Source organism: Triticum aestivum, chromosome 4A (genome assembly GCF_018294505.1).
Source record: "Triticum aestivum cultivar Chinese Spring chromosome 4A, IWGSC CS RefSeq v2.1, whole genome shotgun sequence".
Taxonomy (NCBI): Eukaryota; Viridiplantae; Streptophyta; class Magnoliopsida; order Poales; family Poaceae; genus Triticum; species Triticum aestivum.
In genome coordinates, this window is record NC_057803.1 from 451,700,267 (window position 1) to 451,772,355 (window position 72,089).

Below are 72,089 nucleotides of genomic sequence, written 5' to 3' on the forward strand. Positions count from 1 at the left end.
ATTCGAATAAGAAAAATATGCATTTTTCAAAATTGCATTTTTAGGACAAGAAAATGTTCACTTAGTTCTAAATATTTTATTTAGACGGTGAAATTTTGTTTTGGCATTTTTAGATTTTTATTTTTATTTATATATGATTTTCTTGGCGGAATCTATTTAAAAAAATGTTGCGAACCGACTGGGCCGAAGCCCAGCCGGCCCACTCCCACGCCGCCGTTCCCGTCATCCCCGAGACGGACTCCCGAAAGAGTCCGATGCCGCCACGTCGCCGGCCGCCCCCTCTCGCTCGACAGCCCCCCCCCTCGGGCCTTTAAAGGCCGGAGCCGCCGCCCCTCTGCCCCGCCAGCCGACCCGCACCGCGCCCCGCCGCCTGAGCCGCGCCGCCGCCTCGCGCCGCCGCCGCCGCATCCCGCTGTCGTGCCGCTATCGCCTAGCCGCTGGAGCCACCACCCCACGTCGCCCGTCCGCCGAAATCGAGCCGCCGGATCCATCGCCGGTTTTTTTTCGGTTTAGGTAAAAACCGCCCAGTTTTTCTTCAAAACCCTAGATTGGTTTTTTATTTTATTTAGATCAGTTTGGTTTTCCTTCGGTTTATTTATTTAGCGGACGCTCGTCCGTTCGTTCCTTTTAACGAACGTTGTTCGCCGGTTAGGTTCAGACAGCGAACGTTCGTTCGTTAGTCTTTTCTTTTTATTTTATTTTCGGCCAGGGACCTATCCACGATTATTTTTATCACAGATTAACCCCTGATCTTCAAACCTCGCCGTTTCTTAACCGTTTGTCCAAATCCAGTGAAACCAACGCCAAAATCTTTGTCTCGAACCCCACTTTCTGTTTAATCAACTTAAACAAGGTCTTGACAAATTAAAATTTGGTTTCAAGTAGATTTGTCTTTGAAGTTTTTTTAACATAGTTTCAGTTTCGTATCTCCATTTTGATCGATTCTTTTTGCAAATCGAAGCTCTTCAGTTGAACTTTCAGTTTGGATCTTCTTATTGAATTTTTCCCTTTGTATCTTTGCTTGAGTGCTTATGTATGCTATTGTTTGTTTGCAATAGAATTCCCGGAGTGCGCAGCGTGTTACTACGAGTCACTAGGTTTTGCGGATCATCAGCAAGGCAAGTAACACATTGATCATACCCCTTTATTACCCAGTTTTTATGCATTAGTTACAACCCCCAAACATTGCATGAGTAGGATCTCTTAACATGTGGGTTTTGGGAAGTAGATGATGAGGTAGAACCTATTACCCTTTTTATTATCAAACCCCTGGGAGTTACTTCTACGTTATGCTATTATTGCCATGCTATGCTCGTAGACGTGGATTGGGTTTGAGTGTATCCATGACAGATGTGAGATTATTAATTAATGGTTTACTTAAGGTGGCTACTTAAACACACATCTCGATGGATTGGTTGCGGGCACCTGGGGATATACCAGTGCTGTCCTTTTTGGTTCGCCACCCAGGCTCAAAGGGATCATAAGATTATTCATGCTAGAAACTTCCGTGTCCAGCTACAAGCCATTATGGACTCTGGCATAGTTGAGTAAGTTGTGGGAAACCTTTCCATGATGGGCTAGCAGATGTAGGGGATTGTAGGTGTACCGGACTATCTATCGGTTAAGGTGACCTCTTCGGAAAGACTGTGCCTCGGTCATCCGTTTCTCAAACACCATGCAGTGCGAGAAATACAATGGAGGAGATCAAGTCTTGTGGGGAAAAGTGTGCAAACCTCTGCAGAGTGTACACACTAATCATGGTTAGTCGTGTCCCCGGTTATGGACATCTTGAGTATCTGGTTCTTGAATTATCATGTTGATCTCATCACTCTAAATTAATTTGTTGGGATGTTAATTACTTTTAATTGGGATTGAGATGGGGATTTACCATTCTCAATGTTTATCAACTACCAACAACAACAACAACAACAACAAAGCCTTTAGTCCCAAACAAGTTGGGGTAGGCTAGAGGTGAAACCCATAAGATCTCACAACCAACTCATGGCTCTGGCACATGGATAGCAAGCTTCCACGCACCCCTGTCCATAGCTAGCTCTTTGGTGATACTCCAATCCTTCAGGTCTCTCTTAACGGACTCATACCATGTCAAATTCGGTCTACCCCGCCCTCTCTTGACATTCTCCGCACGCTTTAGCCGTCCACTATGCACCGAAGCTTCTGGGGGCCTGCGCTGAATATGCCCAAACCATCTTAGACGATGTTGGACAAGCTTCTCTTCAATTGGTGCTACCCCAACTCTATCTCGTATATCATCATTCTGGACTCGATCCTTCCTTGTGTGGCCACACATCCATCTCAACATACGCATCTCCGCCACACCTAACTGTTGAACATGTCGCCTTTCAGTCGGCCAACACTCAGCGCCATACAACATTGCGGGTCGAACCGCCGTCCTGTAGAACTTGCCTTTTAGCTTTTGTGGCACTCTCTTGTCACAGAGAATGCCAGAAGCTTGGCGCCACTTCATCCATCCGGCTTTGATTCGATGGTTCACATCTTCATCAATACCCCCATCCTCCTACAGCATTGAACCCAAATACCGAAAGGTGTCCTTCTGAGGTACCACCTGGCCATCAAGGCTAACCTCCTCCTCACACCTAGTAGTACTGAAACCGCACATCATGTACTCGGTTTTAGTTCTACTAAGCCTAAACCCTTTCGATTCCAAGGTTTGTCTCCATAACTCTAACTTCCTATTTACCCCCGTCTGACTATCGTCAACTAGCACCACATCATCTGCAAAGAGCATACACCATGGGATATCTCCATGTATATCCCTTGTGACCTCATCCATCACCAATGCAAAAAGATAAGGGCTCAAAGTTGAACCCTGATGCAGTCCTATCTTAATCGGGAAGTCATCAGTGTCGACATCACTTGTTAGAACACTTGTCACAACATTATCGTACATGTCCTTGATGAGGGTAATGTACTTTGCTGAGACTTTGTGTTTCTCCAAGGCCCACCACATGACATTACGCGGTATCTTATCATAGGTCTTCTCCAAGTCAATGAACACCATATGCAAGTCCTTCTTTTGCTCCCTATATCTCGCCATAAGTTGTCGTACCAAGAAAATGGCTTCCATGGTCGATCTCCCAGGCATGAAACCAAACTGATTTTTGGTCACGCTTGTCATTCTTCTTAAGCAGTGCTCAATGACTCTCTCCCATAGCTTCATTGTATGGCTCATCAGCTTAATTCCATGGTAATTAGTACAACTTTGAACATCCCCCTTGTTCTTGAAGATTGGTACTAATATACTCCGTCTCCATTTATCAACTACCATGATAGTTAAATAAAATATATTCCTTTGTTGTAGGAAAAAATTGGCTTTTGCAAAAACATTATGACCATAGAACCTCCACCAACCATATATGCATGTAGTGATAGCATTTACTTGTTCATTGCTCTATTGTGTTATCTTGCCAGCATATTCCATGTGCTGACCCGTTTTGGGCTGCAACATATCATGTTGCAGACTTTTCAGACGAAGAGTAAGGTGCGCTAGGTCGTTGTCGTGCACTCATCTATGTCGTTCGAGTTGATGGACTCACTTTATCTTCCAAGTCTTCCGCTATTATCTTATTTAGATGGCCTTAAGCCATATTTATTGTAATAAGATCTCTTTTGAGACTATCGATGTAATAAGTGTGTGATTGCTACTTTGTTATAAATCCTTCGAAGTACTCTGTGTGTTAGCATTACCGATCCAGGGATGACACTTATGCACAGAGATTTGACCGTTTGAGGTCGGATCGCTACACAAGCGCGTTGACCGTGCGTGGTCTGCGCGTGGGCCTCGGCCTCGCCCGCCAGCCCAGCTGGACCAGTCGGCCTGCCTCCTCACCCGATCTGGGCTTGGCCCATGGTGAGCAGCTCCCCCAGCCCAGAGTGCTCAGATTCGGCCCGTTCGTCTTTTTTCCTGTTGTCAGCGATTTGTTAAATTTCGAGAGCATTGCATATTTATAGAACTACCCCTATTTTGAATTGCTAATAACTTTTGAACCATGCATCCAATTAAAACATGTCATATATGAAACTTGCTTAGAATTTTGTCTAGTTTCATAATATGCCACTTTCATCAGTGTTAAAAATGTTTAAATTGTTGTTTGTTTAGATTTGCTCAAATGCCATGTTAAAATGATTTATTTCATAACTAATTAACCGTAGCTCCATCTTAAGTAAACTGTATATGTAAATGGGGTAAAAAATGCATAGATTAACATGGTGGCATTACTTTGCATGTTTAACAACTCTAAAATTGTGTATAGGTCAGAACAGTACTGAGGGAGTCCTGGATTAGGGGGTGTCCGGATAGCCGGACTATACCTTCGGTAGGACTCCTGGACTATGAAGATACAAGATTGAAGACTTCGTCCTGTGTCCGGAAGGGACTTTCCTTGGCGTGGAAGGCAAGCTTGGCGATACGGATATGTAGATCTCCTACCATTGTAACCGACTCTGTGTAACCCTAGCCCTCTCCGGTGTCTATATAAACCGGAGGGTTTAGTCCATAGGACGAACAACAATCATACCATAGGCTAGCTTCTAGGGTTTAGCCTCTCTGATCTCGTGGTAGATCTACTCTTATACTACCCATATCATCAATATTAATCAAGCAGGACGTAGGGTTTTACCTCCATCAAGAGGGCCCGAACCTGGGTAAAACATCGTGTCCCCTGCCTCCTGTTACCATCCGCCTAGACGCACAGTTCGGGACCCCCTACCCGAGATCCGTCGGTTTTGACACCGACATTGGTGCTTTAATTGAGAATTCCCCTGTGTCGTCACTTTTAGGCCCGATGGCTTCTCCGATCATCAACGACGATGCGATCCAGGGTGAGACTTTTCCCCCTGGATAGATCTTTGTATTTGGCGGCTTTACACTGCGGGCCAATTCGCTTGGCCATCTGGAGCAAATCGAAAGCTACGCCCCTGGCCGTCAGGTCAGATTTGGAAGTTTAAACTACGCAGTGGACCTCCGCGGAGGCTTGATCTTCGACGGATTGGAGCCGCAGCCGAGCGCGCCGCACTGTCACGATGGGCATGATCTAGCTCTGTCGCCGAACAGTGCCCTAGAGGCCGCACCCGCATCAGCTCCGACCCTTAATTCGGAGCCAACTGCGCCAATCGAGGATGGGTGGTTGGACACCGCCTCGGGGGCTGCAATCTCTACGGCGATCGAGCCGAACACCAGCCCTATTCTCTGCGAAGCCCGTGACTCCAAGGAGCCGGACTCCTGTCCAGACTCCGAGCCCTCCGCGCCCCTACCGATCGAACCCGATTGGGCGCCAATCACGTAGTTCACCGCCGCGGACATCTTTCAGCACTCGCCCTTCGGCGATATTCTGAATTCATTAAAGTCTCTCTCTTTATCAGGAGAGCCCTGGCCGGACTATGCTCAACAAGGTTGGGATGCGGATGATGAAGAAATTCAAAGCCCACCCACCACCCACTTCGTAGCCACTGTCGATAATTTAAATGACGTGCTCGACTTCGACTCCGAAGACATCGACGGTATGGACGACGATTTAGGAGATGAACATGAACCAACACCTATAAGGCACTGGGCAGCCACCTCATCTCATGATGTATACATGGTGGACACACCCAAAGGAAGCAACGATGAGGAACACAGGGATGCAACGAGGGATCGTTCACTCGAAAAGCAATCAAAGCGGCAACGTAAGCGCCGCTCCAAGCCCCGCCTCGACAGAGACAGCAGCCATACAGACCCAGCCATAGAGCAGGATGAGCCAGCGGACGATGAACATGCCTTCGAGCAACCGTCCGAACAGGGCAACTTGGATAAACAAACCGAACACCCCGTCCCCGGCGAAAACAACAGTTCGGACGACCTTACGCTGGATAGGCTCATGGAGCAGAAGAACCTATACGAAGGGCTCGTCGCTACTGCGTGTAGCCTGAAAAAGCAGAAGCGGAAGCTCAAAACTGTGGAAGATGCACTCAGAATCAGATGGAGCAAAGTACGCAACACCGCAGACAAATATGGCGGCAGTCGCCGCACAAAAAGCTATCCAAAGCGAAAGCTACTGCCTGAATTTGACAAGGAAGCCTTAGAGCCCCCGCAGTCAAAAAATAGGAAGGCCACCCGGTCGGATAGATGACCGCATGGCCAGCATGGAGCGGCAAGCGGCGACGCACACAAGCCGGCACGCGATCCACCAAAGGATCTGCATCAAAAAGATGGCCCAGCCAGATCTATCTACGGGCCAAGAAAGCAAGCTCTAGTAAGCAATGCAACACACCAAATATCCGAACATCACGGCACACCAAAATACAGGGGTGCCGCACACCTCCTATGTTTCACCGATGACGTGCTGGACCATGAATTTCCAGCGGGATTCAAGCCCGTAAACATAGAGGCGTACGACGGAACAACAGACCCTGGGGTCTGGATCGAGGATTATATCCTCCACATACACATGGCCAGAGGAGATGACCTCCACGCCATAAAATACTTACCCCTCAAGCTTAAAGGGCCAGCTCGGCATTGGCTCAAAAGCCTTCCCGAAAACACCATTGGAAGTTGGGAAGAGCTTGAGGATGCTTTCCGGGCAAATTTTCAAGGGACCTATGTCCGCCCTCCGGATGCAGACGATCTCAGTCACATAACTCAACAGCCCGGAGAGTCAGCCCAGAAATTCTGGAACAGATTTCTTACTAAAAAGAATCAGATAGTCGACTGTCTAGACGTCGAAGCCCTAGCAGCTTTTAAGCATAACGTTCGAGACGAATGGCTCGCCAGACACCTCGGCCAAGAAAAAACAAGAACAATGGCCGCATTAACAAGCCTCATGACCCGCTTTTGCGCAGGAGAGGACAGCTGGTTGGCAAGATGTAGCACCAGCGACCCAAGTACATCCGAAGTTAGGGATGGAAACGAAAAAACCCGACGCAACAAGGACCAGCGCCGGAATAAGAGAAACGGCCCAAAGAGCACGGCGGTCAACGCCGGATTCAAAAGCTCGCGACAGAATCAGAGAAAGCCGCCCCTCAAGGATAACAGGGACGAGCTATCCAACTTAAACAAAATCTTGGACAAGATATGCCAAATAAACAGTACTCCCGGGAAGCCTGCGAACCATACCCACAGAGATTGTTGGGTTTTCAAGCAATCTGGCAAACTCAACGCCGAACACAAGGGGCTCGACACACCAAGTGAGGACGACGACGAACCCCACAAGCAAAGCACCAGGAAACAAAAGTATTTCCCACAAGAAGTCAAAACAGTAAACTTACTTCACGTGACGAACAGAATGGCGCCAACAGAGATACGCGCCATACGGCCTATCCCAAAGGAGTCTCGCCCATGGTTGTTAAAACCGATCACCTTCGACCATCGGGATTACTCTAGAAGTATCTGGAATGCAGGATGGACTACCTTGGTATTAGATCCAATAATCGGCGGACTCCACTTTACAAATGTCCTGATGGACGGCGGCAGTGGTCTAAACCTGTTATACCAGGACACAATCCGCAACATGGCGATAGAACCAACAAAAATTCGCCATAGCAAAACCTCCTTTCAAGGGGTAACGCCAGGCCCGGATGCCCGTTGCATGGGTTCTCTCCAGCTAGAAGTTATGTTCAGCTCCCCCGATAACTTCCGTCGCAAACAGCTAACTTTCCACATCGCCCCATTCTCAAGTAGCAATCAAGCACTGCTGGGACGTGAAGCTTTCGCCCGCCTTAACGCAATACCGCATTATGCATCTCTCACGCTTAAGATGCCCGGTCCACGAGGCATCATCTCAATAAAGGGAAAACATTGAGTGTTCCCCCCACGCGGAAGACAGTGCGGCTGCCTTGACAGCCCCACAATAAAGCGGCTTCACCAGCCAAAGCACCTAAATAGGTCGTCAAGACCACGGACACGGCTAGACGAGTCTGGCATAAACATACAATTGATAAAGGCTTAACAGCCGTATACCCCTGTACTAGGGGCTCCACGCATATAAAACAAGAGACAATAAAGCTCAATTTTACCCATTTCGATTTATACTTCGTTTATTTAGTATAACTCATGTTCGGCACGATCTTTCCTAAACTAAGTTCCTCTCTTTTACAGATGAACACCATGCTACGCCCGTCCAGGATACGACACAACGGAGACACATGCGCACACGTGCAGCAGGGACCCGTTCCAAGGATTCTTTTCAGATTAAGACCCTGCGTAAACCTTTTTTACTGTCTCTTGTTGATACACATCCCCTGGTTTCTTAGTATAACCAAGGAGGAGGCTGGCGTTTTGGCATGTGGCCACGTCAGAGTTTTGCGCGTACCTGGACACTAGGGGCTTATTACTAAGGGTGTTATCCCGCCCGCCCTCATAAAGACCGAATACCTTAGGGAGTGTTTGGCGTCGCGAGTTTGGCCTTATATGCATCAGCTCCGAATCATGTCTTTGGTCAAATGTTGGGTTTGCCCGGCTCCTGTGTTTTTCTACCTTACGTTTCGCTCTATCGGCTAAGGCGGCACCAGGAGAACTACTGCGATTGTGCCCCGGTTCGGCCAGGCGAGCACCTCAGTAGAGAAAGCCGAAAACTGACTGTCATGATATAGTGTGAGACTGGTCAACCACTCGATGACTTACTGGAATCTTTAGGATTCCTCCGCATTAATGAAGGGCCGCTTCCCGGCCAGGCACATACACGCCCCGAGTTCGGGCGAGCGCAGGCGCCACCAGGGGCTATATAAATAGCCTCACTGTCAAACTCCTATGGCTAAGTGAAAGTGATAAAGCATCATAGTCCGATTGCCTAGTTCGCTGTGCTATCACCTCCTTTGTAGGACCAAGACGTTGGATCAAGTGTGAAAATGCGCCTTCTGCAAACACCCCCGCATTATGTGCGTGGGGGCTGAAGCCGACGACTGCCATCTTTCAGATTATATATACATATATGTTAAACAGCCGCACGGGATGTATTATAATACTTGCAGGCACAAGTATAAAAAGCTTCTACAATTTATCAAAATATTGTTTTACAATAATATATGCTATTCGAATATAGTATCCTTCGAGCACTACGTCTCTATTAAACGAGCGCCTTGTAGAACTTCCTGAAAATAGTGCTCGGCAGATACTCGGCGTCCATCCGAGTCTGGGGATGCAACAGCGGTGGCCTCCATTTCTACCCAGTATGTCTTCACACGGGCAAGAGCCATCCGTGCACCCTCTATGCACGCTGACCTCTTCATCGCATCGATACGCGGCGCCGCACCAAGGAACTGCTGCACTAAGTTGAAATAACGGCTCTGGCCTCTCTGGCCACAAATGACTCATGACATACTTCATGGCGAGTCCGGACAACCTATTTAGCTCGGCCCATTCGGCCAAATGATCGGCTAATGAAAGTGGACGCTCCGGATTGTGGAACTGCGACCAAAAGAGCTTTTCCACTTCGCGATCTTCTTGATCTTGGAAGTGTTCGGCCGCATCCGCAGCACTCGCTGCCAAATCCAGATAGGTGTCCGCTGTACTCCACATCCGGTCTAACGGAGCATGTTTAGGATCACAGAACTTCCTCCGCAGCATAAAGGGATTTCTAGCCGCGATCTCTCTGGCCTGATGCAGCTCCTCCTTCATAGCCCTCATTGCAGAGCGAGCATCCTTGGCATCGGAAACGGCCTTCTCCAGGTCCGTCCGTTCCACCCGATCTTCTTTTTCAAGAAGCTTGCAACGGTCAGCAATGTTCTTCAGCTTCACGGCCATCTCGGCCATTTCCTTCTTGATTTGGCAGTGAGCAGCCTGTTCGGCTTTGAGCTCTTCAATTGCCTTTCCGGCAGCCACATCACTTTTCCTGGCTTGCTCCTTGGCTCAGGCAAGTTCCGCCCGAAGATTCTCCATGGCAGCAGCACCATTTGCATCAAGCACACACATTGTAAGATACTGGCATAAAGATCCTCTTACCAGGTGCCGCCGGAGGAATTACATACCTTGGGCCTCGTCAAGCCGCTTGTTGACAAGCGCGATGTCGGCACCTGCCACATCAAGTTGCCGCTTTAGCTCGGCAAATTCATCAGTCCGGCTTGACACCGGGCACTTCGCCACCTACGTATGAAGGCGGCATATTAGACCTGAGATTATGATCCTCTGTGCACCGTCACTTTTGACAACGCACAGAGTCTCAGGGGCTACTATCTACACAGGGCGCATCTTATTTATGCGCAACTGTCCAAAAAGGGTACATTATTTCGCGTACCTCAAAACCTGTCAGCAAACTCCTGCCGGCCTCGTGCAATCCGCTCTCCGCGGATGAAAACCTCTCAATCACCATACCCATCAATGCACGGTGCTCCTCTGAGATAGATGCTCGCCCTAGCAGATCCTTCAGCCCCTCCGACCGTGCACCAGACGGCACCGGACTCGTCCGATGGCCCCTTTTGAAGGCCGGACACGGAGGGCTTTGGGGGGCCATATGACTACCTTCCGGCCCTGCCGGATCCAAAGAAACCCTCCGCGACGATACCTCAGGGTCGCCCGCCTCGCAAGGCGGTATGGCAGGGGGAGGCGTTCCACTCTCCATCATCTCCGGAAGAAGATCCCCCGAAGACGAGCTCTGCTGAGAAGGGCTAAGGTCCGAGCTACAAGGTAAATTTTCAATTACATTTCTCAGATATAAAGCAAGGATTCCTCTCGTTTCTTAAAAAGAAAACTCCTCTCTACTTACGGCTCGGCGGAGGGCTGATCCCCTTGAGGGCATAATTCGGCTGAAGTATCCCCCAGCACAGGACCCTCTGGCGAAGATTTCTTCCCCCGCTTTGAGGCCATGGTCTCCGGGTCTTCAGAGGCGGTCCTCTTCTTCCCCTGAGGAGAGGAATTTTCGATTCCTCCCTTTCGGACAACCTCCTTCGAGGAGGCTGTAGCTTCCTTGTCCCCTCCCTCGCTTTCCTTTGAAGGCACAACCTCCAACATCCTGACTAGCACGGGACCCGGCGTGGTCTCGGGGAGGGGGGCCGGACACCTGATTAGCTTTGCTTTAGCTAACCACTCCTGTTTAAAGGACAGCTCTTTTAGGGGCAATTTTATGATAAATATACGGATAGCGAGTCCGGGCACAAGGCTACTTACTTGAGTATCCGGACGATTGCAGCTCAGACCTGCGTCCTCCGTAGAATCCGGACACACTACTTGTGGTCCGAAGAACAATTTGCACATCTCCACGGGCGTCATGCCAAGAACATGTTGGCGAACTCGTGGTCCCTCCAGGTTGAACTCCCACAGGCGGAGGGGGCGACGTTTGCAGGGCAGAACTCGGCGAATTAACATAAACTACGTCACCACGACCAGACTGATGTCTCTTTCTAGGAGATCTCGGGTGCGGCCCTGCAACATGGGCACGTCCTTTGCCGGCCCCCAGTCCATCCCCTTATTGACCCATGACGCCAGTCATGGCGAGGGACTCGAGCGGAAAGCAAGCAGCGCCACCCACTTGGCGCTCTTGGGAGTTGTGATATAAAACCACTCTCGTTGCCATAAGCTGGACTCCCCTTGAAAAGAGCCCTCGGGCCATGGAGCACCCGCATTCTTGCTTATAAAAGCACCTCCGCACTCCGCGTGCCGTCCCTCGATCATCTTCGGCTCTACTTTGAAGGTCTTGAGCCATAGTCCAAAGTGAGGAGTAATACGGAGGAAGGCTTCACACACAACAATGAATGAGGAAATATGGAGGATGGACTACGGAGCTAAGTCGTGAAATTCCAGCCCATAATAAAACATGAGCCCCCTCACGAAGGGATCCGTCGGGAAGCCTAGCCCCCGAAGGAAGTGAGACATGAACACCACACTCTCACCAGGCTTGGGAGTGGGAATGACCTGCCCTTGAGCAGGCAGCCTATGCGAGATTTCGCCGGTCAAGAACCTGGCCTCTCTCAACTTTAGCACGCCCTCCTCCGTGACGAAGGAGGGCATCCATCACCCTCGAAGGTCGGAACCGGACATTGTCGAAGGTTCGAAACGCCTGAAATCTGGAGCCTTGGGTGTTGGAACTCGAGACGAACGGCAAACTCGTTTGAGATTGAAAGAAAGAAGTAAGGCCTTGGTCTCTTTATAAGAGGTTGAATACCAAGGGCCCTCCCCGTGACCGTTTGGGACTCGCCTTTGATCGGGAAAACATACCAACGGGAACGGTTGGGTTACCCACGCCCATATTGATGAGAATCCCGGAATAAGGGGACACGATCTCTGCTTTGACAAGACGTGCCAAGGAAACCGCCTCGCTAAACGCGCTGAGGTGGGACAGTAAAACAATTCGAATAAAGACTTGGCCGTGGTGTGATGTCACGCTACGGAATACATCAGCAGATTAGATTTGTGTAAATATTATTCTCTCTATGGCAATATGTGGAAACTTATTTTGTAGAGCCGGACACTACCTTTGTGTTCAAAATCTTCTACGAAGTACTTGGAGGAGGAACCCGCCTTGCAATGCCGAAGACAATCTGCGTGCCGCACTCGTCGTCATTGAAGCCTGGTTCAGGGGCTACTGAGGGAGTCCTGGATTAGGGGGTGTCCGGATAGCCGGACTATACCTTCGGCCGGACTCCTGGACTATGAAGATACAAGATTGAAGACTTCGTCCCGTGTCCGGAAGGGACTTTCCTTGGCGTGGAAGGCAAGCTTGGCGATACGGATATGTAGATCTCCTACCATTGTAACCGACTCTGTGTAACCCTAGCCCTCTCCGGTGTCTATATAAACCGGAGGGTTTAGTCCGTAGGACGAACAACAATCATACCATAGGCTAGCTTCTAGGGTTTAGCCTCTCTGATCTCGTGGTAGATCTACTATTGTACTACCCATATCATCAATATTAATCAAGCAGGACGTAGGGTTTTACCTCCATCAAGAGGGCCCGAACCTGGGTAAAACATCATGTACCCTGCCTCCTGTTACCATCCGCCTAGACGCACAGTTCGGGACCCCCTACCCGAGATCCTCCGGTTTTGACACCAACATTGGTGCTTTCGTTGAGAATTCCTCTGTGTCGTCACTGTTAGGCCCGATGGCTTCTTAGATCATCAACGACGATGCGATCCAGGGTGAGACTTTTCTCCCCGGACAAATCTTCGTATTTGGCGGCTTTGCACTGCGGGCCAATTCGCTTGGCCATCTGGAGCAGATCGAAAGCTACGCCCCTGGCCGTCAGGTCAGATTTGGAAGTTTAAACTATGCAACGGACCTCCACGGAGACTTGATCTTCGACGGATTCGAGCCGCAGCCGAGCGCGCCGCACTGTCACGATGGGCATGATCTAGCTCTGCCGCCGAACAGTGCCCTAGAGGCCGCACCCGCATCAGCTCCGACCCTTAATTCGGAGCCAACTGCGCCAATCGAGGATGGGTGGTTGGACACCGCCTCGGGGGCTGCAATCTCTACGGTGATCGAGCCGAACACCAGCCCTATTCTCTGCGAAGCCCGTGACTACAAGGAGCCGGACTCCTATCCAGACTCCGAGCCCTCCGCCCCTACCGATCGAACCCGATTGGGCACCAATCATGGAGTCCACCGCCGCGGACATCTTTCAGCACTCGCCCTTCGGCGATATTCTGAATTCATTAAAGTCTCTCTCTTTATCAGGAGAGCCCTGGCCGGACTATGGTCAACAAGGTTGGGATGCGGATGATGAAGAAATTCAAAGCCCACCCACCACCCACTTCGTAGCCGCTGTCGATAATTTAAACGACGTGCTCGACTTCGACTCCGAAGACATCGACGGTATGGACGACGATGTAGGAGATGAACATGAACCAACGCCTATAAGGCACTGGGCATCCACCTCATCTCATGATGTATACATGATGGACACACCCAAAGGAAGCGACGAAGAGGAACACAGGGATGCAACGAGGGATCGTTCACTCGAAAAGCAATCAAAGCGGTGACGTAAGCGCCGCTCCAAGCCCCGCCTCGACAGAGACAGCAGCCATACAGACCCAGCCATAGAGCAGGACGAGCCAGCGGATGACGAACATGCCTTCGAGCAACCGTCCGAACAGGGCAACTTGGATAAACAAACCGAACACCCCGTCCCCGGCGAAAACAATAGTTCGGACAACCTTACGCCGGATAGGCTCATGGAGCAGAAGAACCTCTATGAAGGGCTCGTCGCTACTGCGCGTAGCCTAAAAAAGCAGAAGCGTAAGCTCAAAACTGCGGAAGATGCACTCAGAATCAGATGGAGCAAAGTACGCAACACCGCAGACAAATATGGTGGCAGTCGCCGCATAAAAAGCTATCCAAAGCGAAAGCTACTGCCTGAATTTGACGAGGAGGCCTTAGAGCCCCCGCAGTCAAAAAATAGGAAGGCCACCCGGTCGGATAGACGACCGCATGGCCAGCATGGAGCTGCAAGCGGCGACGCACACAAGCCAGCACGCGATCCACCAAAGGATCCGCATCAAAAAGATGGCCCAGCCAGATCTATCTACGGGCCAAGAAAGCAAGCTCTAGTAAGCAATGCAACACAACAAATATCCGAACATCACAGCACACCCAAATACAAGGGTGCCGCACACCCCCTATGTTTCACCGATGAGGTGTTGGACCATGAATTTCCAGCGGGATTCAAGCCCGTAAACATAGAGGCATACGACGGAACAATAGACCCTGGGGTCTGGATCGAGGATTATATCCTCCACATACACATGGCCAGAGGAGATGACCTTCACGCCATAAAATACTTACCCCTCAAGCTTAAAGGGCCAGCCCGGCATTGGCTCAAAAGCCTTCCCGAAAACACCATTGGAAGTTGGGAAGAGCTTGAGGATGCTTTCCGGGCAAATTTTCAAGCGACCTATGTCCGCCCTTCGGATGCAGACGATTTCAGTCACATAACTCAACAACCCGGAGAGTCAGCCCGGAAATTCTGGAACATATTTCTTACTAAAAAGAATCAGATAGTCGACTGTCCGGACGTCGAAGCCCTGGCAGCTTTTAAACATAATGTTCGAGACGAATGGCTCGCCAGACACCTCGGCCAAGAAAAGCCAAGAACAATGGTCGCATTAACAAGCCTCATGACCCGCTTTTGCGCAGGAGAGGACAGCTGGTTGGCAAGATGTAGCACCAGCGACCCAAGTACATCCGAAGTTAGGGATGGAAACGGAAAACCCCGACGCAACAAGGACCAGCACCGGAATAAGAGAAACAGCCCAAAGAGCACGGCGGTCAACTCCGGATTCAAAAGCTCGCGGCAGAATCAGAGAAAGCTGCCCCTCAAGGATAACAGGGACGAGCTATCCAACTTAAACAAAATCTTGGACAAGATATGTCAAATACACAGTACTCCCTGGAAGCCTGCGAACCATACCCACAGAGATTGTTGGGTTTTCAAGCAATCCGGCAAACTCAACACCGAACACAAGGGGCTCGACACACCAAGTGAGGACGACGACGAACCCCACAAGCAAAGCACCAGGAAACAAAAGGATTTCCCACAAGAAGTCAAAACAGTCAACTTACTTCACGTGACGAACAGAATGGCACCAACAGAGATACGCGCCATACGGCCTATCCCAAAGGAGTCTCGCCCATGGTTGTTGAAACCAATCACCTTTGACCATCAGGATTACTCTAGAAGTATCCGGAACGCAGGCTGGATTGCCTTGGTATTAGATCCAATAATCGGTGGACTCCACTTTACAAATGTCCTGATGGACGGCGGCAGTGGTCTAAATCTGTTATACCAGGACACAATCCGCAACATCGGGATAGACCCAACAAAAAATCGCCATAGCAAAACCTCCTTTCAAGGGGTAACGCCAGGCCCGGATGCCCGTTGCATGGGTTCTCTCTGGCTAGAAGTTATGTTCAGCTCCCCCAATAACTTCCGTCGCGAACAGCTAACTTTCCACATCGCCCCATTCTCAAGTAGCTATCAAGCATTGCTGGGACGTGAAGCTTTCGCCCGCCTTAACGCAATACCGCATTATGCATCTCTCACGCTTAAGATGCCCGGTCCACGAGGCATCATCTCATTAAAGGGAAAACATTGAGTGTTCCCCCCGCGCGGAAGACAGTGCGGCTGCCTTGACAGCCCCACAATAAAGCGGCTTCACCAGCCAAAGCACCTAAATAGGTCGTCAAGACCACGGACACGGCTAGATGAGTCCGGCATAAACATACAATTGATAAAGGCTTAACAGCCGTATACCCCTGTACTAGGGGCTCCACGCATATAAAACAAGAGACAGTAAAGCTCAATTTTACCCATTTCGATTTATACTTCATTTATTTAGTATAACTCATGTTCAGCATGATCTTTCCTAAACTAAGTTCCTCTCTTTTACAGATGAACACCATGCTATGCCCATCCAGGATACGGCACAACGGAGACACAGGCGCAGACGTGCAGCAGGGACCCGTTCCAAGGATTCTTTTCAGATTAAGACCCTGCGTAACCCTTTTTTACTGTCTCTTGTTGATACACATCCCCTGGTTTCTTGGTATAACCAAGGAGGAGGCTGGCGTTTTGGCATGTGGCCACATCAGAGTTTTGAGTGTACCTAGACACTAGGGGCTTATTACTAAGGGCGTTATCCCGCCCGCCCTCATAAAGACCGAATACCTTAGGGAGTGTTTGGCGTCGCGAGTTTGGCCTTATATGCATCAGCTCCGAATCATGTCTTTGGTCAAATGTTGGGTTTGCCCGGCTCCTGTGCTTTGCTACCTTACATTCCACTCTATTGGCCAGTGCTCCTCTGAGTGTTGGTCCGAAACGGGCAGCCTGCGGGGCCACCTCGGGGAAACTTGAGGGCTGGTTTTACTCGTAGCTTGACCTATCCGGTGTTCCCTGAGAACGAGATATGTGCAGCTCCTATCGGGATTTGTCGGCATAGTCGGGCGGTCTTGCTGGTTTAGTCTTACCATTGTCAGAATGTCTTGTGCACTGGGATTCCGAGCCTGGTTGGGTGTCCAGCGATGGAGGATTGTCTACGCGGATCGTGAGCTTGTGATGGGCTAAGTTGGGACACCCCTGTAGGGTATAAACTTTCGAGAGCCGTGCCCGTGGTTATGTGGTAGATGGGAATTTGTTAATATTCGGTGGTAGAGAACTTGACAATTGACTTAATTAAAATGAATCAACCACGCGTGTAGCCGTGATGGTATCTTCTCGGCGGAGTCCGGGAAGTGAACACGGTTTGGGTTATGTTTGAACATAAGTAGTTTCAGGATCACTTCTAGCTTCACAACCGTTGCGTAGCTTCTCGTCTTACTCTTATTTGCGTATGTTAGCCGCCATATTTGCTTAGTGCTTGCTGCAGCTCCACCTCATTACATTATCCTACCCATAAGCTTAAATAGTCTTGATCTCGCGGGTTTTGAGATTGCTGAGTCCTCATGACTCACAGATACTACCAAAACAGTTGCAGGTGCCCATGATACTAGTGCAGGTGATGCTACCGAACTCAAGTGGGAGTTCGACGAGGACCTTGGTCGTTACTATGTATCGTTTCCTGATGTTCAGTAGTGGAGCCCAGTTGGGACGATCGGGGATCTAGCATTTGGGGTTGTCTTCTTTTATTTTGGTTCCATAGTCGGACCTTGATTGTACTCTGGATGATGTATGTTTAACTTGTTATTTATGTGAAGTGGCGATTATAAGCCAACTCGTTATCCCTTTCTTATTCAGTACATGGGATTGTGTGAAGATTACCCCTCTTGCGACAAAACCACCATGCAGTTATGCCTCTAAGTCGTGCCTCGACACGTGGGAGATATAGCCGCATTGTGGGCATTACAACTACCTTCCAATATATCAATCTTTACCTCTCAACTATTTAGATACTCCTTGTCATGGTCGTGATCTCATCCAGGACTCCAAACAAACTTCGGTCACCAAAACACATCACTCATAAATATAAATCGTCATCGAACGTTAAGTGTGCGGACCCAACGAGTTCGAGAACTATGTAGACATGACCGAGACACCTCTCCGATCAATAACCAATAGCGGAACCTGGATTCTCATATTGGTTCCCACATATTCTACGAAGATCTTTATCGGTCAAACCGTTATGACAACATACGTTATTCCCTTTGTCATCGGTATGTTACTTGCCCGAGATTCGATCGTCGATATCTCCATACCTAGTTCAATCTCGTTACCGGCAAGTATCTTTACCCGTTCCATAATACATCATACCGCAACTAACTCATTAGTCACATTGCTTGCAAGGTTTATTATGATGTGCGTTACCGAGAGGGCCCATAGATACATCTCCGATACTCGGAGTGACAAATCCTAATCTCGATCTATGCCAACCCAACAAACACCTTCGAGACACCTGTAGAGAATTTTTATAATCACCCAGTTACGTTGTGACGTTTGATAGCACACAAGGGGTTCCTCCGGTATTCGGGAGTTGCATAATCTCATAGTCAAAGGAATATGTATAAGTTATGGAGAAAGCAATAACAATAAAACATAACGATCATTATGCTAAGCTAACGGATGGGTCTTGTCCATCACATCATTTTCCTAATGATGTGATCCCGTTCATCAAATAACAACACGTGTCTATGGTTAGGAAACTTAATCATCTTTGATTAACGAGCTAGTCTATTAGAGGCTTACTAGGGACACAGTGTTTTGTCTATGTATCCACACATGTATCAAGTTTTCGGTTAATACAATTCTAGCATGAATAATAAACATTTATCATGATATAAGGAAATACAAATAACAACTTTATTATTGCCTCTAGGGTATATTTCCTTCAAAATTTGTGAGGGCGTAAAAATGGATAGTAATTGACGGAGTGCTGTTGTGGTGTAAAAATGGATAGTAATTGGCGAAGGACTTGTTTAAACACGTCATCTATGAATGGCTAATCTGATTATAGAACGTTCAAACCAATGCGCTTTCCAAACTATGATATAGGATAAGTGGTATATCCATAGTTCAGAAAATTTTGGCAGCTGAGGAATAACGGGTTCCAAAATAGTTTTTTGAGTGAACACTACCCTCATGGATGATCCATTGTCTTGTATTTTTTTCTTTTTTTTTGAACTGGTCGAAGAAATAGATTAGGGAATGGAGTGAAGAGGTTGGTCAAGTGACATTTTTATTTTTATTTTGTCTCTTCTCGTTGGCTGTTTATAGACTGTCGTGATGGAGCTCGTCCTAGAGGTGACTTCAATGACAGCATTGTGGCTGAAGCCTCGGTCTGGTTGGCCATATGGAAGGAGAAGGTAAGGTGGACGACAGGAGCGACATCAGCTATTCTCCTCATGTAGGTGAATGCACCGAGGGAGAAGGAGGCTCGGGTTTTTTGGTATTCCTTCTAGATTACTATTCATGTGAATGCATAGTGTTGATTTATTGTTTTTATTGCAGTGTATTGTTCTGGGTTACAATTCAGGTACTGTTTCGGTTTAATTTTTGGTGGGTTAATGTTTTCGCTTTATTGAGATATTGCTCCGTTTCAGTGGTTTTATTTTTTTGGGTTTTATTTGGGCTATTGTTTCAGTTAGCCGTTCTGACTTTATTCGGATACTTTTCCATTTTTGTTCGGATACTTGTTAGTGTACTGCCCACTACTGTTGTCATGGTGTAAAATGGACAGTAATCGATAGAGAATTTTTTTCCATGGATTATTGCTCATGCAAGTATACTATTCTCGTTTACTGTTTTGTGCCTCGGCAGCACCATCACCGGAAAGGAGCAGGAGACAATCGAGGCAGCTTTGTATCGATACGCCGATGGAGAGAAATGATATGGAAAAATCCTAAAGCTTAACCTTTTACACAAGGACGCGAGGATGGAGGAGGGGGAGAGAGATGATGCATAAAAAGTACCCATTTTTCAACAAGGGGAGCATTTTTTCCTTCGAAACATGTTTGATATGACTGTTCGATGGACATTACTGTTCACATTGGGGCAGTGTTTATACGGGGCACTGTTCGTTATCCATACGGTACGGTTCACTGTTCCGGTTTTGTTTGGGTAATTGTTTGTGTGTTGTTTGCTGATGTCATGGTGTAAAAATGGATAGTAATCAGTAAGAATTTAATTCCCCCATGGATTACTGTCCATGAAAATATACTGTCCCAATTTACTATTTTGTGCCTCGGCAACACCATCATTGAAATGGAGCGGGAGACGATCAAGGCGGCTTTGCATCGGTACGCTGGTGGAAAGAAATGATGTGCAGAAAAATCCTAAATCTGAACCTTTTATATAAAAACATGAGGGTCGGAGAAGGGGAGAGAAATGGTGTGTAAAAAAAATCCTAATTTCTTTCTGAACCACGGGCGTTTTTTAAACACTGTTCACTATTTTTTTCAAATCAGGACGGGTTTTTTAAACACAGTTCATTTGTTTGTTTTCTGCTACCATGTAAAATGAACAGTAGAAACGCAAAAAAATCAAAGAATGGGGAAAAATGCCATGTAAGATGAACCGTAGAAATGCAAAAAAAATATCAAAGAATGGAGAAAACCCGAAGCCTTCCCGCTTTAGTACAGTACTCCCTCCATTCCCTTATACAAGGCCAATGTAGAAAATATATTTTGCATCTATATAAAGTCACTAATAGTAACCGAGAAAATTTAATGATGTTTTCTCGTACTATCAACTTATTTAATACTTGCATGTATATAGCCATAATGACACTGTACTATTTCCTTCTCATTACTTCCTTGCATGCATGTGGGCATATTAATCATCCCGGTTAACGAGAAAAAAGGTTGGCTTGCAAAGCAGTTATTAAATTTTACCTTGGTATCTGTAATTTAAGTTTGTGCTCTTGTATAAGGCTGGTCATAGTGGGAGTAACATAGGTAGTAACTTAGATGTCACATAAGCAAAAATGATGAGGTGGCAAGTAGTTAATGAGGAGAGAGGCAAATAGAGTAACATAATATGTTACCATCACATAGCGCTTCCCAATGCAAAATGAGTCTACAAAATAATAAATGAAGACATCTATGTTACCACATATATGATACTACCCACTATGAAGGTAGTAACATAGACTAGTAACATATGCATGTTACTAGTCTAAGTTATTCTCCACTATGACCAGCCTAAGACTAGCCACAATGGGTAGTAACATAAAGTAGTAACATTGGCATGCGAAAATGCATAGGAGCTCTCGAGTGCTATGCCCCCCTATATTCAAAAATAATTTAGTAATTCAAAAGAGGTCGAAAAATCCTATAACTTTTTACGGAATCAAACATGACCAAGTATTGCACCCGTATAAAAAGATTAAATAGGGAATGGCTTTTATTGTATCTGGGGTCAAAGATTTCCCAAAAAATGCTAGATACAAGTACTATTCATGCTATATTGTTGTCATAAATTTATTTATTTTGCCCTGAAGTCAACGAGTACAATACCTTGGCCAAACTTTTTATATGAGTACAATACCTAGTCATATTTGATTCAAAAATATATCCAGGATTTTTTTGACTTTTGTTTTGAATTATTAAATTATTTTTAAATATAGGGGGGTGGAGCACCCGAGTGCTCCTAATCCGCTTCCCATTGGCATGTTACTACTTTATGTTACTACCTCTATATAGTGAAGAGTAACATATGTGTGATAACATGAAACACTTCATTTATTAGGCTATAGACTCATCTTGCCTTCATATGTGTGATGTTACCCACACAGTGGCGGAGCTTGCAGCAAATTACTGGGCGGGGTGGCAGGCCAAACTGCAAGAAATTAGGATTCCCTCGGACCATGGGCTGGCTCTAATAGGAGCGGGTGCAGCAAAGCTGGGCGGGCCATGGCCATGTAGCCTTGTTGAAGCTCCGCCGGTGTTACCACATGCTTTTTTTTTTCTTTATTTATGGTTTGTTACATCATCTATTTTATCTAAATATGTGTGATGTTATTACATATGTTATTTTCATTGTGGGTAGTGTAAGGAAATGGAGGGAGTAACTTCTTATGTACTGAGATGGTATACGGTAACTAAAATAGTTATATACTCCTCTGTTTTAAATAAATAAATTATACTAAAGCAGCAACGTTTAATTTGGAACGGAGAGAGTACCGTATACTCATCTACTACCGTGCTACTGGTCTCGGAGTAATCGGTGTGGCACCAACAAGTCACTCGTCCGGTCACAAATCAAATGTCCAGATCCACATACAGAAGGGATCGTCAGCAGCGTAGTAGGAGCAGCTGGGCATGGCTGACTCCCCAGGATTAGCTCGTGCTCGTGACGTCCTGCGCGTGAGCGCCGACGACCGGGCGCGGGTGGACGCACTCTCCTCCGCCGCATCCGCATACGTATCGGCGGCTTCTCCTCATCTGTCGCCGAGCTTCTTCGAGGGGTTCGCGCTGCGCAGGATCCGCGTCCTCAGCGTCCACCCGGGATTCATCCACTGCTCCTACCACGTCCCTGCAAGCCTCACCGTACTTCACTGGCTTTCTTGGTTCCTTCGTTATTAATTCAGTCCCCTTGATCCGCGCCAGCTAAGCCAAATACATACATGCACGTACACACGCGGGACTCTAGCACCGGCTGCCTCGCCGCCGGTGTTGTGGTGGCCCTGGTGGACGAGATCGGCTACGCCGCCGCCATCTCCGACGCCCAAAACTTCAAGGTCTCCGTTGACATGTCCGTCGCCTTCCCCGATCTCTCCCAGGCCCGCGCAGGGGACCGGCTAAGCATAACGGCGAGGGTGCTCGGGCACAAGGGCGCCTACTCCGGCACGCACGTGCTCCTCACCAACGCCGTCACCGGCAATGTCGTCGCCGAGGGCAGGCACTCCGTCTTCGGCAACCTGAAGAAGGCACCACTCAAGCCAGCAGCCACTACTAGTCTTAAAAGCAACTTGTGACTCTGACTCTGCCTACTCCTACTCCACTACCGTCTATTATGCACCTTCTTTCCTAAATGGCCACTCATGTATCTTTCTTGTCAAGAATAAAATGAAATACACTACTAAAAAGGAATAAAAGGATGCGTGTTCTCAATGGGAATATGTTGTGTACTGAATCCATCCCAGACTCACTGTCTTGTGCTGCTTTTTCGTGTCCAGCGTGCGCACCTACCATTGTCAGCCATTTGATCGGCAGACCAAGCAGCTACCCAACCAGCTAAGCATCACTTCACGTCCCCGTCAATTAGCCCCAAACAGCCTGGCCTAAACATCACGTCCCCATCGATTAACCCCAAACAGCCTGGCCTAACACATAAAAATATCTATGCCAAATAAGTTACTAATTATAAGTTCTACGGAGTAGTAAGTTAAAAAAAACTATAAGCTCTAGTGCTCACCAGTGTCTGATCTACCCAGCAAGCATTTCAGTTGTAACATTGCAAGGAAGATGACTGACAACACAGGACATCATCTACAATTAAAAAACCAAACAAAGGCAGTGTGCTTATTGCAACGAAGATGGAGACAACACAGGACACCATCAACAATTAGAATACCAAGCAAAGACATTGTTGCCTTCCTGGCTCGTCACAGACAAGATCTACTGCAGCTAATGTTCATCCATCCAACACAAATTTAACAACACTTTTGACATCTCCGAACTACCTCAGCATTTGTTTAAGGTCCTGTCAAGACCGACAAAAATTTATTATAGTTTCTCACAGTTGAGGTGTCAAATTTGTCCTTTGTACCACAACTCCCAAGGGTTAACGTCTTATGTAGGAGAAAACAAATGCGCGCACATTCTTGTTGTATACCACCTTCTACAAAACCCATATCATCTCATCTTTAATTTGCAGGCTTTCTCACAAAGGCCTTCTGAACCTGCACAGGCACACAGAAAAAAGTTAGTGTACCGATTTCGCATGCTTACATAACATAGTCGCACTGTGATAGTTACAAATTCAGCTTACCTGCTCCAGTGTCAAGAACATGATCACATTCCATGATCCCAGTCTAGCAAAGTTTGGAAGGAAGCCTTTGTAAAATGCCAGAGGTCCCTGCACACAAAAAAAATCCTATTAATCAGCAACCTGCTTGGACTTTCGTTTGCATTCAACAGGTATACAAAGCAGTTCCTATGAGCCTAGAACATATCCAGAATATTCAGCTCACAGACAAACGAGTATATCATTAACAAAACACAGCTCAAAGGATATCTAAGCAATTATGAAAGGTTACTCGGTACAGAGGGAGGACACTATCAATATATTCCAAATCAAGGTTAAGAGTTAGTTGTTCCGAGAAAAAAAATATACGATTCCTACAATGAGCAGTCACCTTTTGTTTGCCATCATATATCTTTTATTTGCATGATCGCTTGGAAATAAAGCACTGTTAAACCACCGTTCAAATTTGAGAGCCACCAGAATGACAATCAAGGCAGTTAATTCTAACAGAGGCTGTATAAGTTGCCAATAAATTACCTACTGTCAACACATACTATTAAAATATGAAATGGGACGAATTTTCTCCGCAAACATGACCCAGCCCCAGATGCTAGATGTGCTTGAAAAACATGTTGTAGACAAGTATCACTCATCTAATGCTGACTGAAAAGTATAAAAAAGGCATGAACAGAGTAATAGAGTGGAACATACATCATTCTTCAGGGTCTTCACAAAACAATCAATAGTGTTCTTGTAGGCAGAGTCACCCATCATTCTTGACTTAACCTGCAAGAAGGTGTGTATTGTTAGTAAAGAGAAACATCTATGCTCGCATATCTTTAAGGTAAGAACTCAACTGCTAATCAATACTCAATAATACAGAAAGACTTCTTTGATAATGATCCAAAAATGGAAGCTGCATTTATTTTCAAAGAAAGACCAGTATCTGAGTTTCATAGGAAAATAGAACAGCTTCGATGCAAGCAAATTAGCATATGGTGGCCATGGATGCACACATTAAAAAAAGGCATAAATCTGCAGAATGGCAGAAGTATAAACCTCACAGAAACTGAACTAAGAAATCAGCTTTGCTGAAAGAACATGAATACGCCATGAAATAAAGGTCAGAACTGGCATATCTCAGTTTAAACTTGGAATAGTGTGTGATGCTGTCAAAGATAACCATTTGTAATAGACAATAGTTACTACCTACTGGATAAATACACCAAGAAAGCATTGCTCGGAATAATTAATTCGCAGTTGGTTGTATAGGAAATAACATTTTAGACAAGATCACTAGAGTAGGGATAATTATCACTGAGCGAGGAGGACATCTCACCACATCGACCGGAGAACCAACACAAACAGCAAAGAAGCCAGCGCCCAAACCAGACAAGATATGAGTGACCACGTCATCTTTGAACCCAGGAAGTTTCAAAATGGACTGCATGATACACAATACAGTTGACGACAGCAAGATAATAAGCAATCAAATAAAGGAAATAATGACAAGAATAAAGGAAATGACGACAAGAAGCACACCTGCTTCACTTGATCATAACTGGCCAACTCAGCAGCGTTTATGATGGCGTTACGTGCAACATTCGGACCAATGCCAGTCCACAGAGCAGCAACCCCTTCCTAAAATGATGATGCCGGCATATTTGAAGCAAGCAATTTGGGATATGTAACAATCCACAGTTAGCTTGCAAAACAAGAGCAGAAGCAACAACTGACCTGCCTAACAATCTTGGCATAAGCATCCATTGCCCCAGTATAACGGCGCGGCACACCAGGTGCCAGCTTCCCCTCAGACTGAAGCCTGACTTTGACAAGGTCAGTGGGGTTGGCCACAGCGATTGCAAGGGCACCTGAAGCAAGTCAGACACACCATGTTATGTTGCTGCATACTTCATTTCACATGGAGGGGGAAATTGATTGAGAATCCAACGATGAGGGTACCAGTGGTGAAGCCAGCGGCTATCTTCTTGGACAAAGGTACATCCCCAACATGGTTCTCGCCAACATAGAAGGATTTGACCTGAAGATGGTCAGGCACAACAATCCGGGTCAAGTTCATTGTTGAGTACCACTACAACTACTGACGCAATGCAATACCATACATATACATAAAGAAGGGGGGAAAGGGAGGGAAGGGAACTCACGGGCTCATAGAGACCAATGCGGAGACCGCCGTAGATGCACTGGCGGTGGAGGCCAGGGACGATGCCCTTCCAGAGCGCGGCGGCGCCTTCCTCCTTGGCGATGGTGGCGGCGGTGCCGAGCAGGCCACGGTACTTGGGCCCAGCGAGATCCCCGGCGACGGCCTTCTTCTGCAGCTGCAGCCTGACCTTGGCCGTGTCGAGGGGGATCGTGGTGATCTGAGAGAGGGGAAGCCCATTCGATTAAACCAGGAGCGGAAAATACATGAGGAAATAACGAGATTAGCGGCGTGATCCTGGTCGGGGAGCGGCCAGGGCGCAGGGTGGCATTGGAAATCGGACGATCCAGCGAGAGAATAAAAACGAAGCGTAAAGCAGCGGGCGATCCCGTCCCCGTCGCCGTCGCAGGAACAGGACGCTGGTGAGTGGCGTCTGGTGGAGATCCGTGGGGCGGTGGAAGCAGGGGTTAGGTTAGGGTTTAGTACCTCGGCGAAGCAGGCGGCGATGGCGCTGGCGGTGAAGCGGCCGGCGAAGGAGATGTCGACCTTGGAGCCGTGGTCCGGCGCCATGCTTGGCTTGGCTTGGCTGACGGGTGGATGCAACCGCCCGCCACCGGCACCACCGAGCGAGACGACGGACCCCTTCTGTCACAAGTGCTGTCACACACACACAGAGGAACGAAGGAAGGAAGGAAAGGGGGGAAATAAAGAGGAAGAGGGAAGTTGGCGCCTCCAAGGGAAAAAGGCAAAAGAGCTTTTGCCTTCCCTCTGCTCTGCTGTTTCTCCTTCTTTTCTCTTTTTTTTTTTGATTTGATTTGAATGAACCCTCTGCTGTTTCTCGAATTTATCCTGCTTATTAATTATTAATTACCCTATTGGGTTGATTCGATTCTGATCTGATCTGGAAATGGAGATGATCGATGACTCAGATGCGCATCACGCCTACTAATCCATCCCACTAGATTAGTTGTATTTCCTTCCTTCCTTTGTATCAATCCATTCATCCATCCATGTTTTGGGGACTTCCAGAATGCTGACCATGTGGGGACGTGTCCTCCAGTTTCTTCTATGCACGTCTCCTCCTGGTGTTCCCCTACTGTTTCGTCGCTGTACTCCTTTACTGATTGCACTGGTCGATCCACCGTTGCATAGGTTCCTTCGAATATACACGACCCCCCTGGAAAGCAAATTGGGTCACAACCTGACGCAGAATTTGGAGGGGATGCGTGGAGGTTGCATATGGCTAGATCTGAGTCGACCGAGACTTAACGAAGTCTTGGTCAAGTGATAGAATATATAAAAGTGAATAAAACAAAAGTTTAAATAAAAATTTTACACGAATCTCCATGCAAAATCTCACAAATATAGCATCGACTAAGACTTCGTTAAGTCTTAGTCGACTGAGATTTAGTAATCTCGTTTGGTTAACTTGCAGTATAGAGGAATTGAATGCTTGAAGATTTTTCTTCTTCCTTTTTTCATGAAATACACAAAAGTCTTGCGTATCATTGCATTGATAGGTAGAGCGAGATTACACAGGTTGATTACAAAATGGTGTAAAGGGAACGACCAGCTAGCATGTACACAAGGATGGCGTGCATAGAAGGCCGCGACACACTGGAACGTCGGGTGTGCCAGCCGCGGGGGCTGGAGTCTACGTTTCTGGCAAGATTAGGGCAAGTCCTGTTGCGCCGGCACGTCGTGCCTCCTCCCGGATCGTACTCACGGCGCATCCCACGGCAGGGGAGTCATCGTCAAAGAGGCAGCCGTTACGATGCTACCAGATGTGCCCAGGCGGTGATGCGATGGAGGCAAGGTCGCGTCGTAGACAACTCGTGGTACTAGAGATGGCCGATGAGAGCCAGGCGATGAACTTCTCGTCGGGGTTGGGGATCGTGGCGATGGATCGGCACCATGAAAGTACCTCGTGCCAGACTTGGCAGAAGAAGGAGCATCCCGTAAGAAGGTGTCGTCTCAGGTTCGCAGAGTGGACAGAGCGGCCCATGGGGGAGGTCGTGCCTTGCTAGGTGATCAACGAGCCAGCAGCGGCCAAGCAACGCTAGCCAGACGAAGAACTTGATGCGAAGTCGTGCCCAAGGGCGTCATGTGATACGCCAATGGGGGGTTGTTGTCGTAGATCTAATGAAGAGGGCTTTATAGCAAGAGCTCGCGGTGTAGGCACCCATGGCAGTCCAGCATCAAGACAGCTTGTCCGGCTCGTCGGACAAGGTCACCAAGCGTAGGCGTCGCCAGAGAGCCATGTACTAGACAGCCATGGCCGCGCCCATGGCGCCCTGGATGTCCGCGATCCAGGCGCGGTCGAGGAGTCCATCGGGCACCGATCGCACTTTGGGTCGCCGCTTAGGTACGGTGCCATAGACTAGTGGCACGCTGGAGATCCGGGATTCCGAGGCCACCTGGAGAGACTGGCCTGCAGACACGGTGCTAGCTGACAAGACAGTGGCCACCGCTCGCTTCTTTACGCCCATACCAGAGGAAGTTGCGGATGAGGTGGTTAATTTGCTTGAGGATCGAAGGGTTGATGGCCATCGCGATGAGGATATGCACTGGCATGGCCGAAAGCACATGCCTGCAAAGCGCAAGCCGGTCCCCCCCCCCCCCCGCGACATCATGGAGGCCCACCAAGGCGAAAGCTAGTGCTCCAGCTTGTCGATGATCGGCTGTAGGGTGCGGGCGCCGACCTTGCGAATAGATAGTGGAAAGCCGAGGTATGTAGTAGGGAACTCCTGAAGCGAGCACGCAAAGCTCTCGGTGATCGCGGCCCGGTCCGTGGGTGTGCACTGGATGGGGGACATCGCACACTTGGCAAAGTTAGTGTGCATTCCATAGGCAGCACCGAAGACATGTAGCAGCTCACGAATGACGGTAGTCACGCGTGCCAAGTCGGCAGAAGACGACCACGTCATCAGTGCAGAGGGAGACGCTCGATGCCATGTAGCACGCGGTGAGTTGTTGAAGCACGCCATCACTGGCCGCCCGACAAGTGAGGTTGTTGAGGGTGTCGATGACCATGACGAAGAGCATGGGGGACACGGGTCCCCTTGCCGCAGCCCAACTATGAAGAATGGGTGGCCCAGGGACACCATTAACAAGAACGCGCGTGCTGGCATGCCGAGGAGGATGCAAATCCACTCGCGCCAATGATGGCCGAAGCTGGGGTGCCGAAGGGTCTTGAGGAGGAATGCCCAAGAGAGAGAGTCGAAGGCACGTGCAATGTCGAGTTTGAGCATGACGCGGGGGTGACGGGGGTTGTGGAGTTGCCGTGCTGTTTACTAGGAGAGCAAGAAGTTATCATGGATGCATCGGCCGATGATGAAGGCACTATGGTTGGTGGAGATCATTGCACCGAGGCGGGACGCGAGGCAGAATGAGCACTTTGGCGAAGAGTTTGGCGACAAGGTGGATTAGGCTAATCGATCGGTAATCTGAGAGCGCACCAGCGTCAAGCCTCTTCGGTAGCAAGCTGAGAAGCACCTCGTTGAGCCGTTGGAATCCATGGTCGTTGAGGCGGTATAGCTTATCGAAGGCAGCAATGAAATCATCTTTAATGGTCGGCCAAGAAGCACAAATGAATTCGGAGGTGAATACGTCGGGCCCTAGCGCCTTTCCTTTTGGCAATTGTTTGATGGCTTCCCAAATCTCAGCCTTAGAGAAAGGTAGCTCAAGGTCGTGCAGCTCAAACGAGCGTGGGTCAAGAGCATCAAGGTCGATGGAGGATGGTCGCTCGGCTGGAGTGTCGAGGATTGTCGTGAATTGGTTGAATGCAGCCTCGACGATCGCCGTGTGCTCGGACATGGGGGAGCCGTCAACCTAGAGCTGGAAGATGGAGTTCTTGCAGGCTCATTGGGCGGCATTGCAGACGAAAGAAAGACGGGCTAGTACCGTCGGCTGTTAGGAAGTTGAAGCGCGTGCTCTGCCTGGCCAGGGAGCGCTGATACGTCCATTTTGCATCATGTTTACCTACTGTTATTTATAATGTTTGCATGCATAATAATGCTTTTTGGAGTAATTCTAATGTCTTTTCTCTCATAATATGCAAGGTTCACACAACGAGGGAGAATTTCGGCAGCTGGAAATCTGGACCTGAAAAAGCTACGTCAGGCTACCTATTCTGCACAACTCCAAATGAGCTGAAACTTCACGATGAATTTTTATGGAATATATGAAAAATACTGGAGCAAATAACTATCAGAGGGGCCCCACCTGGTGGTTGTGCTCAGCCTAGCCCACCTCCGGTGCCCATCTTCTGGTATATAAGTCATTTTGACCTAAAAAATAAGGAGAGGACTTTCGGGATGAAGCGCCGCCGTCTCGAGGCGGAACTTGGGCAGGAGCACTTTTGCCCTCTGGCGGAGCGATTCCGCCGGGGGAACTTCCCTCCCGGAGGGGGAAATCATCGTCATCATCATCACCAACAACTCTCCCATCTTGGGGAGGGGAATCTCCATCAACATCTTCAACAGCACCATCTCCTCTCAAACCCTATTTCATCTCCTGTCTTCAATCTTTGTACCAGAACTATAGATTGGTACTTGCGGGTGACTAGTAGTGTTGATTACATCTTGTAGTTGATTACTATATGGTTTAAAGATTAAATGTTCAGATCCATTATGCTATTTAATACCCCTCTAATCTTGATCATTATTATCATTTGTGAGTAGTTACTTTTGTTCTTGAGGTCATGGGAGAAATCTTGTTGCAAGTAATCATGTGAATTTTATATGTGTTCGATATTTCGATGGTATGTATGTTGTGATTCCCATAGTGGTGTCATGTGAACGTCGACTACATGACACTTCACCATATTTGGGCTTAAGGGAATGCATTGTGGAGTAGTTATTAGATGATGGGTTGCGAGAGTAACAGAAGCTTAAATCCTAGTTTATGCGCAATTCCGTAAGGGACTGATTTGGATCCAAAAGTTTAATGCTATGGTTAGAATTTATTCTTAATACTTTTCTCGTAGTTGCGTATGCTTGCGAGGGGGTTAATCATAGAGGTTTGTTCAAGTAAGAACAACACCTAAACACCGGTCCACCCACATATCAAATTATCAAAGTAGCGAACACAAATTGAACCAACATGATGAAAGTGACTAGATGAAATTCCCGTGTACCCTCAAGAACGCTTTGCTTATCATAAGAGGCCGTTTTAGCCTATCATTTGCCTCAAAAGGATTGGTCTACCTTGCTTCACCTTTGTTACTACTATCGTTACAAATTATCTTGCTATCAAATTACTCGTTACTTATAATTTCAGTGCTTGCAGAGAATACCTCGATGAAAACCACTTGTCATTTCCTTCTACTCCTCGTTGGGTTCGACACTCTTACTTATCGAAAGGACTACGATTGATCCCCTATAATTGTGGGTCATCAAGGCTCTTTTCTGGCGCCGTTGCCAGGGAGTGAAGCGCTCTTGGTAAGTGGAAATTGGTAAGAAAAAATTATTACTACGTGCTGAAATTTACTGTCACTGTTACTATGGAAAACAATCCTTTGAGGCGTTTGTTCGGGGTATCTTCACCTCGACCGGAACCACAATTAGTCACCCCTCAACCTACTGCACCTACTGAAAATATTTAATATGAAATTCCTTTGGGTATGATAGAACAACTATTAGCTAATCCTTATGCAGGAGATGGAACCGAACATCCTGATATGCTTGCAGGTTTACCTGGAGATGAAGCTAAGAAGAAGGTTTTCCCTTTATCTTTGAAGGGAAAAGCATTGGCATGGTATAGGCTATGCAATGATATTGGATCTTGGAATTGGAACAGATTGAAATTGGAGTTTCACCAAAAAAATATCATATGCATCTAGTTCATCGTGATCGGAATTACATATATAATTTTTGGCCTCGTGAAGGAGAAAGTATCGCTCTAGCTTGGGGGAGGCTTAAGTCAATGTTATATTCATGCCCCAATCATGATATCTCAAGATAAATTATCATTCAGATTTTTTATGCTCGGCTTTCTCATGATGATCGATCCATGCTTGATACTTCTTATACTGGTTCGTTTATGAAGAAGACTATTGAATTCCAATGGGATCTTCTAGAAAGAATTAAACGCAACTCTAAAGATTGGGAACTTGATGAAGGTAAAGAGTCAGATATTAAGCTTGAGTATGATTGTGTTAAATCTTTTATGAATACCGATGCTTTCCAAAAGTTTAGCACTAAATATGGACTTGACTCTGAGATAGTAGCCTCCTTTTGTGAATCTATTGCTACTCATGTTGATCTCGTGGTTTAAATACCACCCACCTATTAAAGAAGAAATTAAAGAACTTGTAGTAGCTAAAGATGAAACTATTATCTATAATGTTGATCCAGTTGTTCCTACTGCTTATATTGAAAAACCACCTTTCCCTATTAGGATAAAGGAACATGCTAAAGTTTCAACTCTGGTCAATAAAAGTAATATTAGAGCACCTAAACCAGCTGAACAAATCAAGGTAGAACCTAGTGTTGCTATGGTTAAGAATCTCTTGGTCGATAATATTAGGGCATGTTATTTACTTCTATGATGAAGCTGCTAGAATTGCCAAACCCGATGGGAAAGATAAACATAGACCCGTTGTTGGCATGCCCGTTCCTTAGTTAAAATAGGAGATCACTGTTATCATGGTTTATCTGACATAGGTGCTAGCGTGAGTGCTATTACTTTTACCTTATATCAAGAAATTATGAATGAAATAGCACCCGCTGAAATAGAAGACATAGATGTTACTATTAAACTTGCTAATAGAGACACCATCGGTCACACCACTCGGGATTGTTAGATATGTTGAAGTCTTGTGTGGGAAAATAAAATACCCTACTGATTTTCTTATTCTTGGTTCCCCACAGGATGAATTTTGTCCCATTATCTTTGGTAGACCTTTCTTGAACACCATCAATGCTAAAATAGATTGTGAGAAACAAACTATCGGTGTTAGCTTTGGTGATGAGTCTCATGAGTTCAACTTTTCCAAGTTTAGTAGAAAACCTCATAAAAAAGAATTGCCTAATAAGGATGAAATTATTGGTCTTGCTTCTATTGTTGTACCTCCCACTGATCCTTTAGAACAATATTTGCTAGACCATGAGAATGATTTGCATATGCATGAAAGAAATGAAATAGATAAGATTTTCTTTGAATAACATCATCTGCTTAAACACAATTTGCCTATTGAAACTCTAGCAGGTCCTCCTCCACATAAAGGTGATCATGTGTTTGAATTAAAACAGTTCCCGGACACTTTGAAATATGCTTATCTCAATGAGAAAAAGATTTATCATGTTATTATTAGTGCTAACCTTTTAGAACATGAAGAAGAAAGATTATTGAAAGTTCTAAGGAAGAGCCGAGGTGCTATTGGATATACTCTTGATGATCTTAAGGGCATCAGTCCCACTCTATGTCAGCACAACATTAATATGGAACCTGATGCTAAACCCGTTGTTGATCAACAACATTGGTTAAATCCGAAGATGAAAGAAGTGGTAAGAATGGAAATATTAAAACTTCTGGAAGCAGGTATAATCTATCATATAGCTGATAGTAGATGGGTAAGTCTTGTCCATTGTGTCCCTAAGAAAGGAGGTATTGCTATTGTTCCTAATGATAAGAATGAACTTATTCCACAAAGAATTGTTACGGGCTATAGAATGGTAATTGATTTTATAAAATTAAACAAAGCAACTAGAAAATATCATTACCCTCTACCTTTTATTGATCAAATGCTAGGAAGATTATCTAACCACACACATTTTTGCTTCCTTGATGGATATTCTGGTTTTTCACAAATACCTGTTTCTCAACCTGATCAAGAAAAGACCACTTTTACTTGTCCTTTTGGAACTTATGCTTATAGACGTATGCCTTTTGGTTTATGCAATGCACCTGCTACCTTTCAAAGATGTATGACTGCTATATTCTCTGACTTTTGTGAAAAGATTGTTGAGGTTTTCATGGGTGACTTTTCTATTTATGGGAAGTCTTTTGATGATTGTTTAAGCAATCTTGATCGAGTTTTTTCACAGATGTGAGCAAACCAATCTTGTATTGAATTGGGAGAAGTGCCACTTTATGGTTAACGAAGGTATTGTTTTGGGCCACAAAATCTCTGAAAGAGGTATTGAGGTGGACAAAGCTAAGGTTGATGCAATTGAGAAAATGCCATGTCCTAAAGATATCAAAGGTATTTGTAGTTTCCTTGGTCATGCTGGTTTCTATAGGAGATTTATCAAAGACTTTATAAAAATTCTAGGCCTCTTACAAACCTTTTGCAAAAGGATATTCCATTTTTTTTATGATGATTGTTTAGAAGCCTTTGAAACACTCAAGAAAGCATTAATTTCTGCACCTATTGTTCAACCACTTGATTGGAACTTGCCTTTTGAAATTATGTGTGATGCTAGTGATTATGTTGTTGGTGCTGTTCTAGGACAAAGAGTGGATAAGAAACTGAATGTTATTCACTATGCAAGTAAAACTATAGACAGTGCACAAAGAAATTATGCTACTACTGAAAAGAATTTCTAGCAGTGGTGTTTGCTTGTGATAAATTTACATCCTATATTGTAGATTCAGAAGTAATTGTTCACACTGATCATGCTGCAATAAAGTATCTTATGGAAAACAAAGATGTGAAACCTAGGCTTACTCGATGGGTTCTCTTGCTACAAGAATTTTATTTCCCTATCACTGGTAGAAAAGGAGCGGAGAACCCCGTAGCTGATAACCTGTCTATGTTGGAGAATGTTCTTGATGACCCACTACCTATTGACGATAGTTTTCCTGATGAGAAATTAGCTACAATAAATGTTTCTAATAGTACACCTTGGTATGCTGACTATGCTAATTATATTGTTGCTAAATACATACCCCCTAGCTTTACTTACCAACAAAAGAAAAAATTCTTCTATGATTTAAGATATTACTTTTGGGATGACCCACATCTTTATAAAGAAGGAGTAGATGGTATTACTAGACGTTGTGTACCTGAGCATGAACAGGAACAAATCCTACAGAAATGTCACTCCGAAGCTTATGGAGGACATCATGCGGGAGACAAAACTGCTCACAAGGTATTGCAATCTGGGTTTTATTGGCCTACTATATTCAAGGATGCTCGTAAGTTCGTCTTATCTTGTGATGATTGTCAAAGAATAGGTAATATCGGCAAGCGTCCAGAAATCCCTATGAATTATTCACTTGTTGTTGAACCATTTTATGTTTGGGGATTTGATTACATGGGACCTTTTCCTTCCTCTAATGGGTATACTCATATTTTGATTGTTGTTGATTATGTTACTAACTGGGTAGAAGCTATTCCAACTAGTAGTGCTGATCACAACACCTCTATTAAAATGCTTAAAGAAGTTATTTTCCCAAGGTTTGGAGTCCCTAGATATTTAATGATTGATGGTGGTTCACACTTTATTCATGGTGCTTTCCGTAAAATGCTTGCCAAGTATGATGTTAACCATAGAATTGTGTTGGGGGACTAATCCACGAGCACCTATGGGACCAGCGGACCGAGTCCCTTTCGGTTCGGCGGGGGCGAGGGTCGCACGAAGAGCGGATCGAGGCGAAGCACACGAGCAGTTTACCCAGGTTCGGGCCGCACGGATGCATAAAACCCTACTCCTGCTTTGTGGTTTGTATTGAGTTCTTGCTCGGGAGCGCGGAGTGCTACAGTACACCCCAGCAGCTAACGAGACCGAGCGTGAGAGTTCTCTCCCTCCCCTTCTACGTTGCGCATGGGCCTCCTTTTATATGCTCAAGGGGTCACCGACAGGTGGCAACGTAGACAAGGGTAAAAATGGAAAGGTGTTGCGGTTGGTACAACTACCTGCTATAGTGTATCATACCTAACCCTGACGGCAGGGGACAAGGGCATTAAATGCCCATCTGTGTCGCCTAAATAGTGCAAAAGGGACCGTCAGGGACGCCACTGCTCGCCACGATGGCAATCTTGTCAGCGCCGCTTGCCACCGCTCACCGCTGGCTGCATAGCCTCCCGCCACGTACGCCTGGAAGGGTCCCAGAGCGACACGTTGGTGGATGTGCTGGAGCGCGGGCACAGAGTGGTGGCTTGCCGCGGCAAGCGCCTTGCCGTGGCAAGCGCCTTGCCGCGGTCGTTGTCTTGTCGCGTCCGGGAGCTTGTCGCTCACCGGGCCTTGCCGGGACGCGTGGCGCGTCGCGGCAAGTTCCTTGAGATGCCTTGGGTGGCCTTCCCGGCAAGCTTCTCTTGCCGGGGTCTTGTCTCCTTAGCTTGGATACTTTGTCCTTGCGCCTTGGTTGGCCTTCCCGGCAAGCTCCTCTTGCCGGGGTCTTGTCTCCTTGGCTTGGATGCTTTGTCCTTGAATGGCTCCAAAGGAACCACGGAGGACCTTGGCGGTCACCCGGCAAGCCTTGCCGCGGGATGCTGCGACTGCCCGTGCACAAGTTCGGGATACTAGGGTACCCCTACTCTAGTACACCGACAGGAGCCCCCGGGCCTGGGCCATACACGATGCCGAGCGCTGTTGGGCCAGGCCCAAAACAGGGCACGGGCATGCGCGGCCTGGGTTACGCCGTATCTCTCTCCGTATCCACCGCGCCCTCCCTGAACGGCACGCGTTGAATGCGGCGTCGTGGGAGAGATCGTGGGTGATTTCTTTATTCGGAAAGGCAGAACATCCGCCCCCTCCCCCTTTATAAGCAGGGGAAACAGGGGTAGTTCGCCATTCGCCGATTGCTACTCCAATCTCAGAAATCTCCGCCGCTCCCTCGTCTTCCCAAAGCTGAAAGAGAGCAGCGCCCCGCCCCCCATCGCCACCAGCACCACCAACGCCATCGACCTCCTCCACCACTTCTGCCATGGCTCCGAGAGCCGACAAAGGGAAGGTTGTGAAGTCGACCGAGGCGCAGCGGCTTGTGGCACTGCGAAAGGAGCGGGCAATCTTCCCCCCCAAGCTCGCCACGAGGGAGCTGAGGGAGAATTACTACCTCTTCTGGTCGACGGAGACGCGAGCGCATCCGCGCACGAAGGTACTTCCAGCCGCCGCTTGGAAAATGGCTCCAAATGGATATCCATTCTTCGCCTTGTTCTTCTACTGCGGGCTCTGCCCGCCTTTCTCTGAGTTCTTCTGCGATATTATGAACACCTACGGGTTCCACCTCCTTGATTTCACCCCCAATGTTGTTCTGACCATGGCAGTTTTCGCACATCTATTCGAAAACTTTGTCAGAGTCCATCCCAATGTAGCCCTTTTTCGCCACTTCTTTATGCCCCGAGTAGAGAGAGGAGAGCCTTTATCCGGCGGAATCGCCTGGATCTCGAGGGACGGCAAGAAGGACACTTATCTGGAGGGAGAGTTCCGCGGCAAGTGGGAGGAATGGAGAGCAGACTGGTGCTGGATTGTCGAGGAGAACCCGCAGCCGTTTACCGCCCGGCGCCAAGCCCCAGTAGCACGCGGCAGCAATTGGAGTGACGTGGCCCCGGAAGGCGATAGGCTGAAGATTGCCGTCACCCGGATCCTACGCCTCAGGCTTGCCGGGCTCACTGTAGGCGCTGTTGGCGCAGATTTTCTTCGTCGCCGCATCGCCCCTCTGCAGGAACGGGGGAGACCCGCCTGGGAATTCAAGAATGCGGCGAATATCATGAGGCTGCGTCCGGGTCTCAACTTCAACTTCACTGTTCTGGAGCTTAACGCGATGCTCCAGGAGCTGTTCAAGTACGACCCTCAACATCCCGAAGTGTTCAGGTTGCCGCAGGGTGTCGTTCCGCTGTGCAACAACTCCGCGCTCGACCGCATCCGTGCAATGATGCCGCTATGCGATTCGCATGGAATTGTCCCAACTTGGCAAGAGCCCGCAGACAATGTCATGCGGGAGTTCTTTGACGGCTTGGTAGAAGTGCCAGTCCACTCCGACGAAAAGGATAGCCTCACCCGCGACACCACCGATGCGGAGATGACACGCATCGCCACTAGGCTGGAAGAGGCGGCGGCAGCCGCGGCCGCGGGCGAATTTGGATTCACCGTGGAGGAGGCAGATGCAGCAGAGGCGGCAAGCCGTGCCGAGCGAGAGGAGCGCGTCGGTGAGAAAGAGCTTGCCGGGCATGACGTCGGGTCGAGCGAGCCCGCCGAGGATACGAGCGGCTCGCTGGAGATCAGCTCCTCTTCCTCCTCATCTTCAGGCAACTTGCCGCAAGCAGAACCTCCATCCCCACCAAGAAGGCGTCTTCGCAAGGCCGGGGACGTAGCGGAGCGGCAGGCGAGTGAACAGCCGCCGCGCCGCGCGACACGCTCCACCGCGGCAAGCACTGTTGCCGCGGGAGCATCTCACGCTGCTGCGGCAACTGGAGCGGGGTCCACCCGGACCACCGCTTCTGCTCCTGCCGCTTCTCACACCGCGGCGGCAGCCGGAGTGGGGTCGTCTCAGACCACCGCCACTGTTCCCGCCAAGCGGCCAAGGGAAACTACTCCTCCGCCTCCTCGCGCCGGACGTGAGCCGGACTTCGACTTCTCCGCGTCCAACTCCGACGAGGAATAAGAAGAGTAAGATTCTCTTGTTGTACTTGCAGTTCTTCAATTCTTGCTGTTTTGTCTTGTATCTCATTTGCTTTACTCTGAACTTATTCCTTTTCAGGACTCTGGCCCAGAGAGCAGCGAAGAGAGCCAAGGTCCCGGTGATTGTCATCGAGGACGAACCCACCGCGACAGCAGGGGGTGCGTCCGAGACAACCTTGCCGGACCCGGCAACTGTTCTCCGGAGCAGCCCCCAGCGTAAGTATATGGTTCACTTTCCGCTGTTAGGCGCACATGGATGCTCTTTCTTTGCTAACATCTGACTGTTGGCTTGTGTAGGAGCAGAGCAGCCCCACCAGGAGGTCCCGGAGGCCGCCCCTGAAGTGCCAAGGGAGAGTCCTCCGGCAAGGGAAAGTTCTCCGGCAAGGAAGAAGTCTCCGGCAAGGGACAGCACCAGCGGCCCTCCGGCGGCGGAGACCACGACTGCAGAACCCGGTACAGGTACTCCTCTCGCTTCAAAACTTCCCTTGGGTTCTTCTTCTTTTGATCTTCTTCTGGGTATTTGCTTGACTTTTCTCACTTTTCCGGCCGTCAGACCCATCTGCTGCGGAGCCGATTGAGACCGAGGTTGCCGCCGCCGACGCCGCTGCCACCGAAGAAGCAGCCGGTGCTGACGATCCCGCCGGCGCAGAGGCCGCCAAAGCTGCCGCCGCAGAAACAGGCGGGGGGTCTGGCGATCGCACTGACAGCCCTGAGGCCGCAGGAGCGCCAGGCGCTACATCGACCGCCGACCCGTCCGCCGCTGCCGCAGCGCCAGGCTCCGAAGAGCCCCAGCCAGGCGTCTACTTGAAGGCCAGCGATGGTGTCTTCATCAACCTCCCTTGGGCGTCAAGCTCCAGGGCGCCGGTCGAGGGAGAGAGCTTCGACGGAGAGGTGCTCGCCTCCGCTGGGCTGACGCTGGTTGACGCGCCGAGCAGCAGCAGCGGCGAGCCTGAGGAGGAGCGGCTGCTGCGGAAGCTGTTGTCGCTCTACCACGCGCGGCAAGCCAAGCTGGAATCCCGCGAGGCGCTTGTCGCGAAGGCGGGAGCGGACATCGAGAAGCGCGCGGAGGAGCTCCGGGGTCTCAACCAGGAAGCTCTCCGGTCCCTGGCGGAGGAGCGGGAGCAACTCACCGAAGAGCAGAAGGCCTTCTTCCTCGAGAAGGCCGAAGTTGAAGAGCAACAACGGCTTGCCACTGAGAAGCTGTCTGCGCAGGAGGGCGAGCTGGTGCAGCGGAAAGTTGGCCTCGACAGCCACGAGGAGGAGCTTGCCGCGTGTGAGCAAAAATTCGGCGAAGCCCTTAAGCAAGCAGAGGATGCTGCCGCAGTTGCCGAGGCCGCCAAGAAGGAGCTGGAGACGAAGGTGGCGCAGCTGGAGGCCGATCTCAAGGCGAGTGGTGAAGAGCTTGCCGCGCTCAAGCGTGAGTGGGAGAAGGATGCCCACAGCAACTCAGAGCTGCAGGTTCGTCTCGCCGAGAAGGGCAAAGAGCTTAACGCCGCCAAGGACTCCTACGCAGATCTTGAGTTGAAGCTGACCACTTTGACCAAGACGCTGGACGGCGCCAGGGAGCAGGAGGTGGCCTTGAAGGAGGAGATCAAGGCCGACAAGGCGCTGCTGGCGAGTGCTGCCGCCGCCCAGAATGCTTTTAGGGAGAATGTGGAGCACTGGACGGAGAGTCTCGTGAGTGCTGCTGCAGATATTGACAGGGAGCTGGCGCAGCTGGGGGTGGAGGATCTCGGGTATCCCTCTGATGAGAACCTCCAACCCAGCGCCAAGCTCACCTTGTTCTTCAAAGGCGTGGCGACGGCCCTCCGGCGGCTCCGGGAGAAGATCCCAAAGCAGCTGGCCGACGAGTTGCGCAAGATCTGCACGGGAGCTCTTCAAAAGGTGTTGGTGAAGCTGGCCTTCCGCAACCAGGGCCTCAACCTCACCAATGCCCTCAAGACCCTGCCGCCGGATGCTGATCTGGAGGCGCTCAAGACCCTTGTCGCACCCATTGTGGACAAGCTGAGCGGGATCAAGAGGATTGAGGGCGATCGCGTAGACTAGGCCGCCCGTTTTCTTCTTTTCTTGTCGTTGCTGGTCATGTTATGAGAACAATCTGTTAGAGCCGCGACAAGCTACCTTGTAATATAACTCTATTCCGGGTAATGATTGTAGTGTTATTCCCTTTACTTGATTCCTCCCTTTGTATGTTTTTGCCCTACGCTTTTAGGGAACTTGTCGGTGCAGGCACCTTAGCCGCGAGCGCTGAGTGCGGGACGTCAGCAGCCTGCTGGCGGTGCTGCTACCGACAAGAAACCTTGTCGCAACTAGTCGCAGCTCACTTAAGTTGTTGAGCGGACTCGGAACAAAGTAAGGGCGCAACTAGCTACGAGTTGGTTCCTCCACGCACAGGTGTTCCATACAAAGTGCGGTCGTTCAAGGGAGATAACTTAAAAATTTTAAAAATCTGATTGCTCAAACTTTGGCAACTTAGCTTTTCTGTTGTTTGCTTCCTGGTAAGGCGAAACTTTCTTGAACGACGCCTGGTCCATACCATTATCTTCTCCTTCCCCCCCCCCGGCAAACTTGTGGGCGAGGGAACCTTCCTTTCCTTGAGAAAAAAGAAAGAAGAGAAAATAAAGATATGGAGCCTTACGGCTCGTTATTGCTTACCGGGGAGTAGGTGCTGCACAAAGTGTCAGATCACATATGCAAAAAATAGAAAGCATGAAATTGACAAGATGTGCGGAGCATATGAGCTTTACTTATGCACGGGGTCTGCGCCCGGCTTTGTACAAAGGATTACATGCAACAGCGGCAAGACTTGTACAAAAGGTGGTTGCCGGAACAGGTTCCGGCAACCGCGCCTTACGGGTAAAACTTACGAAGATGCTCAATGTTCCAGGAATTGCTCACCGGAATGCTATCTTCGGTCTCAAGGCGGACAGCGCCAGGCCTAGTGACTCGTTTCACCCGGTAAGGGCCTTCCCACTTCGGCGTCAACTTGTTGGAATTCTTGGCGGACTGAACACGCCGAAGAACAAGGTCGCCTTCCTCGAGACTTCTGGCGTTAACTTTGCGGCTATGGTAGCGGCGCAAAGCTTGCTGGTAGCGAGCAGCTCGTACAGCAGCCTGAAGACGGTCTTCCTCAAGGAGTAGCGCGTCATCTTGTCGCAGCTGCTCTTGCTCAAGCTCATCATAAGCGAGCACTCGAGGTGACCCGTATACGAGTTCCGTGGGGAGAACTGCCTCTGCTCCATAGACTAGAGCGAAAGGTGTCTGGCCAGTGGCTCGATTTGGCGTCGTCCTGATCGACCAAAGAACCACCGGCAGCTCCTCGATCCAGTTTCTTCCGCACTTGTGCAGCCTGTCGAAAGTTCTGGTCTTGAGCCCACGCAGCACTTCAGCATTTGCCCTCTCCGCTTGACCGTTGCTTCTCGGGTGAGCAACAGAAGCGAAGCAGACCTTGGCGCCAAGATCTTGGACGTACTGCATGAAGGTGCGGCTCGTGAATTGCGTACCGTTGTCGGTGATTATCCTGTTAGGGATCCCGAAGCGGCAAACAATCGACCTGAAGAACTTGACTGCTGACTGTGCTGTCACCTTCCTCACTGCTTCCACTTCCGGCCACTTTGTGAACTTGTCGATTGCAACGTACAAGTACTCAAAGCCCCCGACTGCTCGGGGAAAGGGGCCGAGGATGTCGAGCCCCCAGACCGAAAATGGCCAGGATAAAGGGATCGTCTGGAGAGCTTGAGCTGGTTGGTGTATCTGCTTGGAATGGAACTGGCACGCTTCACACTTGGTTACTTGTGCAGTTGCATCCTGGAGGGCTGTCGGCCAAAAGAAACCTTGCTGGAATGCTTTGCCGGCAAGTGCTCTTGCGCCAATGTGGTGACCACATATGCCTCCATGTATCTCTGCCAACAGCTTTTGTCCGTCTTCCCGGTGAATACACTTCAATTTCACACCGTTGAGTCTTCTTCTGTACAGTGTGTTGTCGACAAACTGGTACATACTTGACTGCCGGGCTACTCTTTCCGCTTCTTCTTGCTCTTCGGGAAGTTCTCCTGTCTGAAGGAAACGGACAATCTGCTGCGCCCATGCTGGAGCTTGTGGCTCGTCAACAAGGACTAACGGCAAATCTACTGCTGCGGGAACATCCGCTTCTACGGCGAGAATCTGCGGCTCTGCCGGAGCTTGACGTTCCCCGGCAAGCTTGCCGGAGCAAAACTTGTCGGGAGCTTCTGCTTCAACGGAACAAACCCTAGGGCTTGCCGGAGCAGACTGCTCCTCAGCGCTCTTGGCGTTGATCTTGGGGACCTTCTTGGCCAAAGGCAAATCTGCTGCTGCGGGAACATCCGCTTCTACGGCGAGAACCTGCGGCTCTGCCGGAGCTTGACGTTCCCCGGCAAGCTTGCCGGAGCAAAACTTGTCGGGAGCTTCTGCTTCAACGGAACAAACCCTAGGGCTTGCCGGAGCAGACTGCTCCTCAGCGCTCTTGGCGTTGATCTTGGGGACCTTCTTGGCGGCGGCTTCGGGAAGCTCTGCCGGAAAATAGTCACCAGAAATCAACTTCCTCTTCTTGCTCTGTCCAGTTGATGGCGTTACAGACGGTTGAGTCAGCTTGAGCACAAAGATCCCTGGTTCCACAGGTAACTTAAGTGCGGCGCACTTTGATAGGCCATCGGCAATGGCGTTCTGAGCTCTTGGAACATGCTCCATCTGTAGGCCGTCAAAGTGCTCTTCTAGCTTTCTCACTTCGTCGACGTAGGCTTCCATCAACGGACTCTGATAGCTCTTGTTCACTTGGCGGACGACAAGCTGCGAGTCACCCCTGACAATGAGCTTCTTGATCCCAAGGTCTGCCGCGATCCTGAGACCGGCAAGCAAGCCTTCATACTCTGCAGTATTGTTTGTTGCTTGCTCCTTGGGAAAGTGCATCTGGACTACGTACTTGAGGTGCTCTCCGGTGGGTGCGACAAGCAGCACGCCAGCGCCGGCGCCTTGCAGCGAAAAGGCACCATCAAAGTACATCAGCCACTCTTTGCTTGCTTCCTCGACGGGGATGCTCGTTTCTGGAATTTCTTCATCTGGTGTTGGCGTCCATTCTGCTATGAATTCTGCCAATGCTCTGCTTTGGATAGTTGAAGTACTCTCAAACTTGAGGCCAAAGCTTGACAGTTCCAGTGCCCACTCAACAATCCTGCCTGTCGCTTCTGGATTCTGTAGTATCCTCTTCAGCGGAAAACGAGTGACAACTGTGATCTCATGTGCTTGGAAGTAATGGCGCAGCTTTCTCGAGGCCATGAGAAGGCCGAAAAGCAATTTCTGCACGCCAGAGTACCTTGACCTAGCCCCCTGCAGAAGGGAACTGACAAAGTAAACTGGGCGCTGTACCATTCTCTTCTGTATCTCCTCGCGCGTCTGCGCAGATCCATCCTTGTCGGGACCAGAGCTTGTCGGGGAAGCCCCCTGCTTGTCGCTGGATGCGCCTGCCGTGGTTGCTGGCTCGTCATCTGCCTCCCTCTCTGCTACTAACGCAGCACTAACCACTTGATTGGTTGCCGCTATATACAGCAGCAACTTCTCTTGTGGCTTAGGTGCGACAAGTGTTGGAGCGGAGGACAGGTATCTCTTCAAGTCTTGCAGCGCAGCCTCCGCTTCCGGAGTCCATTTCATTGGACCTGCCTTTTTCAATATTTTGAAAAACGGCAGGGCGCGCTCAGCAGACCTAGAGATAAACCTGCTGAGAGCAGCCACGCAACCGGCAAGTCTTTGTACATCCTTGACGCGCTTTGGTGCTTCAATCTGCTCAATGGCCTTGATCTTGTCGGGATTGGCTTCGATTCCCCGCTGAGACACGAAGAACCCGAGAAGCTTGCCGGAGGGGACTCCAAACACACACTTCTCGGGGTTGAGCTTGAGGCTGATCTTGCGCAGATTTGCAAAGGTCTCGTCTAAATCTTGAATCAGAGTTGCCTTGTCCTTGCTCTTGACCACTATGTCATCCATGTAGGCTTCCACATTTCTGTGTATTTGTGGCTCAAGAGCGACATGGACTACTCTTGCAAATGTTGAACCAGCATTTTTTAAACCGAAAGGCATCCGTATGAAACAGTACGTGCCACATGGAGTGATGAATGCGGTCTTCTCCTCATCCTCTTCTGCCATGAAGATCTGATGGTATCCTGAGTATGCGTCAAGAAATGAAAGCAAGTCACATCCGGCCGTGGAGTCAACAATCTGGTCAATGCGCGGCAAAGGAAATGGGTCTTTGGGACAAGCTTTGTTAACATCGGTAAAGTCGATACAAAGTCTCCATTTCCCGTTCGCCTTGCGCACGACTACAGGATTGGCCAACCACGTAGGATGGAGCACTCCTCTGACAAGGCCTGCTGCTTCCAACTTCTTGATCTCTTCTGCGATGAATTCTTGGCGCTCCACTGCTTGCTTCCTGACCTTCTGCTTGACGGGCCGCGCATGAGGACAAACGGCAAGATGGTGCTCAATTACTTTCCTGGGAACACCGGGGATGTCAGACGGTTGCCACGCAAACACGTCGACGTTCGCCCGCAGGAAAGCAATGAGCGCGCTTTCCTATTTAGGGTCGAGAGTGGCACCGATGGTGAAGGTACCACCAGTGCCGTCCTCCTTGGCGGACACCTTCTTGGTCTCTGGCGGAGCTGCCATTGTCTTCTTACACTTGCCGGTGGAGCTCGATGGTGCGTCCTCGACGGCAGCGCAGCACTCCGAAGAGGTGCGCTTGCCGGAGTGGGCATCAGAACTCTTGCCGGACTTGGTCTTCTTCTTCCCCCCGGGAGCTTCAACGGCAGGTGACTTGCGATCTGTTGCGGCTGCCGCTTCCCGGTAGATCTTGTCGGCGCAGATAAGAGCATCCTTCTTGTCGCCAGGGACAGAGATGACGCTTATCGGGCCTGGCATCTTCAGCATGTTGTATGCGTAGTGAGAGGCTGCCATGAACTTGGCGAGTGCTGGACGGCCGAGTATCCCATTGTAAGGCAATGGAAAATCGGCAACGTCAAAAGTGACCCTCTCAGTCCTGAAGTTCACCTCGCTGCCAAATGTTACTGGCAACGTGACCTTCCCCTTCGGCTTGCTCCTTCCCGGGTTGATTCCTTGGAATGTGCCGGTCTCTTCAAGCTCGCTGTCAGGGATCTGGAGTTTCTGGAGTACAGCGGAGGAGATCAGGTTCAAGCCGGCCCCGCCGTCAACTAGCATCTTAGTGACCTTGAGGTTGCGGATAGTTGGTGAAACCAACATCGGCAAGCACCCGACCGCAGTTGTGCGATCAGGGTGGTCCTCAATATCAAAGATGATAGGCGTGCTGGACCATTTCAGAGGCTTGCGTGACTCGACAGGTGGTTCCGCCGCATTGACTTCCCGCACCCACTGCTTGAGTTGGCGGTGCGAAGTATGCAGAGAAGCACCGCCGTCAACGCACAAGACCTCTGTGGCTTTCTGGAACTCCTGCTCACTGGTCTCGACATCATCCATGTCTTCGTCGTCGTCGTCATCTTCATCCTTGTCGCGGCCGCGGGGAGGTCTGTCTCCTTGCCGCTGCTTGGCCTTGCCGCGGCGTCCTCCCCGGCCGGCGCGCTTCTTGCCGGATTCTCCAGCGCCTCCTTGGGCCCTCTCCTTGTCGCGTCGCTCGTATTCAGCCTTTTGCTGCTGGACAAGCTGCTCGACCTTCTTGCAGCTCTGGAGGTCATGGCCCTTGGTGCGGTGGATCTTGCAGTACTGCTTGTCGGTGCCGTCCTGCTTGTCGGCGACCGCCACAGTCTGGCAGTTGGTGCATGCGGCAATCTCCTTGCCGGAGCTACCAGCTTTGGCTTTCTTGGCGCCACCTTCGTTGCCGGACTGCTCAATGACTAGCACATCTTTGCCTTTCTTCTTCCTGTTGTTCCGCCGCCGGTTTTTCTTTGCCGGGGCAGCATCCTCGCTGTCAGATCCTCCTGCTCCTGTATTCTCTCCGGGGAGTTTCCTCCCTTCCTCAGCACGTGCACACTTGTCGGCCAGGGCATACAGCTCACTGACGTCTCTGATCTTGCACATCGCCATCTCCTCCCGCATCCTGCGGTTACGCACGTTCTGATGGAACGCGCTGATGACCGCGGCAGGGTGGACATCTGGGATGTTGTGCTGTACACGGCTGAATCTCTGAATGTACTTGCGCAGGGGCTCTCCTTCCTTCTGGGCGAGCAGATGAAGGTCACTCTCTTGGCCATGGGGTTTGTGGCCGCCTGTAAAGGCGCCGACAAACTGATGGCATAGGTCTGCCCAGGAGGATATGGAGTTGTCCGGCAAGTGCATGAGCCAGGACCTGACGTTGGGCTTGAGCACCAGCGGGAAGTAGTTGGCAAGGATCTTGTCGTCCCGCCCCCCGGCAGCCTGCACCGCGATGGTGTAGATGCTGAGGAACTCCGACGGATGCGACTTGCCGTCGTACTTCTCTGGTACGTCTGGCTTGAAATTCTTCGTGCTGGGCCACTGGACTTGCCGCAGCTCACGAGTAAACGCAGGGCAACCTACCGCGTACGGCAAGTCGCCTGGTTCCCCTGGCGCATGCATGTCGACAGAGGGCCCAGCGCGCTGGTCCGATTGACGTCGCGCTTCTCTTCGGCGCTCGATGCGAGTACGAGCGTCTTCTTGCTGTCGTTCGTGAAGAACTTGGCGCTGATCGCGACGAGCTCGTGGATCTGATGACGCGGTGGAGTCGCTGTCGAGGTGGATCCGGCGAGTCGGCGATCTTGGCCTTCGGGGCGGAGAGTGCACAGTGGTTGCACCCCCACCGGTCTTGTCGCCACCGGCTCGTGCCTGGCTGACTTGCCGCGGCTGCGACGTGCTCGGCTGCCGTTGAGTGTCGCCGTTGGCGAAGCCGATGAGACTCTGAATGGTGGCCCTCCAGTCGTCGATCTTGTCTGCCGTTGGAGGGTAGTCCAGGAGCAGTTGAGCTCGCGCCAAAGCTTCTGCTGGAGTGGCGGGTGGCGGTGGCGAACGGTGCGAGGAGCGGGATATGCTCGGACTTCTAACTATGTTAGAAGGAGCAGTATCCCGTCCAGGCGACCGTGCCTCGCTCGTGCCAGCATGTTGGCGTGCATGCTGGTCTTGAGCACTCCGAGATCCACCAGCTCGATCTTGGTCCAGCAAACGCATGGTACCGTGAGTACCATGACGCTGCCGGTCCCGCGCCTCCTGAGATGGGCGCGGTGCATGTACGGACGCCGAGGTCTTGGAGTGCGCCCGGTCGTTGTGGGAGCCGGCTACGCCGCCGATGGGCAGCGCAGCCTTGTCCTTGGACCTGGCAGCACCGTGAGCTCCCTCGTCGACGCCCGTTCTTCCGCCGGCGTCTGCCCCATCAGCCGTTTGCTCCGGCGGTGGTGGGTTCGGCGCGGACGGAGCAGCCGCCTCCGAAGCCTTCTTCTTCGGCGGCATGTCGATGAAGATGATGAAGATCTAGCTCGTGTGAACGCCGGATCTGGTTCACACAACCTCGACGCCCCCTACCTGGCGCGCCAAAGATGTCGGGGGACTAATCCACGAGCACCTATGGGACCGGCGGACCGAGTCCCTTTCGGTTCGGCGGGGGCGAGGGTCGCACGAAGAGCGGATCGAGGCGAAGCACACGAGCAGTTTACCCAGGTTCGGGCCGCACGGATGCGTAAAACCCTACTCCTGCTTTGTGGTTTGTATTGAGTTCTTGCTCGGGAGCGCGGAGTGCTACAGTACACCCCAGCAGCTAACGAGACCGAGCGTGAGAGTTCTCTTCCCTCCCCTCTACGTTGCGCATGGGCCTCCTTTTATATGCTCAAGGGGTCACCGACAGGTGGCAACGTAGACAAGGGTAAAAATGGAAAGGTGTTGCGGTTGGTACAACTACCTGCTACAGTGTATCATACCTAACCCTGACGGCAGGGGACAAGGGCATTAAATGCCCGTCTGCGTCGCCTAAATAGTGCAAAAGGGACCGTCAGGGACGCCACCGCTCGCCACGATGGCAATCTTGTCAGCGCCGCTTGCCACCGCGCACCGCTGGCTGCACAGCCTCCCGCCACGTACGCCTGGAAGGGTCCCAGAGCGACACGTTGGTGGATGTGCTGGAGCGCGGGCACAGGGTGGTGGCTTGCCGCGGCAAGCGCCTTGCCACGGTCGTTGTCTTGTCGCGTCCGGGAGCTTGTCGCTCACCGGGCCTTGCCGGGACGCGTGGCGCGTCGCGGCAAGTTCCTTGAGATGCCTTGGGTTGGCCTTCCCGGCAAGCTCCTCTTGCCGGGGTCTTGTCTCCTTGGCTTGGATACTTGTCCTTGCCTTGGTTGGCCTTCCCGGCAAGCTCCTCTTGCCGGGGTCTTGTCTCCTTGGCTTGGATACTTTGTCCTTGAATGGCTCCAAAGGAACCACGGAGGACCTTGGCGGTCACCCAGCAAGCCTTGCCGCGGGATGCTGCGACTGCCCGTGCACAAGTTCGGGATACTAGGGTACCCCTACTCTAGTACACCGACAAATTGCATCACCCTATCATCCTCAGTCTAGTGGTCAAGTTGAACTTAGAAATGGAGAAATAAAATTAATTTTACAAAAGACTGTCAATAGGTGCCGAAAGAATTGGTTTAAGAAATTAGATGATGCACTTTGGGCTTACAGAACAACATATGAAAAATCCTATGGGTATGTCTCCTTATAAAATGATTTATGGAAAAGCTTGTCATTTGCCTCTTGAGTCAGAACATAAAGCTTATTGGGCAATTAAAGAACTCAACTATGATTTCAAACTTGCTGGTGAGAAGAGGTTATTTGATATTAGCTCATTAGATGAATGGAGAACCCAAGCTTATGAAAATGCCAAGTTATTTAAAGAAAAAGTTAAAAGATGGCATGATAAAATAATCCAAAAGCGCGAGTTCAAGGTTGGAGAATATGTTCTTTTGTACTACTCTCGTTTCAGATTCTTTGCAGGAAAACTCCTCTCCAAATGGGAAGGACCCTATGTTATCGAGGAGGTTTATCGATCTGGAGCTATCAAAATAAATAATGCCGAAGGTACTAACCCGAAGATTGTTAATGGGCAACAAATAAAACATTATATCTCACGTACGCCCATTAGTGTTGAAAGCAATATTATCCAAACTATGACACCGGAAGAACACATAAAAGAAACCTTCTGAAACACTCCACAATCGTGAAAAAGAGGAGGTACGTGATACGGTAAGTAAACAGACTCCGAAAAATCTGCAAAAATATTTTTTATCAGTTTTGGAATATAAATTAGGAAAATAAGAAACTACCAGGAAGGTGACCTTGCTGGGCACAAGACACCAGGGCGCATCCAGGTGGGTTGTGCCCACTTCGGGTACCTTTCGGACTCCGTTTTTCTTCCGTTTGCTTGTTTCCCAAGATAAAAAATCTTTATATACCCCCAAACGTATTGACCATCGCATCATAGAGAAATCTTCTGTTTTCGTTTCTTACTATTTTCGGTCAGATCTGTTGAGCCAGGCATCATGTCTTCTTCTTCGTCCAACAACATGGAAGAGGATGCTTGGTTGATGAAGACCGAGCTGAAGAGAGAAGAGCACGTAGAAGCCGTCAAAGGGGACAAGAGCAAGGAGGCTACTGGAGATCAAGCGCCGATGGTTGAGCAGGCCTGGCTTGCCGAGGAAGAAGAAGAAGATATGTTTAAACCTTGCTATGATCATCTCACCCCCACCGAGATCGAAGCCTTTCGGATCATCGAAACGGTTCGTGTGCAAAATAAATATCTCACCCGTGAAAATATTCTGTTGCAAGAGCACATCATCGCCCTCCGGAGCGTCATCCGTAGATTGGAGAATCTCTTGATCATGAAGGACAATATTGCTACGACTTCATCACCACCACCTCCTTCTTCATCACCAAAAGAAAATTGAGTATCAGATATGGGCACATGTGGTGAGAAAAGATCTAGGCACATATATCCAGTTGGATGTGGGTAGCATGAGTTATTATTGTTGACATCACCCTTGAGGTGGATACGTTGGGAGGCGAAGCTATAAGCCCCTATCTTTCTATGTGTCCAGTTGAAACGTTTTGCTCATGTGTATGCAGTGAGTGTTAGCAATCACAGAAGACTATATGATGGTTGAGTATGTGGACTTTCCTAAAGGCTCCGATACGTGACCCTTCCTGAAAAGATGATGAACTGTAGTTGCAAGTTGACTGAGAACATAGTGTGTTGGTTTCCAATAGAGTTTATGCTTTATACTTCGATGTTGTGATGAATTGTTACTTATTCATGAGAAGTCTATGACAAAAGTTCTATGATAGAAGTTTTATGTTAAAGTTTGTTGCTGTTATAATAATTTACATGATGCTTCTATGTATGTATTTTGTTTTTATCAACACCTCTCTCTCTAAGCATGTGGACATGTTTCTGGATTTCAGTTTTCGCTTGAGGACAAGCGAGCTCTAAGCTTGGGGGAGTTGATACGTCCATTTTGCATCATGTTTACCTACTCTTATTTATAATGTTTTTATGCATAATAATGATTTTTGGAGTAATTCTAATGCCTTTCCTCTCATAATATGCAAGGTTCACACAAAGAGGGAGAATTCCGGCAGTTGGAAATCTGGACCTAAAAAACCTACATCAGGCTACCTATTCTGCATAACTCCTAATAAGTTGAAACTTCACGAGGAATTTTTATAGAATATATGAAAAATACTGGAGCAAATAACTACCAGAGGGGGGCCACCTGGTGAGCACAAGACACCAGGGTGCGCTAGGCCCCCCAAGTGCGCCTTGGTGGGTTGTGCTCAGCCCAGCCCACCTCCGGTGCCCATCTTCTGGTATATAAGTCATTTTGACCTAGAAGAATAAGGTGGGGACTTTCGGGACGAAGCGCCACCGTCTTGAGGCAGAACTTCGGCAGGAGCACTTTTGCCCTCTGGCGGAGCGATTCCGCTGGGGGAACTTCCCTCCCGGAGGCGGAAATCATTGTCATCATCATCGCCAACAACTCTCCCATCTTGGGTAGGGCAATCTCCATGAACATCTTCAACAACACCATCGCCTCTCAAACCCTAGTTCATCTCTTGTGTTCAATCTTTGTACCGGAACTATAGATTGGTACTTGTGGGTGACTAGTAGTGTTGATTACATCTTGTAGTTGATTACTATATGGTTTATTTGGTGGAAGATTATATGTTCAGATCCATTATGCTATTTAATACCCCTGTGATCTGATCATGATTATCATTTGTGAGTAGTTACTTTTGTTCTTGAGGTCATGGGAGAAATCTTGTTGCAAGTAATCATGTGAATTTTATATGTGTTCGATATTTTGATAGTATGTATGTTGTGATTCCCTTAGTGGTGTCATGTGAATGTTGACTACATGACACTTCACCATATTTGGGTCTAAGGGAATGCATTGTGGAGTAGTTATTAGATGATGGGTTGCGAGAATGACAGAAGCTTAAACCCTAGTTAATGTGCTATTCCGTAAGGGACTGGTTTGGATCCAAAAGTTTAAGGTATGGTCAGAATTTATTCTTAATACTTTTCTCGTAGTTGCGGATGCTTGCGAGGGGGTTAATCATAAGTAGGAGGTTTGTTCAAGTAAGAACAACACCTAAGCACCGGTCCACCCACATATCAAATTATCAAAGTAGCGAACACAAATCAAACCAACATGATGGAAGTGACTAGATGAAATTCCTATGTACCATCAAGAACACTTTGCTTATCATAAGAGACCATTTTGGTCTCTCCTTTGCCTCAAAAGGATTGGGCTACCTTGCTGCACCTTTGTTACTACTATCGTTACTTGCTTGTTACAAATTATCTTGCTATCAAACTACTCGTTACTTGTAATTTCAGTGCTTGCAGAGAATATGTTGCTGAAAACCACTTGTCATTTCCTTCTACTCCTCGTTGGGTTCGACACTCTTACTTATCGAAAGGACTATTGATCCCCTATACTTTTGGGTCATCAAGCGCTCCAGCAATCACTACAAAAAAATACACTTCCGTGATGATACGTGTTTGTCACAGTAGGTCGCTTTTTTTGTCATGCATGTACATCCATGACAAATTTATGACAGAATCAAGATAGTCATACATGTGTTGTCGTAGAAGTGTTCCATGACATTACCAAAATTATCATCACAGAAGTGTCCACTTCCATGACGATAAATCGCGCGTCACAGAAGTGCTTTCGTCAAGGGTGACCGACACGTGGCATCCACCGTAACGGAACACCGTTAAGCTATCGGGTCGAGTTTTGGATCCGATAACCCGTTAACAGCCCCAACCAATGGGGATTTTCCACGTGTAAAATCATCATTGGCTAGAGGAAACACGTGTCGGCTCATCGTCGGGACAGATGTGATCCACTCACTTGTCAGAAGGCGCCTATGATATGTCGACACATGGCACGACCCAACAAGTTTAAATGGGCCGACCCAACTAGAGGCCCACAAGATTTTGCGGACCATAATGGGCTGGCCCAGCTAAAGGCCCATGAAATTTTGCGGACCATAATGGGCTGGCCCAACTAAAGGCCCACAAGATTTTGCGGGCCATAATGGGCCGGCCCAGGTAAAGGCCCACAAGATTTTTTTGTGCCATAATGGGCCGGCCCAAGTAAAGGCCCACAAGATTCTTGCGGGTCATAATGGGCCGACCCAGCTAAAGGCCCACGAGATTTTGCTGACATTAATGGGCCGGCCCAGCTGTAGGCCCACAAGATTTTGAGGACCCTAGTAAGCCGGCCCATTAACTGGCTGCCATGTTTTGGGTCAAATGTCGGCCCATATTTGATCCAGTCCATTAATGGCCTGCCACGCTGTAACGCCCTCGATGCGGCTATAGCTCCCACGTGTCGAGGCACGACTTAGAGGCATAACCGCATTGAAAGCAATGTCGCAAGTCGGGCAATCATTACAACATCCCATGTAATATATAATAAAAGGGGGAGATAACATAGTTGGCTTACACTCACCACGTCACATCAGAGTACATAAATAACATCCATCAAACAAACACTCATGGCCCGACTACGGCGCCAAAATAGAAAAGAACCCAACATGCGACAAGGTCCTGAATCGATAACCCCAACTAGGCACCACTACTGATCATCTGGAAAGGACACGTAGTATCGCTGAGAGTCCTCGTCGAACTCCCACTTGAGCTCGTAATCGTCAACTGGAGCGGAATCACCTGGACCTGCATCTGGAGTTGTAGTATCTGTGAGCCACAGGGACTCAGCAATCTCACACCCACGCGATCAAGACTATTTAAGCTCATAGGGATGGATAAGGCAAATATAAGTGGAGCTGCAGCAGCGACTAGCATATGTGGTGGCTAACTTATACGCAAAAGAGAGCGAGAAGAGAAGGCGAAGCACGAGCGAGAAGCTAAAGGAACATCCTGCGCAAGCATAACTCCAACACCGTGTCCACTTCCCGGACTCCGCCGAGAAGGGGCCATCACGGTAACACACACAGTTGATTTATTTTAATTAAGTTTAGTTCAAGTCATCTACAACCGGACGTTAACAAATTCCCATCCGCCCATAACCGCGGGCACGACTTTCGAAAGATCAAACCCTGCAGGGGGGTCCCAACTTAGCCCATAACAAGCTCTCACGGTCAACGAAGGAATAGACCTCCACCCAAGACACACCGATCAGACTCGGTATCTCGGTACAACAAGATGATTCGACAGGTTAAAACAAGTCCAGCAACACCGCCCGAATGTGCCGACAAATCCCGATAGGAGCTGCACATATCTCTTTCTCAGGGCACGCTCGGATAGGTCAAGCTACGAGTAAAACCAAACCTCAAGTTTCCCCGAGGTGGCCCCGCAGGCTGCCTGGTTCGGACCAACACTCAGAGGAGCACTGGCCCGGGGGGGTTAAAATAAGATGACCCTCGGGCTCCGGAAACCCAAGGGAAAAAGAGGCTAGGTGGCAAATGGTAAAACCAATGTTGGGCATTGCTGGAAAAGCTTTAATCAAGGCGAACTATCAAGGGGTTCCCATTATAGCCCAACCGCGTAAGGGACGCACAATCCGGGAACATAACACCGATATGACGGAAACTAGGGCGGCAAGAGTGGAACAAATCACTAGGCGAGAGGCCGAGCCTTCCACCCTTTACCAAGTATATAGGTGCATTAAGATAACATAGCAATATAATGATATCCCAACAAGAATATAAATGTTCCAACAAGGAACGGCTCCAATCTTCACCTGCAACTAACAACGCTATAAGAAGGGCTGAGCAAAGCGGTAACATAGCCAATCAACGGTTTGCTAGGACAATGGTGGGTTAGGGGTTCAACATGGCAATTGGGAGGCTGACAAGCAAAAGGTAGGCATCGTAGCAGTGGCAAAGCAAAAGAGCGAGCAAACTAGCATAGCAAAGATAGTAGTGATTTCGAGGGTATGATCATCTTGCCTGCACAGTTGTCAGAGTTGACTGGATCCTCACAAGCAAACTCAACGGGCTCCTCGGTAGCGAACTCGTCTCCCGGCTCTACCCAACAAGACAAACAAGCAACAAGGATACAATCAACCACGGGCAAGACCAAGCAATATGATGAAATGACGATATGCTATGCGGGATGCGATGCGGGATGCAAAATGCAAGATATGACAGGAAATGCATGAACCTGGCATCAACTTGGAAAACCAAGTGTGCCACTGGATAGAGGGGATGAAATCTCTTGAAAACGATGTAAAGATCATTGGAATCGGAGTTACGGTTTAGAAATGGCAAGCGTTTTAAGATATGACACCGGTCTGCGATTTGCAGCAAGTAGGCATCTAAATGCAACGAAATGAACATGCTACAGCCACCAAACATGAAAACAAAATACATGGCAGCGATGTACACAAGATGGTTGACAAAACACTAGCACTGAGCCATAGGCAATTCATCCATTAAGAGGTTCAAACAAGCATGGCTAAAACGCAAATGCAAAACAGATTTCAGACTTAGTGAAATTAACACTAGTCTGAAATTTCAGGTCACGATGCTCTCTTCGGAGCAGCAAAACAACATGATAGAGAACCTGAACATGACAAGTAAGAACATGGCATGGAGCTACTCATCAAGCTTAACAAAACACCCAAAGTGACCTGGGGCCAAAAGGGTTCAAAAAATACTCTACCGAGCTCACGAACATCGCTCGAACACAATCAGTTTTCAGACTTAGTGAAAACTGAGACATGCTGAAATTTAACTCACGAAGGCCTGTAAACGAGCTCGATGCACTCACTACGGTGCAATTCATGGAAAGGAAAGCATATAACCAGCAAGAAGGCACAAAGTGCTAGCTACACATGGCAAGAACAAAGGCATAGCATGCATGGAACACTAACGGTAGCATCGGCAAAATCGCAAACAAGTTGACGACCTGCCCAGATTAACAACGAAGCAAAAGTTGAGCTCGATTGAGTCAACCTAGAGCACTCCACATATGCAAACAAAGACATGGATGGATAGACAATAACATAAATATCAAAACTCCCTTACTGATCATCCTCAAAAGAGGCACGGATCACTAGGAAACAAGCTGGACATATAGCATCATGAACTAAAATATCCCAGACTTAGTAAAAATCACTAAGTCCCTGAAATCTGCAATCTCAGGTACCTCTCTTCGCAAGCTTGCACAAGACAACACACACATCCTAAAAATGCATGGGTGACACCTCTGGAAAGAAGACAAAATGCTTCACAATTCATCCCAAAGGGGCACAGGCATATCATGCACGAATTAAATATAGCAAAAATGACAAGAGTGCATGATGAACTAACGGATCTGCAATTTAACTCACGAAGCCTCCTTCTAACAGCATTTAGGGTATCAAGATGACCTCAAATGCAAATGATGCAATGGAATGAAATGATGTACATGTCGAGACGAAGATTTTGATATAACATACGCCCAAAACGTAGCTACGGTTGCAAAGTTACGGGACCTCGAACAGAGCAACATGGATCAAAATTTCAGGACTTAGCAAAAAAAATCGGGGTTAGGGTTTACTGTTCACGCGACCGGATCCAGATCGGGATCGCGGCGCGGAAGCCGAGGCGGCGGCGGTACTGTTCACCGGCGACAACGGGGAAGGAGGCAGCGGCCGGCGACGAGGGGACCGGAGGGCGGGGCGGCGGTTGCCGGGGCGGCGCCGGCGTGGAGGCGGGCGGCGCGGCGCGGCGCCGGGGACGGCGAGGCGGCGGCGGCCGGCTCGGACGGGGAGGCGTGCGCCGGCGGCGGAGGCGCGGCACGGCGGCGGCGGCTGCTCCGGCCGCCGGAGCCGGAAGGGGCGGCGGCGCTGGAGGCGGGGAGGCGCGGGGCGCCTGGGCCCGGGAGACGGCGCGCGGGGGCCGGGCGCGGGCCAGGCGGGCCGGCGGCGATGCGGTCCCGCGGGGGGACACGTGGCGGGCGCTGGGTGGCTGGCGGCGGTGGGCGGACGTTGTCCGGTCGGATCCGGACACGTCCGTCGGTGGGGGGGGGGTTGATCTGTTTTTTTATAAAACTAGGGTTTCGGACGGGGAAGAAGAGATCCGAATGGAGGGGGTATTTATAGGCGTAAGTGGAGCTAGGAGAGTCCAAATGAGGTGCGGTTTTCGCCCACACGATCGTGATCGAACGCTCTAGGACATGGAGCAGAGTTTGGTGGGTTTTGGGCCAAATTTGGGGGGTGTTGGGCTGCAACACACACGAGGCCTTTTCGGTCCCTCGGTTAACCGTTGGAGCATCAAACGAAGTCCAAATGATACGAAACTTGACAGGCGGTCTACCGGTAGTAAACCAAGGCCGCTTGGCAAGTCTCGGTCCAATCCGGAAATGTTTAGACCCCACACACGAAAGAAAGCTAGAAATGACCACCGGAGGAGAACGAAGCGCCGGAATGCAAAACGGACAACGGGGAAAATGATCGAATGCATGAGATGAACATGTATGCAAATGCAATGCACGAGATGGCATGATAAGAGATGCACGAAAAAGAAAAACAACACACGGAGACAAAGACCCGAACCCGAGAAATAAATATAACTTGACACCGGAAACGGCAAGAGTTGGAGTACAAATGGGGAAAGTTACATCTGGGGCGTTACAACACTCCACCACTACGAAAAGATCTCGTCCCGAGATCTAGGACTGAAAGAACTCCGGGTACTCAGAACGGAGGTGATCCTCGCGTTCCCAGGTAGCTTCACGGTCGGAATGGTGAGACCACTTGACTTTGAGAAATTTGATTGACTTGTTGCGAGTCTTGCGTTCAGTCTCTTCAAGAATAGCAACTGGGTGCTCACGATAGGAGAGATCTTCTTGGAGCTCAATGTCCTCGAAGTTGACGGTGCGGTCAGGAGTCTTGAAGCACTTTCGAAGCTGAGAGACGTGGAACACATCATGAACATTTGCAAAGTTTGAAGGAAGCTCGAGTTGATAGGCGAGGTCGCCTCTCTTGCTGACAATCTTGAAAGGTCCCACGTATCTAGGGGCAAGCTTCCCTTTGATACCGAAGCGACGAGTACCTTTCATAGGAGAGACGCGGAGGTAAACATGATCTCCGATCTCAAAAACCAGATCACGATGCTTACTATCATAGTAGCACTTCTGGCGGGATTGAGCTGCTTTGAGGTTATCACGAATGACTTTGCACATTTCTTCTGCCTCTGTGATTAAGTCATTACCCAGCAGCTGACGTTCACCGGTTTCAGACCAGTTGAGAGGGGTACGGCACTTCCTGCCATATAGAATTTCAAAAGGGGCTTTGCCCGAACTTGCTTGAAAGCTGTTGTTGTATGAGAATTCAGCATAAGGAAGACAGTCCTCCCACTTCGTGCCGAAAGAAATCACTCAAGCCCTGAGCATGTCTTCGAGAATCTGGTTGACACGCTCGACTTGACCGCTTGTTTGAGGATGGAAAGCTGTGCTGAAGCGGATGTTGGTGCCCATGGCCTTCTGAAAAGAATCCCAAAACTTGGAGGTAAAGATGCTGCCACGGTCTGAAGATATCACTTGAGGAATACCGTGCAGAGAGACAATGCGAGAGGTATAGAGTTCCGCCAATTGAGCTGCAGTGATTGACTCTTTGATAGGCAGAAAGTGAGCCACTTTGGTGAGCTTGTCGATAACGACGAATATAGCATCATTGCCACGCTTGGACTTTGGAAACCCAGTCACGAAGTCCATTTCAATGTGGTCAAACTTCCATTCTGGAATGGCAAGAGGTTGGAGGAGACCAGCTGGCCTTTGGTGTTCTGCCTTCACTCTTCTGCAGACATCACATTCATTCACGAATTGAGCGATCTCGCGCTTCATTCGAGTCCACCAATAAGCTTGCTTGAGGTCCTGATACATCTTCGTACTACCAGGGTGGATGGAGAGGAGAGAGTTGTGAGCCTCGTTCATGATCACCTTACGAAGTTCACCTTTGGGCACAACAATTCGATCCTCGAAGAAGAGAGCGTCCTTGTCATCAAGTCGGTAGCACTTGTACTTGGACTGACTCTTTGCAATACCAATCTTCACCTTCTTCACCATAGCATCAAGAAGTTGGGCTTGGCGAATCTGGTCTTCTAAGGTAGGAGAGACTTGAAGGTTGGCGAGGAAACCTTGAGGAACAACTTGCAGATTAAGTTTGCGGAAAGCTTCACAAAGCTCGGGTTGATAAGGCTTGAGAATCAGACTGTTGCAATATGCTTTTCTGCTCAAAGCGTCAGCAATCACATTAGCCTTGCCTGGAGTATACTCGATACTCGGATTGTACTCTTGAATCATTTCGACCCATCGAGTCTGCCTGAGGTTGAGATTAGGCTGAGTGAAGATGTACTTGAGACTCTTGTGATCAGTGAAAATATCCACTTTTCTTCCCAATAGAAGATGTCTCCAAGTCAACAAAGCGTGCACAACTGCCGCCAACTCGAGATCATGAGTGGGGTAGTTCTTCTCATTAGGTTTCAACTGGCGAGAGGTATAAGCAACAACTTTCTTCTCTTGCATCAGTACAGCACCGAGACCTTGGAGAGAGGCATCACAAAAGACCTCGTACGGCTTGGTTTCATCAGGTGGAGTCAGAACTGGAGCAGTGACCAATTTCTCTTTCAAAGAGTTGAAAGCAATATCACACTCCGGAGACCAAACGTACTTGACGTGCTTCTGAAGAAGATTTGAGAGAGGCTTGGCGATCTTAGAAAAGTTTTCAACGAATCTTCTGCAATAGCTTGCGAGACCGAGGAAACTGCGGAGTTGCTTCACGTTCTGAGGAGGTTCCCAATTCACAATTGCAGACACCTTCTCAGGATTCACGGAAATGCCCTTGGCAGAGATGATATGACCAAGATAAAGAACCTCATCGAGCCAAAATTCACACTTGGAGAACTTGGCGTAGAACTGATGTTCCCTGAGCTTGTCAAGAACCAAACGCAAGTGCTTGGCATGATCTTCCTTGTTCTTCGAGAAAACCAGAATGTCGTCGAGATAGACCAAAACGAATTCATTGGTGTAGGGGTTGAAGATGAAGTTCATCATGCGAGAGAACGTCGGAGGAGCGTTGGCGAGGCCAAAAGACATGACGGTGTATTCATATGAACCAAAGCTTGTCCTGAACGCCGTCTTGGGAATATCTTGCTCACGAATACGAATCTGATGATAACCCATACGGAGATCAAGCTTGGAGAATACTTGAGCACCCTTGAGTTGTTCGAACAGCTCATTGATGTTGGGAAGTGGGTATTTGTTCTTGATGGTCTTCTTGTTTACTGGACGGTAATCAACACAAAGTCGACTCGATCCATCCTTCTTCTTCACAAAAAGAACACCACAACCCCACGGAGAAGTACTAGGCCGAATGAGACCCAATCTTTCTTGCTCATCGAGTTGTTTCTTCAACTCCTTCAACTCTTCGGGGCCGAGCTTGTAGGGACGTTTGCACACAGGTTCCGTACCGGGCTCAAGTTCAATAACAAATTCAACCGGCCGGTTTGGAGGCATCCCTGGAAGTTCTTCTGGAAAGACGTCTTGATATTCGCAAACGACAGGAATCTGCGAAATAGCATCCAATTCACCCTTCTCATTGAGAGAAAACAACCGGATGGAATTATCCCGAGCGGCAAAGACAATGACATCCTCAGACGAATGAGTCAGTTGAATCTGCCTGGCTGCACAATCAAGCTGAGCTTTATGCTTAGAGAGCCAGTCCATCCCGAGAATAAGATCGATATCCGAGTTACCAAGAACCATAGGAGAAGCAAGAAACTTGAAATCGCCCATCGTGATAGCGACATCTGGCACCTCCAGACTTGCGCTCAAACGTTTGCCAGGAGAAATGATATCCATATGTTTACCCAAATGAGAAGAAACGAACTCATGCTTGGTAAAAAATGGCTTTGACATGAAACAATGCGATGCACCCGTGTCGAAAAGAACTTTTGCAGGAATATCATTAATAGGAAGGTTACCCATGATCACATCTGACGAGTCCTCTGCCTGGGCTGCATTCATCAAATTGACCTTGGCGTGCTTGGGATTATGCTTGACCACAGCTGTACTTGCCGATCTGACAGGAGGAGGAGGAGGAAGACGCCTCTGGTTGGTACACTTGTTGGCATAGTGACCCTTCTGTTGGCACTTGTTGCACGTGACCTCTGAAAGCGGACGGTGATACGGAGCACTCGATCTTGGAGCTTGAGACGAGACTTGTTCTGAAAGCCTGGGTTGGGTGGGTGGGAGAAACCACTGCCACCTTTGCTCTTCTGCTGATACGGCTGACGAAACGGAGGAGGAGGAAGCCAAAACTTCTGCTGCTTGACCACTTGAGTAGAGGAAGAAGGAGTAACATCTCTGGCACGCTTCCTGGAAGCATCACATCTCATCTGAGCAGCCTCTTGCTTCAGTGCCATGTTGTAGAACTCATCGTATCTCAACGGCTCAAAGAGAACAAGAGCGAGCTGAATTTCCTCACGAAGACCACCCCTGAACTGATAGATCATGCTCTTCTCATCAGGAACATCCTGCTTGGCAAAACGGGCGAGCTTCTGGAACAACTTGTTGTAGTCATAGACAGACAAAGAGCCTTGCTTCAGATTGCGGAATTCCTGACGCTTACTCTCAACCACACTTTGAGGGATGTGATGAGCGCGGAAATCTTGACGGAAATCGTCCCAAGTGATAACACGTCCACCTCTGGAATCCTTGTACTGCTGGAACCACTCTGCAGCCTGATCTTTGAGCTGGAAAGAAGCGAACTTGACGAAATCTTCAGGCCTGACGTTGCTGCATTCAAAATGCTTGCCCATATCCACTAGCCAATCGTCAGCGTCGGTAGCCTCAACACAACCGCTGAACGTCTTTGGGCCATTAGCAAGGAACTGGTTCAGAGTAGCAAAGTGGTGCTGATTGTGGCCTTGATTCCCTTGACTGCCTTGATTGCGCTCTCGAAGGATTTGCATGATCAACTGTGTGTTTGCATTAGTAGCGGCCATCACAGCTTGCCATGCTTCCGGAGGAGGCGGAGGCGGAGGCGGATCAGGATTCGGAGTCGTGCGCGTTGGAGGAGCCATCCTGAAGAGGTTGACCACCATTAGCACATAGGTAATAACAATATAGAAGCTGAATCCAACGGAATGAAAATTGCAACATATAGTCTTCACATCCGAACAAAATGAACGAATGCATTCTTCTTCAAATGGTCACATATCCATAAATTGAGAAGCCACGAAGAATTAAGGAAGAGAAATAATTCAACAAGGTACGGATCAAGAACGAATAATCGGTAAGAAATCCCAATCTCAAACCAATATCCGTGGAAGAAGAACTAGAGCTACTAGAATTCCCACCTATGAAACTCCCGAACCTTTCCGGTTATGCAATCAGGTGTTGGGGATACAGGGGAAGCACAATATCTCACCCAAACTAGCAAATCCTACATCCAGCTGTATCCATCCTTCAACACATAACCAGGAAAACTTCGGAAACCATCTACCTCAACCTTCGAAAAGCATCCGTTATACAAGTTATGGCGATACTCCCGAACTCCCGCCCCAGTACTGGGTGGCGTCGAGGTTATCTCACCAACGAACTGCATAAAAGAGATTTTCGATGTCGGCGAACATATCTCAAGTATACCAGAATTGCAACGATAAAATTGTGACGACAACACCTCGGAGCTCAACTCCCCGGGACACTGCCACAACCCCTAAAGACAGGAGGCACCAAGAACAATGTTCTCGTCACAAAACCATCGGAACAAAACCAAGATACTCGCGTGATCCTAAAATTTTTTTTTAGTGAAATTTGAGAAGAGAAGAGTCAAAACTCTACGCTAGGATGCCTTACCAGAGCGATGAGGAGACTGGGAAGTAAAAAGAATTCCTAAGCTCTCCGATATATAATTCCTAAGGACTCAAAACATTTTTCTAGACACGACTCGGCTGCTAAAAACGATCAAGCAATGGGGCTCCTAAGGTCGGGGAAGGCTCTGATACCAACTTGTAACGCCCTCGATGCGGCTATAGCTCCCACGTGTCGAGGCACGACTTAGAGGCATAACCGCATTGAAAGCAATGTCGCAAGTCGGGCAATCATTACAACATCCCATGTAATATATAATAAAAGGGGGAGATAACATAGTTGGCTTACACTCGCCACGTCACATCAGAGTACATAAATAACATCCATCAAACAAACACTCATGGCCCGACTACGGCGCCAAAATAGAAAAGAACCCAACATGCGACAAGGTCCTGAATCGATAACCCCAACTAGGCACCACTACTGATCATCTGGAAAGGACACGTAGTATCGCTGAGAGTCCTCGTCGAACTCCCACTTGAGCTCGTAATCGTCAACTGGAGCGGAATCACCTGGACCTGCATCTGGAGTTGTAGTATCTGTGAGCCACAGGGACTCAGCAATCTCACACCCACGCGATCAAGACTATTTAAGCTCATAGGGATGGATAAGGCAAATATAAGTGGAGCTGCAGCAAGCGACTAGCATATGTGGTGGCTAACTTATACGCAAAAGAGAGCGAGAAGAGAAGGCGAAGCACGAGCGAGAAGCTAAAGGAACATCCTGCGCAAGCATAACTCCAACACCGTGTCCACTTCCCGGACTCCGCCGAGAAGGGGCCATCACGGTAACACACACGGTTGATTTATTTTAATTAAGTTTAGTTCAAGTCATCTACAACCGGACGTTAACAAATTCCCATCCGCCCATAACCGCGGGCACGACTTTCGAAAGATCAAACCCTGCAGGGGGTCCCAACTTAGCCCATAACAAGCTCTCACGGTCAACGAAGGAATAGACCTCCACCCAAGACACACCGATCAGACTCGGTATCTCGGTACAACAAGATGATTCGACAGGTTAAAACAAGTCCAGCAACACCGCCCGAATGTGCCGACAAATCCCGATAGGAGCTGCACATATCTCTTTCTCAGGGCACGCTCGGATAGGTCAAGCTACGAGTAAAACCAAACCTCAAGTTTCCCCGAGGTGGCCCCGCAGGCTGCCTGGTTCGGACCAACACTCAGAGGAGCACTGGCCCGGGGGGGGTTAAAATAAGATGACCCTCGGGCTCCGGAAACCCAAGGGAAAAAGAGGCTAGGTGGCAAATGGTAAAACCAATGTTGGGCATTGCTGGAAAAGCTTTAATCAAGGCGAACTATCAAGGGGTTCCCATTATAGCCCAACCGCGTAAGGGACGCACAATCCGGGAACATAACACCGATATGACGGAAACTAGGGCGGCAAGAGTGGAACAAATCACTAGGCGAGAGGCCGAGCCTTCCACCCTTTACCAAGTATATAGGTGCATTAAGATAACATAGCAATATAATGATATCCCAACAAGAATATAAATGTTCCAACAAGGAACGGCTCCAATCTTCACCTGCAACTAACAACGCTATAAGAAGGGCTGAGCAAAGCGGTAACATAGCCAATCAACGGTTTGCTAGGACAATGGTGGGTTAGGGGTTCAACATGGCAATTGGGAGGCTGACAAGCAAAAGGTAGGCATCGTAGCAGTGGCAAAGCAAAAGAGCGAGCAAACTAGCATAGCAAAGATAGTAGTGATTTCGAGGGTATGATCATCTTGCCTGCACAGTTGTCAGAGTTGACTGGATCCTCACAAGCAAACTCAACGGGCTCCTCGGTAGCGAACTCGTCTCCCGGCTCTACCCAACAAGACAAACAAGCAACAAGGATACAATCAACCACGGGCAAGACCAAGCAATATGATGAAATGACGATATGCTATGCGGGATGCGATGCGGGATGCAAAATGCAAGATATGACAGGAAATGCATGAACCTGGCATCAACTTGGAAAACCAAGTGTGCCACTGGATAGAGGGGATGAAATCGCTTGAAAACGATGTAAAGATCATTGGAATCGGAGTTACGGTTTAGAAATGGCAAGCGTTTTAAGATATGACACCGGTCTGCGATTTACAGCAAGTAGGCATCTAAATGCAACGAAATGAACATGCTACAGCCACCAAACATGAAAACAAAATACATGGCAGTGATGTACACAAGATGGTTGACAAAACACTAGCACTGAGCCATAGGCAAATTCATCCATTAAGAGGTTCAAACAAGCATGGCTAAAACGCAAATGCAAAACAGATTTCAGACTTAGTGAAATTAACACTAGTCTGAAATTTCAGGTCACGATGCTCTCTTCGGAGCAGCAAAACAACATGATAGAGAACCTGAACATGACAAGTAAGAACATGGCATGGAGCTACTCATCAAGCTTAACAAAACACCCAAAGTGACCTGGGGCCAAAAGGGTTCACAAAATACTCTACCGAGCTCACGAACATCGCTCGAACACAATCAGTTTTCAGACTTAGTGAAAACTGAGACATGCTGAAATTTAACTCACGAAGGCATGTAAACGAGCTCGATGCACTCACTACGGTGCAAGTCATGGAAAGGAAAGCATATAACCAGCAAGAAGGCACAAAGTGCTAGCTACACATGGCAAGAACAAAGGCATAGCATGCATGGAACACTAACGGTAGCATCGGCAAAATCGCAAACAAGTTGACGACCTGCCCAGATTAACAACGAAGCAAAAGTTGAGCTCGATTGAGTCAACCTAGAGCACTCCACATATGCAAACAAAGACATGGATGGATAGAGCATAACATAAATATCAAAACTCCCTTACTGATCATCCTCAAAAGAGGCACGTATCACTAGGAAACAAGCTGGACATATAGCATCATGAACTAAAATATCCCAGACTTAGTGAAAATCACTAAGTCCCTGAAATCTGCAATCTCAGGTACCTCTCTTCGCAAGCTTGCACAAGACAACACACACATCCTAAAAATGCATGGGTGACACCTCTGGAAAGAAGACAAAATGCTTCACAATTCATCCCAAAGGGGCACAGGCATATCATGCACGAATTAAATATAGCAAAAATGACAAGAGTGCATGATGAACTAACGGATCTGCAATTTAACTCACGAAGCCTCCTTCTAACAGCATTTAGGGTATCAAGATGACCTCAAATGCAAATGATGCAATGGAATGAAATGATGTACATGTCGTGGCGAAGATTTTGATATATCATACGCCCAAAACGGAGCTACGGTTGCAAAGTTACGGGACCTCGAACAGAGCAACATGGATCAAAAATTTCAGGACTTAGAAAAAATCGGGGTTAGGGTTTACTGTTCACGCGACCGGATCCAGATCGGGATCGCGGCGCGGAAGCCGGGCGGCAGCGTACTGTTCACCGGCGACGACGGGGAAGGCCGGCGCGACGAGGGACCGGGACGGCGGACGGCGAGCGGCGCGGGCCGGCGGCGGCCGGCGTGGAGGCGGGCGGCGCGGCGCGGCGCGGGACGGCGAGGCGGCGGCGGCCGCGCTCGGACGGGGAGGCGTGCGCCGGCGGCGGAGCGCGGCACGGCGGCGGCGGCTGCTCCGGCCGCCGGAGCCGGAAGGGCGGCGCTGGAGGCGGGAGGCGCGGGGCGCCTGGGCCCGGGAGACGGCGCGCGGGGCCGGGCGCGGGCCAGGCGGGCCGGCGGCGATGCGGTCCCGCGGGGGACACGTGGCGGGCGCTGGGTGGCTGGCGGCGGTGGGCGGACGTTGTCCGGTCGGATCCGGACACGTCCGTCGGTGGGGGGGGGGTTGATTTGTTTTTTTATAAAACTAGGGTTTCGGACGGGGAAGAAGAGATCCGAATGGAGGGGGTATTTATAGGCGTAAGTGGAGCTAGGAGAGTCCAAATGAGGTGCGGTTTTCGCCCACACGATCGTGATCGAACGCTCTAGGACATGGAGCAGAGTTTGGTGGGTTTTGGGCCAAATTTGGGGGGTGTTGGGCTGCAACACACACGAGGCCTTTTCGGTCCCTCGGTTAACCGTTGGAGCATCAAACGAAGTCCAAATGATACGAAACTTGACAGGCGGTCTACCGGTAGTAAACCAAGGCCGCTTGGCAAGTCTCGGTCCAATCCGGAAATGTTTAGACCCCACACACGAAAGAAAGCTAGAAATGACCACCGGAGGAGAACGAAGCGCCGGAATGCAAAACGGACAACGGGGAAAATGATCGAATGCATGAGATGAACATGTATGCAAATGCAATGCACGAGATGGCATGATAAGAGATGCACGAAAAAGAAAAACAACACACGGAGACAAAGACCCGAACCCGAGAAATAAATATAACTTGACACCGGAAACGGCAAGAGTTGGAGTACAAATGGGGAAAGTTACATCTGGGGCGTTACACACGCTCCGGGCCTAATAGTGGCCCATATGAGATCCGGCCCGTTAAAAGCCTACCACGTTCTGGGCCAAATTACGGCCCAGATCAGGTCCAACCCTTTAAGAGGCTTTGGGCTCAATTATGGCCCATATCAGATTCGGCCCGTCAACTGGACACTATGCTTTTGGGCCCACTTGCTAAAGGCCCATTTAGTAATTCAGCCTGATATTAGTTTTGGCCTGTTAAGGGCCCGTTTAACATTTTGACCCTATATTAATTTCAGCCTGTTAAAAACCCGTCATATAGTTGGGCCTAACTATGGCCCGGTTTGCATCCGGCCTGCTCGCAGCCGATATCTGATTGGGCCAAACAAGGACCCAGACAATTTTGGCCTGTTAAAAGCCCGTGATTTGATTCGCAAAATCATGGGCCGGGGTTCATTTCGGGCTGCTTCCGGCCCGTGAGCTGATCGGCACGTTTCAGGCCCAACCTACATCGTGATTGCATGACGGCCCGATTATGTACCGTAATTTTACGGTTTGGCCGGTTTACTGCGAAGACAGGATATATATACAGTAAAATAACTGCAGCATAATGAATAAGAAAAAACCTATACTATACAATAAAGAAATTACAGCATATTACATCCACTGGGCATCAAAGTTCGCCACTATGATAATAAAGCACAAGCAGACAGCAGATTACATACACTGGGCATCAAAGATCGCCACCAGTGCAAATAAACACGCCGACAAAATAATATACAAAATCGACAGCACTTCAATAGAGTTCAAGAAAGGTTAGCCCTGCTGGGGAGCTGCAGCGCAAGCAGCTGAGCAAGATGATGAGACTGGGCTTGTTCAACACTTATATCTTCCTCACTCTGAAAGATAAACAAGCAGACAGATGACAGGTTTTGCACATAAAAGTATCAGTGCTGACAATTCATCACATTTCTTATTGACGAATAAAGTGACACAGTTTAAATTTGCATTAACACAATATGGTATTGTTCAGGTCAAGACATGGCAGGAAATGACATTGTGAAGGAGTTGGCAGCTTCACGACACCACTGGATTACAGATCAAGAACTCATAAGTATCAATGGTTAGTGTGCTGTCAATTTATACCATTTCAGATTGGCAAATAAAGAGATGGTTTAAATAATAGTAGAATGATATGACATTTTTCATAGTTAAGACATTGCAGAATATGGCATTGTGCTGTAGTGGGTAGGTTCACCACACCACTGGATTATAGATGAAGAACAGAAGCATACATGCAGTGCAAAAGAAGATCACTTGCTCTGTATAGTTTAATTTACATGGTATGAAGAAGGAACTTGGTTGTACAACTGAAAACTTAAATTGAGAAAGGACGAACTTTTGTTTATGAACTACATATAATAAACTTTAAACAAGCAATTTGACGCAAACACCAAAAATAAACAGCTGTTGCAGTCATGCATAACCAAATATATACAACAAAGTTTGAAGGCTTGAGATGGACAAACTTACATTATTGGTGAAGACAGGCTCTATAAAGGCCTTGTCCATGCTGATGGTGGGGCAATTCAAGAATTTTACCACAGAATCTTCTTCAAAAGCATTGCCTTTATTCTACATTTTGTTAAGAGTAAATATAGATGTGATAATATATGAAAAAATGGAGAATATTTAAGATAAGATGAAGAGTGATGCTACATAACCAAGTAGCTATAAATGTAAGTGCAGCGATACAGGCAAAAGATACAGCCAAGAGCAATGCATAGCTAAACTTCTTTAGTACCAACCTTATGGTAAGAGTAAATATAGATTTGATGTGTAGAAAATGGAGGGCAAAGGAAAATAAGCTGCAGAGTGATGGTACATGAACAACTACCTGTCATTATAAGTACACTGATAAAGGACAACATGTACTTACAAGAACAATGCAGAGCTAAAAAACATTGGCATTGGATATATTCTACACTAATGTAACCATTCATACAGATCAGATAATTTGGAGCGAACAATCGATAAGCAAGCTATCATGCATACTACTGTCACATAATGAACCAGGTATGCATGCAAGTACAGTGATACAGGACAACAGGTACTACCAAGAGCAAAGCAGCGGGCAGCATATTTGAGATATCCTGTCGTTCTTGTCAAACCGGAATTCTTCTTCGAGCAGATTTCCTGCAAAAAAGATCCATAAGGCACATGCGGAAAAGTAGAAGTTCAAATTGTCATGTGATTTCATAGACAGTACCTCGTCCTGGGAATGAGACCAGTGCATAACAAGGTTTTTCCATTCAATGTCTTCTAAATTTAGCACAGGAGACTTCACCAGAAATTCGTTTATAGACTTGCCATCAAAGTGTGATTTCCTCAGGTAACACCGATACTGCTGCAATGCTTCCTTGAAAATCACAAGCAAGCTTTGCTCGTCATGACTATCCAGATTGACCCTCGCCTAGTTACAACAATGTAATGTAAATCATTGATGTGTTCAATCAGCAGAAAACAGGAAAATAATAGCCATGAATAATAGCACTTACACATAAGTTGGGCAGGAAGATGTGAAAATGGTGTTTGTCTTCACAATAATCTTCCCATGATGGGAATATATGCACGTAGTCCCTAACAACATTGAAAGCATTGTCTTTTAAACTGGGAATAAATGGAATGGGGTTCCAATCTGCAGGAATTGGCCGTCTCTACAGTTGGGATAGGTCTTCGGCCGGTGGACTTGCTGTACTTTTTGCTGGAGTGGGATTTTTCTGTGGTATGGCTGGTGCTATGGCAAATGAAATCGGTATACCTTTTGCTGGAGTGCAGGTCCTGTGTGGTGGGGCTAGTGGTGTGGCCAGTGAAGTATGGGTACAGTCTGTTGGAGTCGGTCCTACGTTTTCTGTCACTGGTTGTACAGCCAATATAAGTGGGGTGCTGTCTGATTTCTCCGGCACCACCATGTTTTTCAAGGACTTTGCTGGTGCTCCTTCAGGTTCGGCAATCACCCTCTTCCTTTTTGATGTCTGATGCACAAGAACATCATTTGAGTGAAAAAACATGGTATGATGACAGATGGAATATGTATTGATAATGGATCGGCATGGCATCTCGACATATATGATGAGTAAACTAAGCAGACGGCGATGCAACAAAGTAGAAGAAATGCAAGACAACATATGCAAGATACCCGCAATCAATAAAACATTGCCAAATTAGAACAGGCACCTTGATGGGTGAATAGGACAGGCCATCTGCCTTTGACTCCTCGAGGTTAGAATAGTCATTAGGATGATATTCTGAACAAGGATCAACAGGTGGGGAGCGTATGAGTTTCATTGCATCCAGAATGGCACTCAATGCCTTGGTGCCAATTTTGTAAGTCATTGCAGTGTTTAGATTCAAGAGTGGACTGCTGCTAGTGCGACACAAAGCAGCTACACAGATCATAGTGTAGATATAACGGGAAAACCTTAAGCATCAGAGTAAAATTAGCAAAGTGGAACTTGCTGGAATATATGTGCTAGTATTGCCGGTACAGCTAGAAAGGCTTCGGATACCAGCTCTCTTCAAGTGAAGGTGCGGTACTGTTAATATCAATGTAACTCTCAAAGGCGACACATCTTCCCACATTTCCTTGCTATTCTTATAGGATTCAAGTGGGCAGACCACTACAAATCCTATTCCTATGTTTACAAGATCCTACGAATCAAAGAGGCTCAAAGTGTCCATTACAACCGACCGTATGGACCTCTACACTGCAAATGTCCCTGCTCATCTTCAGTACAAGGAACATACTGTACTACTATCATACTCCCTCCGTTCCAAAATATAAGTCTTGGTAGAGATTTCCACTATGGATCACATACAGATGTATCCAGGTACATTGTAGAGTGTAGATTCACTCATTTTGCTCCATATGTAGTCCATGGTGGAATCTATACAAAGACTTGTATTTAGGAATGGAGAAAGTACATATTAAAGAAGAACGGAAGAGGAACATGGTAAAGAAGAGCAAGCAGATTTTGGATAATAAAATGTTGGTTGCGCAGTGCCCACACATGATGAACCAGAGCGCATTAAGAATGCAACTCCTAGCTGTCTCTCGACCATTTCAGGCGGTTGGATGAAGATCCTACGTCTCCTAACCCTTCTTCTTCCTCGTCTCTGATTCTTCCCATACAGAACACCGCACGCGCCGCCGGCCGGACCACCGGCCCCCACCGCCTGTGTTCCTCCGCCACCCCCACCCCAACCCCCACCCGCGTCGAGTTTTCTTCGTTCGGCGAGGCCCCACAACCACCCGAGCCCCTTCGATCGCACCGGCGAACTCCGGCGAGCTCTGAAAAATCGACTGGCCCAATTTTGAAATTTAGTCTACTGTGATTTAACTAGTGTCGAATATAAAAGGGGAAAACCATAAGCATTGCGAGTATGGTGTTGAGCGTGCCATGGCGGTTCTGAAGGTGCAAATCGGACAAAGGCAACTTCGCAACCAAGACAAGAAATCAGAGTAAGGCAGTGGCGATCTATTTTCTTGCTGCGATAAATAAGTTGAGCAGATACGAAAGAGTACCGCCTCTGGTGCGACGCCGTGTAGGCATCTGCTGAGAATTTTACGGTGCTGCGGTAGCGATGGCTGTCGGCGGCGTGGAAGCAGATCTAGGAGGGTAGACGGTGGCGGCAGGGTACGGTGGACGAGACGGATGTAGGAGCGACACCGGCAAGGTGGATGACGGCGGGGATGAAGCGAGAGGACGGGATGCAAGGATCCCGGTCCGAAGCCGTG

The 72,089-nt window shown here is 48.6% G+C and overlaps 2 protein-coding genes across 2 annotated transcripts; one reads left to right on the forward strand and one right to left on the reverse strand.

Annotated features, from left to right (window-relative positions):
* The first annotated feature begins 22,198 nt into the window (after positions 1-22,198).
* On the forward strand, positions 22,199-23,347 carry LOC123086307 (uncharacterized). Its single transcript, XM_044508059.1, has 2 exons — positions 22,199-22,425; positions 22,521-23,347. The coding sequence occupies exons 1-2, from the start codon at positions 22,199-22,201 to the stop codon at positions 22,852-22,854; spliced, it is 561 nt and encodes a 186-aa protein (XP_044363994.1). The 3' UTR covers positions 22,855-23,347.
* Positions 23,348-23,374: 27 nt separating this feature from the next.
* On the reverse strand, positions 23,375-26,963 carry LOC123086306 (mitochondrial uncoupling protein 1). Its single transcript, XM_044508057.1, has 9 exons — positions 26,494-26,963; positions 26,012-26,227; positions 25,809-25,887; positions 25,584-25,717; positions 25,389-25,487; positions 25,186-25,290; positions 24,558-24,632; positions 23,871-23,957; positions 23,375-23,781 (listed from the first exon to the last, which is right to left on the reverse strand). The coding sequence occupies exons 1-9, from the start codon at positions 26,575-26,577 to the stop codon at positions 23,746-23,748; spliced, it is 915 nt and encodes a 304-aa protein (XP_044363992.1). The 5' UTR covers positions 26,578-26,963; the 3' UTR covers positions 23,375-23,745.
* Between the last annotated feature and the right edge of the window lie 45,126 nt (positions 26,964-72,089).

Coding starts and splice junctions, on each gene's coding strand:
- LOC123086307 (XM_044508059.1), top strand. CDS start 22,199: ATGGCTGACTCCCCAGGATTAGCTCGTGCTCGTGACGTCCTGCGCGTG. Junction 22,426..22,520: donor CACGTCCCTGCAAGCCTCAC/CGTACTTCACTG, acceptor CGTACACACGCG/GGACTCTAGCACCGGCTGCC.
- LOC123086306 (XM_044508057.1), bottom strand. CDS start 26,577: ATGGCGCCGGACCACGGCTCCAAGGTCGACATCTCCTTCGCCGGCCGC. Junction 25,718..25,808: donor AGCCGCTGGCTTCACCACTG/GTACCCTCATCG, acceptor GACTTGCTTCAG/GTGCCCTTGCAATCGCTGTG. Junction 24,633..25,185: donor TTGGTTCTCCGGTCGATGTG/GTGAGATGTCCT, acceptor ACCTTCTTGCAG/GTTAAGTCAAGAATGATGGG.